General features: G+C 35.7%; 2 protein-coding genes and 1 pseudogene across 3 annotated transcripts in view; 2 read left to right on the forward strand and 1 right to left on the reverse strand.

Moving 5' to 3' along the window:
• The first annotated feature begins 26,539 nt into the window (after nucleotides 1-26,539).
• On the forward strand, nucleotides 26,540-40,744 carry LOC120087764 (Got1/Sft2-like vescicle transport protein family). Of its 2 annotated transcripts, XM_039044653.2 has the most exons (7): nucleotides 26,540-26,698; nucleotides 26,785-26,965; nucleotides 28,831-28,884; nucleotides 31,709-31,782; nucleotides 36,070-36,187; nucleotides 36,316-36,374; nucleotides 40,303-40,744. In XM_039044653.2, exons 2-7 carry the CDS (start codon nucleotides 26,810-26,812, stop codon nucleotides 40,379-40,381), a joined length of 540 nt encoding a protein of 179 aa, XP_038900581.1. In that variant the 5' UTR covers nucleotides 26,540-26,698; nucleotides 26,785-26,809; the 3' UTR covers nucleotides 40,382-40,744. The 2 variants fall into 2 exon arrangements, with proteins under 2 accessions (XP_038900581.1, XP_090162149.1); XM_090306023.1 differs by having other exon boundaries at nucleotides 26,570-26,965.
• LOC150033394 (large ribosomal subunit protein uL23 pseudogene) lies at nucleotides 29,352-29,807 on the reverse strand (annotated as a pseudogene).
• A 27,704-nt stretch (nucleotides 40,745-68,448) lies between the features above and the next one.
• LOC120087767 (zinc finger CCCH domain protein) overlaps nucleotides 68,449-72,089 on the forward strand; it is a 19,597-nt gene continuing 15,956 nt past the window's right edge. The window contains exons 1-3 of the mRNA XM_090305956.1: nucleotides 68,449-68,587; nucleotides 68,721-68,848; nucleotides 68,967-70,430. Of these exons, the coding sequence (XP_090162082.1) occupies nucleotides 69,079-70,430 (1,352 nt within the window). The 5' untranslated portion in view covers nucleotides 68,449-68,587; nucleotides 68,721-68,848; nucleotides 68,967-69,078. The remainder of the gene's footprint in view (nucleotides 68,588-68,720; nucleotides 68,849-68,966; nucleotides 70,431-72,089) is intronic.

The raw sequence follows: 72,089 nt of genomic DNA on the forward strand, positions 1-72,089 counted from the left end.
AATAACCCTGCTATGGTTAAATCCCAACATCAACTGCTAGTCAAGAGAGAACCCTTTTGCTCAATCTCTGACTTTAACTACCTACATGCACGTAGCCATACTAAGTACCATCATATCTTATGTACTTCTGCTCAGATACCTTCTCTAAACTTGTCCGTCGGTATCGAGCTGCTCGGATACCTTCTCAACTGTCCTTCGGTATTGCGTTTCAAGTAAAAATAGTCATAAAATGACTCTCTCTTTAAAGCATGTAAAGCATTCCATATAGAAAACATGTCTTTAAAGATACTAACGCATGTTGGGTGTATTTAAACACACATAAATAGTTTTTCAATAAACTTTCATACATGCATGCGTTTGAAACATAACTCATGGTTTGCTTGGAAATTACTTTGTAAAACTAGCTGGCATGAGAATAATCTTTCTTTAAAACTTGGTTTCTTTAAAACATTGTAAATATTTAGTCAAATATTTTAGTCACTCACCTTGATCGTCTATGAAATTTTCTCTTTAGAAGTTCTTTGTTTACCTCAGGCTCCCTTTTGAACCCATAAAATCCAAATTCAATTTAAAACTCAGATTACTCATAGTTCTAAGCCTTATTTGGAGATACTTTCTTCTACAAACATCCTCTAAAATATCTCAAAAAGCTTTTCTTAAAATCTGAGCTTAGAACTCCTCGTGGTTTGGCCGGAATCACAAAATCTTCAAGACTGGCCTAAGCTTATCAGACAGCTTGACCCTTCTGTCTTTTTCTAAGTTTCCAGCCCGATCCCTTGAAGCTTCTTCTCCAGAAGCCCTACCTTGAAAACTAGACTCATGAAGCTTTCAGTTGGCTTTGGAATCACTCCAAATGCATGAGTATACTGGGAGAACTCCTCATCCTAAATTGGTGTTATTTCCAGACTTCACTGTATAACTGCGTCTCCTCTTGAAGTTTTATGGCCGATGCATAGATTTGCTATCAATGCAAAGTTTAATCAGCTTTCATGTTCTTCTTAATGATCTTTGAATTATGATTCGAAAAGAACTCCTTGGCCCTATTTATAAGCATCCAAAATCTTTCCAAGGCCGACACCTCCTACTTGGCCGCATGTCCAAGTGTCTTTTCCCCACACCATCAACGCAACCCTCAAATCACCGCAAATTAAGGTGTCTTCCTCTTCATTAGCCAACACAAGATGCTTAAATTTGCATGTCTTCTTGTGCATCCACCTCATTTGCTTAAGGCTTAAGAATTCTTCCCAACAAGCCACATGTTCGGATGACGTCCTTGCATGCGTCTATCCAATCTCATATGCGGCCATCAAACCACAAATGCGTCCATCAAAATGCCGCAACCTTCCTATGTTCGGACACCATCAATCGGCACATGCATCCATTCAATCTTTCCTAGTGCATCTAATTAACACAACTTGGTCACATAAGCTAGATGCTCATAAAGCTCATCTTTGGCTGCATATCATTTCCTTTCGCATGGCTTACCTTTGCCCTATGCGCTCAACTAGAATAATGACCAACACTCTTTCAATGCATACTACTAGCTTGTCTTATGTGCCCACATGCCTTCGGATGTCCAACACATAGCACATGTCCAACGCATAGCACATCACCAACGCATAGTGTTGTCGTATACCATCGCGTAGCACTGCCTTCATCGCATCCATCGTGTAGCATCACCTCATGCCATCGCATAGCACTGTTGTATCCATCGCATAGCATCGCCACATGCCATCGCATAGCACTGTCGTATCCATCGCATAGCATCGCCACATGCCATCGCGTAGCACTACCGCATCCATCATTGCATGCCTCCATCGCCGCATGCCGCTATTGTCGCATGCCTCTATCGCTGCATGCCTCCATGATCCACCAGTGCCCTTGTCCGTGCAACTTGAGGCTACCGCATGCGTTGTTCTAGCCTCTCAAGACATTGGCTGCCACATGCGTTTCTCTTGGCATAACTTTGGCTTCCTTCAACACCTCAAATAACCTCTAAATGAGCAAGGCCAACGCATAGACAACACTTAGTCAATTTTCTAGCTTCCAACGCATGGGTTATACTTAGCCAAATTTTCCAAGTTTTCCCCAAGAGTCAAGCTTCCAAATTCACACTTTTCTTCTAATTTTTCACCATTTTCTCTACAATTACACATTAGTTTCACATCAACCTACTCACCATACTGGTCTCGGTAGAGAACATACTCAAGTAGAGAAATTAGGGTTCAGGGTTCATATTTACCTCTTCATTATGAAAATTTCATCCCCGAAATTTGGCTACAAGTCTGTCAATTAAACAATTGCGGATACTTGTTCCTGATTTACTCTTCAGCTTCCCATGTTGCTTCTTTCGTGCTATGGTTCCGCCATAGTACCTTTACCAATGGTATTGTCTTATTTCTTAAGACTTGTTCTTTTCTATCAAGAATCTCCACTGGTTCTTCTTTGTAAGACAAATTCTCTTTCAACTGTACTGGTTGCTCAGGAAACACATGGGTAGGATCTGGCACATACTTTCTAAGCATTGCCACATGAAACACATCATGGATACAAGATAACTCTGGAGGTAAATCCAACCTATATGTCATTGGGCCAACTCTTTCTATTATCTCGTAAGGTCCAATATATCTCGGGCTTAACTTCCCTTTCCTACCAAACCTGAGTATTCCTTTCCACGGAGACAACTTAAGAAATACTTTATCACCAACTTCAAATTTCAATTCTCTTCTCCGTTTATTGGCATAACTCTTTTACCTATCTCGAGCTGTCTTAAGATTATCTCTTATAATCTTAACATTGTCTGATGTCTGTTGAACAAGTTCTGAACCTAGTAATTTCCTTTCACCGACCTCGTTCCAATATATCGGAGTTTTACATGGTCTTCCGTATAGTGCCTCATATGGTGCCATTCCGATACTCGAATGGTAACTGTTGTTATACGCAAATTCGATCAACGATAGATGCGTATCCAAATTGCAATACACATGCTCTCAGCATGTCTTCTAATGTCTGAATTGTCCACTTAGATTGACTATCCATCTGTGGATGAAAAGATGTACTGAAATATAACTTGGTACCCATAGCTTTCTGTAAGCTAGGCCAAAACTTCGATGTAAACCTAGAATCTCGATCTGATACAATCGAAACTGGAGCCCCAAACTGACTCACAATTCGATCAACATACAACTTAGCTAATTGGTCTAGGGTAAAAGTAACTTTAATAGGTAAAAAACTTAGCTGTCTTTGTCAATCTATCCACAATTACCCATATACCATCATAGCTTACCGGTATCCTAGGTAAACCAAATAAGAAATCCATCGTAACATGCTCACATTTCCACTCTGGTACTGGGAGTGGATTAAGCAATCCTGCTGGCCTTTGTCTTTCTGGCTGAACTTGTTGAAATACTAAACATCTGTCAACATACTCTGTTATTTCTCTTTTCATACCAGGTGATAACTTGTAGAAATACAAGTTATTTATACCACCTTATCTAGATATTTCTCTGCTATTTCTCTTTTTATACCAGGTGATAACTCTGCTATTTCTCTTTTCATACCTTACCAAGAAGAGAGAAGAGAGATAAGAGAGAGAGGCAGAAGAAGAAGAAAGGAGAAAGAAGGAAGAAGAGGAAAGACTACATTTGGAAGAGAAGAGGAGGAAGCGCAAAGCTAACAAGAAGCGATTGTATAAAAGTAAAGGCAAAGAACTCGCTGAACGCGAGAAAGAGGAATAGCACAAAGAGCAGGAAAAGAGATTAAGGCAAGCAGCCTGCCTTGCGCAAGCAAGAGGCAAAGACGTAGCAGAAAGCAGCGAGCCTGCATCGGCCAAGAAGCGATCAGCTAAAAGAAAAGAGAATGATGACATGCTGATCAAGATGGGCTTCTACCCTGCACCGATACCACTACCTGATCTCATCGCGAGTGTTATTATGGAGCATAGGTGGGACAATTTCTATCAGTGCCCATCCATCATCGTGCCTCAAGTAGTGCGAGACTTTTATCGCAGGCGTCTGCACGGAAATAGGGATGCAGTGACTTTCAAAGGAGAGACAGTACACTTCAGCACAAAGGACATCAATGGACTTTATCAGATGAGGGACAACCCTGATGCACCAGGGAACAAGATCATTGATGATCCTATAGAAGAACTGATGAGAGACGCGCTGAAGGTGCTAGCGAAACCAGGTACAAAATGGACAATCTCCTCTAAAGGCATCCACATTCTGGAGTCTAAGTCTTTGCTGCCAGAGGGAAGGCTCTGGGTTTATTTGGTCAACAAGCGGCTGATCCTAACAACGCATGACAGAAATGTATCAAGGGATCGGGTGATGGCCGCATATTGTATTGCGCACGGCATTCCTAGTGATGTGGGAAGGTTGATTGCAGGGCAGATCAGAGCACTAGTGGGGCATATACGGGGACAGTACTTCTTCCCGTGCATCGTCTCAAGTTTATGCCTAAGTGCGAGTGTAGGCATTGATGAGGAGCCCATGCCAGAAGTTCACAGCCTCATCAACATCAAAATTCTGAGGATGCTCCTCAAGGATTCCCCACATTGCCCGGAACTGCCAGTAAAGAGACCTACGATTGATTTGAATGCGGTGCAGGAACCCAGACCAAAAAGAAGAAAAAGAGAAGATAAGAGAAAAGAGAGGGTACATGAGTCACCGACGCATGATCCAGAACCCATAAACCCTCTTCCCTTAGTCATCAGATCTCCGAGCCCTCCAAGCCCGTCAGTGCAAACTTTCTCCCCTCTTCACGAATCTATTATCAATCTTCCTCTTTTCCCCAACTCTCCAATTCAACCAACAACCCCATCTTCACCAACAACTTCTTCACTACACCCCACTACCCCACTGCCGCAAGTTGATGACTCATACGCTTTGGGTGAAGGCACATCTGCCCAACCCCAAAACGGTGCTGGTGAGACATTGCAGGCACAACCATCTTCCACCTCTTTGGCTGCTGAGCTAGCTGAAATGAGAACCCTCTTTGCCCAACAGCAAGAACTTGTCTCTCACAGAAATCACTTCTTCAACCATCAATTTGAGGTAGCAATGGAGCGCATTGATGAGATTCAACGTAGTGCTGCAACCTTAAAGGAAGCACTCATCAATATTTAGCGCAGTATGCACAGGATTTTCCAACACCAAAGGCAGATAGTGGAGCGTAATCAAGAGTATTTGCACTTTCTTAATGCTTACCTGCATGGTCCGATGGTGCCTCCACATCTAAGGCAGCCCTTTATTTTTTACGATGGCTCTGCTGCACCGCCTCATTATCCTCCACCAGATCCCCCTGCTCCTCAACCTTAGTTTTTATTCTTTCTTCAATTTTAAGTTTTAATGCGGCCATTCTTTAATTGTATTCAATTCTTTTATTATTTTTTAAATTTACCAAATTCTTTGACTCTTGTACAGGCATGAGAAAATTTTGTATTGCGAACATTTGTAATATATTTGCTTACTTTGTTAATAGTCAATACAACCTCCTAGCCTGTGCCTCTTTCTTTATCTTCCTTTCTTAATCTTTGCTATATTTGTACTCTTGTATTTTTACGATCTTCATTGCGTTGCTATGATGTATTATATATTACACTTAGAAACATTTTCCATACTTAGTAAATTCTGACTAACACTTCATTAACTCTTAGTTTAGCAGTACTTTACTTTTTATCTTTCAAAGTCCTGCTCAAACCTTCTTTTTGAAATTTTCTTCCAAGTGTTTGTCTAGTCTATCCAAACAACGCAATGAGGACCTTGCTCATCTTTAAATTTGAGGGTGAGAAAAGTCTGAGCAGATGAACTCAGAAGTATGCAGTATTTCAAAAAATGCGTTTACTTTCATTTGAAAACAAAAAAAAAATGCGTCTACTTTCATTTGAAAAAAAAAGAATGCAAGGGACAACTCCTATGATTATCATGAGTAAAAGTTAGAATTGGCACACTACCGTAGTTGGATGTTCATATGACACCCATGGGGACAAGCCAAAACAAAGAGTGTAACCATGACCAACTGTCTCTAAGTGAATAAATGACGCAAAGTTTTGCTCATTGCATATAGATATATCAAGTTGAACTTTCTATTTTGAAAACTCGAAAAAGTGTCTTTGAGCATAATTTTGTTACATAGAAGCATAAAGTAAGGCTTGCTAAGAATTAGCAAGGATAGAAAGGAAGTGCAATGTTAGGTAATGTGCCTAAGTGTAACATTCAGAGCAACCAATCATCGCAGAAATATAGGATAGGAATAGAGCATGATTGCTTTAGTAGAAGATATGCTTGAGGATAAGCATATATCTAAATTTGGGGGGTGTGATAACTTGTAGAAATACAAGTTATTTATACCACCTTATCTAGATATTGAGGCCAAAAGTTAGTAATTATGTGCCAATTATATGAAAATTAACCTAGTATGACAATAATTATAAATGTTTGCAATTACACCCACTAACGCCAAAAAGATAGAGGACAAGCCAAACTTTACTCTGTTTTGCAGGAGACCAAGTCACCGCTTGCGCTCAAGGCTCATGAAAAACTAATCAATGCATCTCTGTAACATTGTGCCAGTAGATCAACCATGAAGAGATGATTACCGAAGTAATGGCACAATGCGACAGTCGGTCCAGAGCTAGGCTTCAACCGCATGTGGTAATAAAAACAAACACTGCATGCAAACCTATGATCGAAAGATGAAACTGAGCAATGCAAGAGCGGGAGATTGAGACACGTGTACAACTAACAATTGTGCAGAATTGATAGTCTGATTGCATAACAGAAGGAATAAAATCCCTCCATCTTCGGAATTACCATAACAATCAAGTGGGGACCACAAGGCTGGAGTCAAAGATCTGTTCCTATAAATACCCCAGCGATTTCAGAGAAAAATATGCTATTTGATACTGGGCTAAATGTTGTAAGATTTTAGAGAGAAAAAGGCTGAGTTGAGTGTCGAAAAGAAGAAATCCAGAAAGAGAAAGAGATAAGAACGAGAGGTAAATCTCAGATTCGACCGGTTGTATACCTGATCGAAGCTCTGTGTAGAGAGCCCTGCTACCGGTGGAGCAAGCCTGAGAGGGAAGCTCTTCCTGCCATCAAAACCATCCGATCCGGCAAGCAGATCTCCATTGAATCTGTGCTAAGACATTGGCACCTGATTGTATCTATTCTATCTCTCTTTCACTATATTCCATGTTTTCTTTATCTCTACATTCACACATCATGTATCAAACACTTAGTAGAAATATTAAATGTTTCGATAGATTTCATTTACCATTCTCTGTCTATTTCCGTTCACCTATTAGTCACTTTCTCTATGATGTTTTCTTAATCTCTTGATGAGCAATATGAATCACCAAAAACTTAATACGTATTAAAGTTATCAAATACGTTTAGCTAAAGCATGATAGATGGCATCTTCACCTCTGAGAGTAAAAATGAAGATGTCATTCTGATCTATCGAGAAAAGGTCAGAAGAGTGCATTAACTAAAGCAAGTAGTACTTCCAGACATGGAAGCAACCTTGCGTTCATTACGTTAGACTCTATTTCACCACAAACATGTGGGAAACGTGGCCGATCACTGAAAGGTGTACACCAAGAAAAGAGCGAAACAGTATTTATACCTTCAATTCGATTAAGAACTTGCATTGTTTGTAATACTTATCTTTCTCTTTCTAATCTGTTGACAAGATTTGTCGTCGCATTCCATGTCTTTGCACAACCTTCACAGTCAGCCTTAATTCTGGTTAGGTTTGTTAATGTTAGAGCTATCTTAGAAAAGCCCTCCACGAATCTTCTGTAATAACCTATTAAACCCAGAAAACTGCGTACTTCTGTTACATTCATGGGTCGTTCACAGTTGACTATTGCTTTTATCTTTTGGGCATCTATGCTAACTCCATCAACTGAAACTATATGCCCAAGGAATACGACATGGTTTAACCAAAAATCACAACTAAACTTGGCATATAACTTCTTTTCCCTTAGCATTTGCAACACCATCCTCAGATGTTCTTTGTGCTTTTCTGCATTACTGGAATATACTAGTATATCATCTATGAAAACTATTACAAACTGATCCAGATAAAGATGAAATATCCTATTCATCAAGTCCATAAATACCGCAGAAGCATTCGTCAATCCAAACGGCATCACTAGAAACTCATAATGTCCATACCTAGTTCTAAATGCAGTCTTTGGAACATCTGTGTCCTTCACCCTCAACTGGTGATAACCTGATCTTAAATCTATCTTAGAGAACACAATGGCTCCCTTTAACTGATCGAAGAGATCATCTATACGAGGCAATGGGTACTTATTCTTATTGGTCACCTTATTCAAATGTCTATAGTCTATACATAATCTAAGAGTACCGTCTTTCTTCTTGACAAACAAGACTGGTGCTCCCCAAGGTGACACACTGGGTCTAATGTATCCCTTATCCACATGTTCCTGTAACTGAACATTTAACTCCTTCTGTTCTACTGGTGTCATCTTATATAGTGCCTAGGATATAGGTGTTGTACCTAGAATTAACTCAATAGTAAACTCTATTTCCCTATTAGGTGGTAAGCCTGGTAACTCTTCAGGGAACACATCTAAGAATTCTTGTACTGCAAGTACATCCTCAGGTCTCAGCTTCCTATCCTGTGAAACTGCTATATAGGCTAAATAAGCTTTACATCCCTTACTCAGCAGCTTCCTAGCTTTCACTACTGATATTAAACTTCCTGGAAGTATTCTTTTACTTCCTACCAGGGTTATCTCTTTTTCACCTGGTTTCCTAAACACTATTTCTTTCTTAAAACAATCCACAGTGGCATAGTGTTTACTTAGGAAATCCATACCTAAGATAACATCAAACTCTAGTAACTCTAGTGGAATCAAGTCAATCCATAAACTCTGATTTCCAAGAATTACTTCATAATTCCTATAATACTCATGTACAACTAGAGTATCTCCTACAAGCGTAGAGATAAACAAATCCTCATTCATACGCTCAAGCATTCTATCTATATGCAATGCACACATGCTAGATATGAATGAGTGTGTAGCACCAGGATTAAATAACACATAAGCCGATTGGTTACATAAAGTTATCGTACAGTTATGACATCTAGAGCCTCTTCCGCTTCCTGGTGTGTCACAGCGTATACTCTACCCTGCTGCTACTATTGTTGCTATTGCTGTTGGGGTCGTCCAGCTACCCCTTTCTGTTTAGCTGCACCGGATCCCTCAACTCTGGTTCCGGTCACTCTAGGTTGGTCTACAACCTGGGTAACTCCTCTTTGTTCTCTCTATGCTACATGACCTAGCTGAGGACAATCTTTCTTGAAGTGCCCCGCTTGTTCGCATTGAAAACACACATTCCTATTGCCATAACATACTCCTGTATGGAACTTACCACAGTTTGCACATAGTGGTATTCTTTCTGTACTAGCTACTGACTCACTAGTACGACCTGATATTGATCTACCACTCGATCCAACTGCAAGTCTTGACCTCTTTTGACTGGAACCTTGTTGGCTCATGCCTCCAAAACTTCTCATCCCTTACTGTCTAGGGAACGGGGGTCTAAAACTCTTACCTCTCGTTTCACCAGGCGTCCTAAACTGTTCCGCACCTGGCTGGAGTATATCTTCCCTCGCTACACTCCACTCCACTCTGATAGCGGTCTCAACTAACTGAGTGAAATTAACCCAATTAAATGTAGAGGTAACGGGTGTACGTATCTTTCTTCTTAGGCCATTCTTAAATCTTTTGCATCTCTCTTTCTCTTCTGCAATGATAGGAAGGGCATACTGAGATAACTCTGTAATTCTTTGCTCGTACTCAGCAGCCATTATCGATCCCTGAGTTAGCCTAAGAAACTCCTCCCTCTTTGCTTCTTTAAAAGCACTAGGGTAGTATTTATCCTCAAATACTTGTCTGAACTCAGGCCAAGTCATAGTTTTTTAACTACTTTTTCTGGCCTCTATCACTTTCTACCATTTCTCAGCCCCTTTCTGTAGCAAGAATGCCGCTAACCCGACCTTACGGTCCTCAGGGCATCTCATAACATTAAAACATTTCTCAATCAAGTACAACCATACCTCAGCATCTACTGGATCTGTAGCTCCATCGAACGTTGTGACACCTAAAGCTTTTAGCCTCTTAACGTCGAATTTTTTTTCTGGATCGGTTTGAATCGACCTTACACTGGCTGCCAATCTCTGGGCGATTCTATCAAATACTCGATCCTCCATCTAGGGTTCTACATCTACTCGTGGGGTACTCGACTCATTTACAGAAGCCGCTTCTTGCCCTACTAGGTCTCTAACTCTCTTCCCCTTTCGATCTGGGTCCTGTCTAATTTCAGGGCCTCCGCTGGTAGGGTCAACATTCCTCTTCTCAGTCTGCCTGCTTAGCCTGCCACTTCTCCTCGACATCTTTGCCTAATTATTAAGTACACATGTTAGGGACTTACTTATTGGACTTAAACTAATGCATGAACTCTCTCTTTCACCAAAAATCTCATGCTTTGATACTAAGCTAGTATAAACTCAAAACTTTATACTCAACCTTTTCCCGAGTTGTACGTATACCTTTGCTCTGATACCAAGCTGTCACACCCCGTCCCAAACTACCCTACCCTCTGAGCCTAGGAAAGGACATGACTGCAGCAGTTATCAATCCTTTTGTTGACACTTACTGCCTAATAACTCTTGTGGAAATAACTCTAATACCAATGTAAAAACTCATATACAGTGGATGCCTCTTAGGCCAAAATTTATTAATTAAAAAACACAACATATTTAAAGTGATTACATTACTAGATCTACAAGTCCTGATGCCCAAAACCCTAGTCTCTATATGAACAACTGTAACATGTGTACAATATTTACAGTAACAACCTAACAGACGGGTTACAATATCTTTGTCCTGTAGTGGCAGAGTAGATGCAGAGTTATCTCCTGAAGATTTGACCGCTACCTAGGGGAAAGGAAAAACGGGGTGAGCATGCTAGCCTAGTGAGTGATTTAAGAAAGAAAACTGTTTCTCATGCAAAAGTCTCAATAAAAAGATTAAACTGAAATATAAACTTCTATAGTAACCTTGTACTACAATATAAACATTTTCCAAGCATAAAACATATAAAGTTGTTTTTATCAGAAAACATTAAAACTATTCCTTAGTTGAGAATAACCCTGCTATGGTTAAATCCCAACATCAATTGCTAATCAAGAGAGAACCCTTTTGTTCAATCTCTGACTGCTAGTCAAGAGAGAACTCTTTTGCTCAATCTCTGACTTTAACTACCTATGTGCACGTGGCCATACTAAGTATTGTTATATCTTAGGTACTTCTGCTCAGATACCTTCTCTAAACTTGTCCTTCAGTATCGAGTTGCTCGGATACCTTCTCAACTGTCCTTCGGTATCGAGTTTCAAGTAAAACTAGTCATAAAATGACTCTCTCTTTAAAGTATGTAAAGCATTCCGCATAGAAAACATGTCTTTAAAGATACTAACGCATGTTGGGTGTATTTAAACACACATAAATAGTTTTTTAATAAACTTTCATACATGCATGCGTTTGAAACATAACTCATGGTTTGCTTGGAAATTACTTTGTAAAACTAGCTGGCATGAGAATAATCTTTCTTTAAAACACGGTTTCTTTAAAACATTATAAATCTTTAGTCAAATATTTTAGTCACTCACCTTGATCATCTAGGAACTTTTCTCTCTAGAAGTTCTTTGTTTACCTCGGGCTCCCTTTTAAACCCTTAAAATCCATATTCAATTTAAAACTCAGATTACTATAGTTCTAAGCCTTATTTTGAGATACTTTCTTTATCTTAGAAAGTTACCCTAAAATCTGAGCTCAGAACTCTTTGTGGTTTGGCCGAAATCATAAAATCTTCAAGACTGGCCCAAGCTTACCCTACAGCTTGACCCTTCTGTCTTTCTCTTAGTTTCCAGCCCGATCCCTTGAAGCTTCTTCTTTAGAAGCCCTACCCTAAAAACTAGACTCGCGGAGCTTTCAGGTGGCTTTGGAATCACTCCAAATGCACGAGTATATTGGAAGAACTCCTCGTCCCAAATTGATTCTATTTCCAGACTTCACTGTCTAACCGCATCTCCTCTTGAAGCTTTATGACCAACGCATAGATTTGCTATCAACGCAAAGTTTAATCAGCTTTCACGTTCTTCTTAATGATCTTTGAATTATGATTTGAAAAGAAGTCCTTGGCCCTATTTATAGGCATCCAAAATCTCTCCAAGGCCGACACCTCCTACTTGGCCGGATGTCCAAGTATCTTTTCCCTACACCATCAACGCAACACTCAAATAACCGCAAACTAAGGTGTCTTCCTCTTCATTAGCCAACACAAAATGCTTAAATTTACATGTCTTCTTGTGCATCCTTCTCATTTTCTTAAGGCTGAAGATTTCTTCCCAACAAGCCACATGTTCGGATGACGTCCTTGCATGCGTCTATCCAATCTCATATGCGATCATCTAACCACAAATGCGTCCATCAAAATACTGCAACCTTCCTATGTCCAGACACCATCAATCAGCGCATACGTCCATTCAATCTTTCTTTGTGTATCTAATTGACACAACTTGGTCACATATGCTAGATGCTCGCAAAGCTCATCTTTAGCTACATATCCTTTCCTTTCGCATGGCTTACCTTTGCCCTATGCGCTCAACTAGGATAATGACCAACACTCTTTAAACGCATACTATTAGCTTGTCCTACGCGCCCACATTCCTTCGGATGTCCAACGCATAGCACATCACCAACGCATAGTGTTGCCGCATACCATCGCTAGTACTGCCGCATCCATCGCATTCATCGTGTAGCATCACCGCATGCCATCGTATAGCACTGCCGCATCTATCGTGTAGCACTGCCGCATCCATCACCCCATGCCTCCATGATCCACCAGTGCACGCAACTCCAACGCCTAACACCCTTGTCCGGGCAACTTGAGGCTGCCACATGCGTTGTTCTAGCCTCTCAAGACATTGGCTGCCGCATGAGTTTCTCTTGGCCACACTTTGGCTTCCTTCAACGCCCCAAATAACCTCTAAATGAGCAAGGCCAACGCATGGACAACACTTAGTCAATTTTGTAGCTTCCAACGCATGGGTTATACTTAGCCAAATTTTCCAAGTTTTCCCCAAGAGTCAAGCTTCCAAATTCACACTCTTCTTCTAATTTTTCACCATTTTCTCTACAATTACACATTAGTTTCCAAATCAACTTATTCACCATACTGGTCTCAGTAAGGAACATACTCAAGTAGAGAAATTAGGGTTCAGGGTTCACAATACCCTCACCATATGTCCCCACATGAACGATTTGAATCAAATCGTTTGTAACAATTACAAAGTGGGTAGTATCCATAGTGTTACCAAGATAAGACACCCAACTTTATTCATATACTATAGACCTTTTAGGTTATTACTTGAATATGATTCACTTGTATGTTAGCCACATATTGTTCAAGTTATATGAAAATAACCCCGGATCTTAGTTTAGTGGACTTGGGTTATGCAGCTATATAAATAATGATTATTTATTAAAGGTAAATAACATTTTATTGATATAGAAAATTTGTTTACGAATTTAAATACTATGGGTTTAGGACAAAAATCCCAACAATTATGATATTCAAGTAATAATTGATGTTCCCATTTGAAATATATATTAAAACAATGACCAATTGTCTATCGTTTACATACCAGACAATGTTATATCATCACATATCAGACACTGATAGACATTGAATAATACTATATCATTATCTATCAGTGATGAACTTCTATTAGCATCTATCAGTGATAAACTTCTATTAGCGTCTATCAGTGACATACACAGATAGACTTCTATCAGTGTCTACCATTGATAGACTTCTATCAATATCTACAAGTGACAAACTTCTAACAATTTCTATCAGTGATAGACACTAATAAAAATCTATCATAGACACTGATAGAACACGATGAAATGCCTGAAATTGTTTATCATTAAGGTTATATGACAAGAATTTCTAGGTAGATCATGCAACATGCAATATTCTTCACTGATATATTGTGATTGGTTGTCTATGTGATTCGAAGAAAATAGGAAAAGTTGAGCAAATGGTGAGAAATGAGGGAAAGTGTGTGATTATTTGGAAAGAAATTGAAGAAACTGATTCAATGGAGAAGATGATCGAGAAGATAAATATAATAAACGAAAGAAGATGATTGTCCGAAGTTAATGATCTGACTGAAGCGTGTGTTGGTTAGTTGCGATAAAGAAAGAAGAAGATTGAGAGCTGATCACGAGTCATCCAAAAGAATAGATTGCAGGTTAAAAATCCAACTCAACTCAATTCAATATCCCGAACACTCCTTTAAAATCTTGGATTTTCTACACATATTGCCTAAATAAATAGGTATGAATACATAAGTGTCTAAACTCTTGTGAATAATCTAAAAAGCTATTATTTTAACAAATGTTCGACCCAATTTACCTTTTTATCCCTCCATACTTTTTTTAAATATATAAATACAATAATATTAATGTTGAAAGAAGCATGTAGAGGAAGTTTTTCGCGGTTATGAACTTCCCAAAATGGTTTTCTTTTCAAAACCAACACATGTAAGAAAATTTTATATAAAAATTTAAAAATTGTTGCCATCATAAATGAAAGTAAGAATTGACAAGAAGCTTCAAAGAAGAAAACAAGTGTGCATGTAGGGGTGTGTGTGCGCGTATGCTTGCATTCGTCTGCGTGTGTGTACGGGTAGAACTAGGATAGATTTGATAAATGCGTGAACAAGACTATGTTGTATTGTTCATTAGAGGGATCAATGGTACTTAAGGAGTAAGATGTAACTATAGGGGAAAATGGTAAATTGGCCCAACTGTACTTACGAGCATCTGTGAAGGGTTATCGTACTCATGATTGGTTATATCTGATGGACACAGAAATATATCTGTGGTAAGAAGAGTTCAGCTATCGGTTTTTAGTGGAATGCCTGACAATTAACAGATGGTGAATCTCGTGGCTAAAGAGTTTAGTCAGCTGAATTCACACACCGTTGGAGCTTCGATCCATAGGTTTATAAGGTTCCCTTAGTAGCTTGAATACAAGTTGAGAATCAGTTTTTGGATCAGTTTGAAATGTTCAAATTGATAAAAGGGAGTTCGATTATATATGATATAATTGAATTGGTTAATTATATATGATATGATTGACTAAATGTATGAGATACATTAATTTTGAGGAAATTGGATATAAATATGATTTATATCAAGTAGAGGAGAAAACACTATGGTTAATATAATCAAACTATAGGTTATGAATATAATGTGATTATATTTATTATTTTATTAATTGGACAGTTATGGGATAATTGCCCGACGTTTTCTCCATAACCATACGATAGTGGGAAGTTCAATTCGATTTTTGTAACTAAAGAATAAAATAGAAATTGTTTTCATTTTGAAAAGGACACGTTTAATAGCTCACGGTGTGTTTGTATTCTATCGCTTAGTAATTAAAAGCCTATAAGATAGCTCATGTTTGCTAAACGACCACTCACCCCCGTGTGCATTTCTTAAACAATCGCCCACATTTTACTAAACGATCGCTTAGCGCCCGAGCTTTACTAAACGATCGTATAAACGATCACTTAGCTTTTCCTACACGATCATGTATCTCGTCTAAACGATCAAGCATCTTGACAGATAAATTGAACGAGTTAATTAAATATGATATAATAAACTTTATGTATGAGATACATTAATTTGGAGGAAATTGGATATAAATATGATTTATATCTAGTAGAGGAAAAAATATTATAATTAATATTTGATATTAATTTATAAGTTATGAATGTGGTAAGATCACATTAATTGGACGATTTTAAAGGAAATGGGAAGGCGTCTCTTTGTTTAAAATAACGTACGAGTGCATTATAAATAGCAGACGGTGTGTTGATCTCGTTGTGCACGGGTATTGTGAAAAAAATAGTGTCATCATTTAGAAAATCAGTGCCTGTACGATAGAATTGCACGATCGCTTACATATACAATATTGTTAAGTGATCGCATACCAATTACACCGTCTCGCACTATTATCTAAGCGATTGTTTACCTTTTTACTAAGCGATTGTTTAACTCCCAGTATTTACTAAACGATCGTATAGACGATCGCTTAGTTTTTCCTACGCGATCGTTTTGGACGATCGCTCACCCTTTTCCTACACGATCGTTTAGACAATCATTTACCTTTTCATACACGATCGTATAGATGATCGCTTATTTTTACTACACGATCGTACACTTTACCTAAATGATCAAGCATATTATCTATGCGATAGACGACCGCATCTCCCACTTGCTTGATCGTTGTGTACGGTCGTTCTTCCTCCTTCCCTTTACCAAATCCAAACAAAGCTCACACTTTGGATTCTCACTCCAAGAATACTGAGGGCTCTAAGTGGTGTTGTCTTCTCCAATTCCTTCTGTCTGAGTGATGACTGTTCGAGGTAGACGGTTGGGCTTCAGACTCACTGTGAAGAAGAAATCTTCATCTGGTATGATTTCTTGATCCCTTTTGCATCATGAAAGTATGTTTGAATGTATATGCGGTAATTCTGTCACAAGAAATTGGAAAGATCCGCTTTCGCTCGTAGGTATTCTTGAATAAGAGTTCCTTCAATATAATCATCTGGAATTGCACTTCTTCTCTCTCTAGTAGATCTCCTTAGTGGCACTTATTGAGGTTGTTGAGTTTAAACTTCAGGTTTAATAACGAGGACTTCAATGTTGTTTTGTTCTATAATTGGTTTCAATAATGAAATCAGGAATTGGAGCTTGGACATCATTTATAACCACACAAGGAAAAGAAATTAATTCCTCTTCAAAAACAATTTTCCTTATGTAATCTTTCCTCCCGAACTCAACATCATCAAGGAATCTAGCATTTCTCGTCTTAAACAATGATCTAGAAGTGGGATCATAAAACTTGAAACCTCGATAGCGCTCAGAATACCCAACAAAATAGTAGCTAATAGTTCTTGAGTCAAATTTTCTTTCATTAGGCCTGTAAGGCCTAACCTCAACTAGACAACCCCATATGTGAAGATGCCTAATACTAGGCTTCTTTCCTGTCCACAGCTCATAAGGGGTTTTAGCTACTGCTTTACTAGGCACTTGCAGTCTTTAGTGCCTCACCTAGAGGGATTCTGATAGAGAAGAATGACTAATCACTTACCATATCCTTGAGTGTTCTGTTTCGTCTTTCTGCTATACCATTCATGTTCGGTTTGCCCGGCATAGTGTATTATGGGTCGATTCCACATTCCTTTAGGTATTTAGCAAAGGGACTTAGATGTTGTTCACCTAATCCATCATATCTACCGTAGTATTCAACATCACGATCAGATTTGATAGCCTTAATTTTCTTTCCAAGTTGAAAGACTTGAAAACGTCCAAAGATTGAGACTTCTCATGAATTAAATATAGGTACCCATATCTTGAATAGTCGTTTATGAACGTAATAAAATATTGTTGTCCATTCCAAGAAGCCGTAGGGAATGGACCACAAATGTTTGTATGTATTAGTTCTAAGACGTCTGAGCATTTGTTGGTATCTAACTGATAATAAGTAGAAATATAAGTTATTACAGCTCAAATAAGTAAAACAATGAGAGAATGCGACGGTAAAATAGGCAATATCATGTCCGAAAGTGCTAAACTGAAAAGAATTGCGTTTGTAAGCGCTCATCGCATAAAAGCAGCTAATTTACCTATTTTGTGCAAGTACAATACGATGGCGCATATGAAATTGCAATGCAAAGGCACAATGTGTCAGCGCGCGTGAAGATTGCAATCGTAAGTCATACGATCATGAGAAGTTTCTTAAAAAGGTGGCTGCATAAAGACCTCACATCAAGGCAACAACATAATAAATCATGATGGGACAGAAAGCTGATAACGGTCGATTCCGAATTTATTTGACAAGCTGTTAAAAGCCACACTGTAGCAAGTACACTCAACTTTTGGTGACTATTAAACGACACAACAAAATAGGGGAATTAATGCCGCCCATCATTGTAATCATTAGCAAGAAAAGTTGTTTCACCTTGAAATCTATAAATATCAAAGGCCACCAGAGAAAAAGGAGTTAGTTAATCTGTTCACGCACATACTCATACATATACATAGCGAACGGAGAAGAGCAAAGAGTCGAGAAAGAATCCAAGAGAAATCGCTCCCGGACAGATAAAGAGACTGTCGGAAAGCAACATAAAGGAGAGAGGGCCAACACTTACGAGAGCAAGAATACACAACTAGAATAAAGTTTGAGTGATAAAGAGCAGTGTAACAGGCCACATGAAGCAAGACATTGCTTACTAGGCTTCTTATCTCTCAACTCCATTTTTTATTTTGTATTCAATACTTTATTTGCAGAAAATGGAAACCTCATTTCTATCTATGTTCAATCTCTCTATACCACGCATGAGTAGCTAAATTTCTGAATGGGTTGAGAAATATTTAGCTAGCATGACTTAAGATTTACATTTTATGCGATCATCTTGTCTTATGTATGTATCATTCACCCTTTGGACATACTTGAGAGAGTAGTCTAAAGATAGAATCTAGGCTTGAGAGAGTCGGATTAGAATCGTATAAGCAAGAAGTAGAAACTTAGACATAAGTTCTATTTCTATTTACACATTATATGCGCCCTAGAAATAGGAATGATGGTATGAGGTCACCTTGTTTTATGTGTGCATCATTCATCGTCACATAGGCGAGAGTAGAGACTTAGAAATCAGCCCTATCGATTGTTTTGCATATGCATCGCATGCGTCCTAGAAATAAGAGTTATGGCATTCTGCATCGAGAGATGTAGTAATGATATTTGTGTGTAGCATGGTCGCATAACTTGTGCACAATCTTAGGAAATGTTAGCTAACCCCCTTCCCAACCCCTTCATCGCATACTTATCGTAACTCTACGCTTTCATCACTTTGCGCTCAACTCCATCGCATAGGAAAAATATAGATTAAAACACTATTCACCTCATTATTTTTACCACCACAATAAAATCAAAGAGTGTCGTATATCTGCTTAGTAGTCTCTGTGTTCGTCCCTGGACATACCAGGAAACCTAAGGAGTCTTATACTTAGGTCTTGTTAGGAAAACTTGCATGATCACCACATAACACACAACATCGCAAACTCACACCATAACACACCATAATTTCACGCATCACTAACTTTCTTATGTTTGTCTATTTTCCCTTAATACATTCCACACAAACATTAAAGTACTTAAATCAAAGGAATCAAGAATTCAATCTAACACAAGTCTCTGAATTCTCTGTTTGGAGATGTAACTTAAATACTTGTGCCATAACATAGCAGAATTCTCATTTAATTTACGCTTTGTACTACATGAATTAGATAACATGATCTTGTTAAATGAAACAAAAGAATCAAGCATATATAGATTATCAATTAAAGAACCGGTATCAATAAGCTTGGATTCTAGAAAAATACTAACTCTATTATTTCCAAAAGAACAAGAAAAACCAAATTTTTCCAAAGTGGAAATAGAAACTAAATTTCATCTAAATGGCAGTACAACAAAAGTCTCATTCAGATCCAAATAACAACTAGTTTTTAAAAGTAATCTAAAATTCCTAATAGCTTCAACTAGAACTGCTTTGTCATCACCCACATAGATGAATCTTTCAACATCACTTGGCGCTCAACTCCATAGGCAACCCTGCATCGATATACTTATGTGAGTGGTAGCACCAAAATTTATCCACCAAGTATCTATAGGTACAGAAGCTAAATTAACTTCAGAACAAATCAAAGTAAGAAGTTTACCCTTCTTTACATGCAACTTGGCGTACTTGGGACAATCTTTCTTGAAATGGCCTTTCATTTTGCAGAACAAGGATTTTCAGTCTTTGAGATGTCTCTTTTGCAGCATTCATAGATTTTCTTTTCTTCTTATCACGATAGTCAGTTGCCAAAGGAGCACTTTCTGTTCTCTCTCTTATAACTATCTTCTTATTGCACACATTGTGAGATAAGCTCATTAATAATCCATTTATCCTTATGAGTATTATGGCTTATCTTAAATTGAGTGAATTGTGCAAAAAGAGAGATAAGTATAAGAGGTACGAGTAAATTTTCGTTTATCTCGATATTAAATTGATAATGAGCAAAAATGCACGTTATCATAGTGCTAAATTCTTAAACAATGTTGGATTGCATTGATAGAATATGTTAAATTGCGTCCATTAAGCATAAATTCTACAATATTGCGGTCGCATGCGTCCAACCCATTAGGGCAGTTGATCTCTATATTTTTGTGCAGAATAATGCGTTAACGCAATGCAAAGAATGCGATCATAAGAATACATTGGTCGAGCGCAACTTCACCGCAAGACTTTACATTGATCGTGCTCGCAAACATCCACCCAAGAAGAATCAACGCAACATGGTGGATACATCCAGATGAAAGGACAATTAAGATTGATGGGACAGAAAGCTGATGGCAGTCGGATCCAAATTAAGTTGACAGCCGATAACGGTCACAAAGTACATCCAGCTTTATCGGTGACAACTATTCAGCGCATCAGTCAGGAATTAAAGTTGTCCCATTTGTACAACTAGGAGAGAGAAGCTGCCTTTCACCTTTGATGCCCTATAAATACCAATTCCATTCTTCAGAGAAGGGGTTGAGCAGTCGATTACTTCATCACTTTACAAGTTCACACCTCTGTTCATAGTTTTCTTTTCCATTTCACGGCAGAGCTAGAGAAGAGTGGCGACGCCGGAGATCGTCCAAGGCGACTCAAGAGAGAACCTTGGGGCGTAAGAGCAGAGAGCGGGCTGACTCTCGCGAAAGCGAGAATATCTTTAGAGCACGAGTAGAACAGTGTAACACCTGGTGGCAAGAAATTGCTATAGGCTCTTTACTATACTTGCATTGTTAGTCTGTACTTCATCTTTTATCTATTCAATGAAAGTTCTATTTCTACATCTGCTCACTCTCTTAATACGCATGGGTAGCTAAACTAGTTGAATGGGTTGAGAAGAACTAAGCTAACATGATCTAGGAAGTTCATTGCTTGCGATTGTCTTATTTTACGCTGTGCGAAACATCCCTTTAGAGTTGCTCGATAGAGAATCTAAAAAAATTACCTAATGTCTCGAGAGAGCTAGGTTAGAATCTGACTTAAAAGAGTAAGATTAGGCTTGCATAAATAAGAAATAGGGACTTAGAGATAAGCTCTATTTGTCAACTTGCATTGCATGCATCCTAAGAATATGAACGATATTATGCAATCGCATATTTGTGTGAATGTCATGTTGTCATCGCATAAATAGAAATAGAGGTTTATGTGTAAACCCTGTAGACTTATCACATATTTATCGCATGTGTTCTAGCCTTAGAAGCCGTGACATTCACGTCAAGAGGTGGCTTACTATCGTATGTATGTTGCATGATCACAAGGCATGAACGCAACCTAGGGAGTGTTAGCCGAAACTCTTCTCAACCCGTTCACCGCATATTCATCGTATTTTCCGTTGCCAACTCTTTTCAAACTCTGCCGCATTTATTATTATTTTCATTAACGCAACAATAACTCAACACTTATTTATTTAATCGGTTACCACAAGTTTTCATAAAAATCTGTAACGCAACTATTTTCACAAGTCTCTATATTCGACCCTGGACTTGCCAGGAAACTCAGAGGAATTTACACTTGGATTTTGCTGGGGAAACTTGAGTGCACAACGCTATCCATCAACACATATCATCCACATTTTCCACATTTCATAAATCTAAACATCACAAGTGCCTTTAATTTACCTGCGAGATTGGACATTTCCATAATGTACTCCCTTATGTTTCCATTGCCCTTATACCTCGTAGAAGTCAAAGAAATCAAAAGACTACTTGCTTCTCCATTTTCATTTTTAGCAAAATATTTCTCAATTTGAGCAAGAAACTTATTAGTATTTTCACTTTCCATGATAGAGCCTCGAAAAAACTCTGGAATGAAGTACTTAATGATCATCAGACACATGGGATTTAACCATTCCTACTTTTCTATATTAGCCATATTTAGTTGTTCCTCAGTAGAAGTAGGTTTATCAGTCCTTAATGCAAGGTCCAAAATCATACACCTGAGAAGTACCTCTAGGTTTTCTTTCAAATCTTGAAGTTCGATCCATTCAATTTAGGGATTGAACTTAGATTTCCAAGACCAACGGAAACAATAAACAACGAAACATATACTCACAATTAATATATAAACAAACTAATTTCACATATGTAGCGGACTTCCTTAACAAGATACCTAACGCAACATTGATGTTTAGCCTTTGGGCAAAAACACCAACTATAAATAATACTCTCAATGTAGTAATCAAAGTACTGACAATAAACTCTGTCAAAAAATAGCCTTTCTTTGGACCGATATTTGTCACATGAGCGATCTTTATAATTTCCACATACTCATTACCACATGCATACTCACAATTTGGCCAAATAATTATCTTTCTTTGGGCCGATAATTATTGGCATAAATTCAAGAATATGCACATCTTATATTTCATAATAAAATTAATCTAGATATCAGAGGCTACTTTAGTAACATATTATTTTGACCAATCCAATCTAAAATATAAGATACAATAATATAACAATATTATTGTATAAAAATAATAGAAAAAGAACACCAAATAGTCTTGACCAAAATTCACCCAATAATTGCATACACATAATACAATTAAAGCAACATAAACATGTGAATATCATCAAATATCATAAATCAAAATTAAATTTAAATTCACAAACTTATCAATCAAGAACTAAGAACCTTTTTCAAGAATTTTACCAAATTATTAATCAAGAAAACTTAGAAATGCAGACAAGAAATTCAATCAGCAATTAATCCAAATAATTGACAAATTCAATATTATGAAACTGTTAGAAAATAAATTCATTGAATTTAATCATTTTTTACCTTAAAAAACGACCGATTTCCAAAATTATCAATCACAATTGAGTTTTAGAAACTCGTATGCATCAATTAAGTATTAATATAACCTTTTCAGTTAAAAAAACAACGACAACATTAACTTTTGCATTATCAATCAAATTTAAAACTAGATTCATAAAGTCATCCATTAAGAATTAAAGAATAAAAAAAAAACTGATAATTAAAACCAAGAACCGTCGACAAGACTTTAATTAATAATTGACCGATACCTCCGTCCGACGACAACTCCAATCGGTCATTGACCGAAAGTCTCGATAGGCGAAACTTGCAATGACAAGAGACCCAACTCCTTCAATCGGTCTTTAACCTTTTCCAGTGGATTTCATCACATTGGTGGACTTTTCTCAAGAATGTTCAACTGAACATCCTCAATTTTGACAATAATAGAACTAAGTTTTTTTTTTGTTATTTATTTATTTATTTTTATAACTTTAGGAAACCACCGTTCAATCAAAATAATCAACAAAAAAAATAATCCACTTTAATCCACCACCAGCACATCATTCATAATCGGTTATGGGTATGCCAAATACCACCGACAAGAACACGGGTTGCAAGAACACATATTGCCTAGAAAAATGACTTCGGAGATTTCCAACCTACCATCGTGGTGATTTACAATGTTGCTATAGTAAATCGACCGTTTTTTTTTTTCTTAATTCTTTTAATTCTTTACATCCAAAATTTAATCAACAATACCAATGCAAAATACATAAAACCAACAATCCAACATGAAATTCATGCTCTAACTTGTTAGCATAATTACTTTCAAATCTATATTGAATAGATAAACCTTAGGATCATTCATGCAAAATTGTCAAGAATGACATACCGGATTCCATTGCAAAATCGATAGCAATTATAGGCGGTTATTGTCTTCCTCAACCAAAACTCTGAATGCCCTAAGTGAGATTTTTAGATGGGATTCAAGAAGACTTGAGTGCATATTGGGAACCATAGCCCTTAGCTTTCTTTATATACTAGTTCAATTATGGTTCTCATTAAACCCTAATTAATTGGCTTCTATGCATTAAGTCCATACTCAATTGGGAATCTATGACCCTAATTAATTAGATCACATGATGTGGTCCAATCTATTGATCTTTCTTATTTGTAGAGTGCGTTGAAGATCAAGGATTGGTGGGAGTTTCTAACTTTGTTCGATCCTTGGTTCATTAGATCACTTAAGTAATATGAATTTAGTCTATCTTAGGGGTTGAGATCAAATTGGTTTTCGGACAGTTGGGGTTGAGTTTTTTGGGTCTTATTGTTCAATATGATTCTTAGATCCAATGCTTAGAGATCTCATGTCATGAGGATAAAGACATCAATTCCTAAGCACCGACTTATAAATATGAATAATTGGTCATAGGATGTGGGTACAGTCTATTCAATAATATTAATACAAGCATTCCCATTTTATATTGGGAAAGGGAAGATTCTTAGAAAAAATAAAAAAATATTTACTGGTTTATACTTTTGGAGCAAGCACTTTTGGAACTCTGTGTGTAAATATTTTTTTATTTTTTTTTATATATTTTAAAGGGCCCATTAAAAAAACTGGAATTTTTATTTAGATCTTGTTTAGATTTTGAATTATATATGTATTTTTTGAATTTATTTAGATATTGAATTTGTTTAGATTTTGTAATAAAAAACGTCACCTTCATTTTTTTTTATTTGATTAGGTTTTTTCTTTAAATTTAAATACATTGTGAGATTCACGAGGGGCATGATTGTCTATAATATATATATATATATATATATATATATATAATATTTTATGGTTTTAGACCTTTTTTAAATGAAAAGTAGGTTTAGATATGGTTCAAAATCACTTTTTATAGATATGGTTCAAAATCACTTAAAACTAGAAATTCACATTGACGATGGTATTATTTAGATGTTATTTAGTTAGTTTATGGTATGTATAAAAGTCTATTGAACCTTAGTTATTCTCTTGTATTTAAGTTAGCTTTCATTTATTTGTAATGGTGGAGGAACCCTAATCTAATTTCAAATTTTCTTCATCTTTCTACTTCTATCTCTGTTTGAGAGAGAGAATGTGAGAAGAGGGAACGTGAAAAAGGAAGAAATTTATTTTGCTTATTTTCTTCTTCTTATTATTTTTTATTTTACGTCACATCGACATTAAAATTAATAATAATAATTTGCTATTTAATGGTTGTGATGGAAATATAAACCTTCTAAACTAATTTCTCAAAACTAACCCCTTATTTGGAATGCACAGATTTAAAATGATTTCAAATCATACTGTGTTTGGATAGCTTGAAATAGTAAAGGATTTGAAATCAATTAAGATTTCAAGTCTTGTTTTTTTTTTTTTTTTTTTTTTTAAAAAAAAAAAATCCTTTCCAAAACCATTAGAGTTAGATGGATTTTAAACTCAAAAATAGTTCTTCCCAATTTTACTCCACCTAATCTTTTTTACCTTATGTAAAACTCATAAGATATTTTTTATGCTACTATAACTAAAATTTTCCAAGATCTTTTTTATAGATCATTTTTATACTAGGATAACTAAAACTCTCCCAACCTTGCTACGTTTATGACATATGTAATTTTTTATTCAATAAGTTAATTTATTTTGATTGAATAATATGTTCTCCAAATTGATGCACCTAATATTGTTATTTGATATAAAAGTAATTTATAGTCATTAATATAATTCCCTCCCACATATAAGGGCAAAAAAGGTAAAACGTCACATTTTCTTTTTATTTCTCATGATATCCAAATAATAAATTTAAATTTAAATTATTTCAAATCAATTAAGTTCCAAACGCACATAATAATTTGAAATAATTTTCTGCCTTTAAAATTTTGTTATTTGAAATCATTCTGATCAAAATCTTAACAATAAATAAAGCATAAGAGATCCAAAAAGTATATTTTAAAAACTTAATAAATAATGAACCTATAGACTAAAACACAGGAACTAAAATTAATAATTGTTCTAACATAGTATGATTAGCATCCCAAATATTAAGGTCAGTTTGATAACAATTTGGTTTTGTTTTTTAAAATTAAGTTTATTTCATTCTCATTTCTTACCAGGACTTGCATTTTTATTAAGTACGTTGAATTCTTAACTAAATTTATAAGGTAAAGATAACCTTTTGAAAGCAAGCTACTATACGTAACAAAGGAAGAAATTTTAGGGGCCGTTTGGGGGTCCAACATGAGATGGTATATTCTCATATTTGGAGACCCATTATCCTATCTCACCGAGTATTTCGTATCTAATCGTCATTTTCCGTGTATCGTATATTATCTCAGTACTTGAATATACTTGATAGTTCATATTCGATCATAACTCTCCACATCCTGTATCATCTCAACCCAAATAGTCCCTTAAAAGTTGAAATAATTTCTATTGACTTATTATTATTTAAAAAAAAAACAAAATACCAAATTAATTATAATAACTCATTCGATCCACCTCCCAAACACTTTAACATTCACGACAGAGTTGGACATATAGTAAAGGAGCCCACACCTCAAAATCTGTGAACGACCGCGTTGGACCCCGACGGCGACGGGTGGAACGGGCTGCTGGTGAATTTGGTGATTGCTGGTGGCAAGTTTTTGCTTCAATCAGCTCAACTATCCATTTCGTACATTCCTTTGCGTTAGATCTCTCTCAATTTCCCCTCTTCTTCCCAGAATTTGAACCGGCGGCAGCTGTGTCATGGAGAAGATGAATCAGGCGTTTGAGAAAATGAAAATGTTAGTAGGAGTTGAGGTGGACGACGAACGCCAAGCTTCTACTGCTACCATTGATGACGGTAACTCTTCCTGGTTTATGGATGATTTCAATCGCAATTGCACGCTGTCCACAAAACAGGTTTTCCCCCCTGCTTTTTAGGTTCGAATTTCGATTCTCTCCTTGCTGAATTTAGTGCAGGAAAGCAACATTTTGATCTTTTTGTTTGTCGTTATTTGTATTATATGTAAACCCGGTATGGCAATTTTGAAATATAATTCGCATTACTGACTTTGATTTATGAAATATTGGTCTAACTCCACGAAGAATGTAACTGGATTTCTCTCATAATTTTGTTCGAATCAATTAAATGCCATGAGGAAGTAAATCTTTGTACATGCTTGACTAAAACTGAATACTCATCGCGGAAGAAGTAAAACTTCAGTTATGTAAAGTCTCTTGCAAATAACAACTTTGTATTACTACCGGCAGTGTTTGGAAAACAGTTATTGGCATGTCACCTTGTCCATCTGACCTAAATGAGATCCTATTCTCCATCTTCATTGTATAAGAGCTCCTATCCTCTGTATTGATTGCCATCCTCTCGAAAAAAGATTGGGAGACTCTCTGGTTATAGATCAATAGAACATTCCTTTGGAGTCTTTGGCTTAGAAGATGCAAGAAAACCTTAAACAACAATGGGAAGCCTTTTTATATTTTTCCTTTTCTTGAATCGCGACTGCTTTATCATGGTGTAAATGTTAGTTCCTTTAACAATAAATGATATGTTGGCCGGTTGGAAGAATTTCTTGTGATCACCATTGGGTAGGACGTAGGGGTTTGGCTTACCTCTTATTTTGCAGTTTTTCATTCTTTCAATGCAGATTTGTTCCTATAAAAGACGTGGACAATTTTGCATTATTGTATACGATATCAAGTCTCACAGATGAGGGATAGCTTTCTATAATCAGAAAGAAAAGATGGAAAAATGTTATTCATGTACTTAATACTTATAAGTATGTGGCCATACACCTTTAAAAATCTGTGGGATAGTTGAATTAGAGTGCGGCGAGAAAAGTGATTGATACCATTAGAAAATTCATTCTGCGACCTAACAGATTCTAAAATATCTCCAACAAAAGAGAATCCACTGAACTAGAGGGAAGGGCAGCCAACTTTGAACTGTCTTTGGAGGCTCTTTCATTTTGTGATTGCCTTTTTTTTTTTCTTTTTTTCTTTTTTTGTTTTTCAATGATCTTCAAGTACTTTCAGTTTTTCTTATTGAAGGCTAATTTTAAAGCCAAAAAAGAAACGACTATTACCATTATTTATTATTGTTTAAATGAAAAAGCATACTTTTTTAGATAAAATGATGAAAGTATTCATTATCCTGACAGAATCAATTTTATTTATTTATTATATATATATATATATTTTTTTTTTTATTTCGCTCTAACTTTTTTCTTGTAAGTTAGAGCAAGTCTAATAAATCAGTCCTTTTGTTTTCCATTAAGAAATGTATTATTTTTCACTATTATTTTCTGTATCCACAAGTTTGAACATGTATATATTGTATGTATCTATTTCCGAAGAATGTAGAAGATCTAATACTCTTTTAAGCATCTAACAACCGTTGGGTGTCTACTGTTTGTTAACATCGTCAGGTTACTGAATCCTCTATTGAAGCATTCATCCGCAAAATGTTTTGAAGGATCCATCTAGTAAAACACACCTGAACTTTTCTTATATTTTTTTGTTTGGTCGATGTGGAGTTATGAGTTGAGTATTTTTTCTTTTTGGGAATGGTTGGTTAGTTAAATTCCCCCATGGCTGGATGAAGGGAAAGAACTTTGGACTGATTGATCCACAATCTGACTTTCTAAGCATATGCCAATTTATGCCCTTTCCAATTATCTTTCTGTATCCTCTGTTGTGTTTTTAATATTGTTCATCTATTGGAAATTGTATCCTACTGATCTATCCCTCTCCCTCTCTCAATTTAACAGCGATTTTATGGTTTTGCCATATGCTTTGTTGCTGGTGTAACATGTACGTTGATGGTAAGTATCCTTGAAACTAATATTGATCTCACCTTTCTGTTTTTTAAGTCTTTCCAAATTTACACATACTATACCTCGCAAGTGTAATGTTGACTTCGTAATAGAAGGTGATCTTTTCATTTGTAATGCAACACTAAGTGTAAGTCCGAGATGGTATTATCTACCTTTGTTAATTTGTTGCTATCTGCTAATTTGTTTTATCATTTCAGTAGAAATAAATGGAGGTTGTCTTTGTGTATCTAAGTTGCATGTAGCATAGAATTACAAATAGTAATGAAAATGGTTGGAATGCATATTCCATCATTCCAAGTATTGTGAACACAGTCTATCTGAGCGAACAAATACCAGTACGTATTAAAAAAAAAAAAAAGAAGCTAAAATAAAACTAGAGTCCTACTACAAAATGCTCTCCAAAATTTAATCATTTAACAAATTGCAATGAAAATACTCGTTCCAAGGTTTGCAGTTTAGATGATACCGATCTTGTTTGCTACATTTAAGGCATCATAATCTGGAGTTAACCTAATGTTTGCCTTCTTCGTTCCATCGGGCCTGATTAAGGTGTTCACTTTCTTGGTCTGAATATCATACATCTTCTTGACAGCATCTTTAATACTTTTCTTGTTGGCACAAATTTCAACAATAAAGGCAAGGGTGTTATTATCCTCAATCTTCTTCATTGCAGATTCTGTGGTCAGTGGGTAATTCAAATTTGATACTGGTCCAACTTGTTCCTTGGAGGTACACTGATCCTAGGATACTTGGGATTCCTATCCTTCTTCAGTGTCTTTGGCCTATGGAATCTGCTGATGTTCTAATCTTCTTAGCCTTCTTGAAACTTTGCCCAGACTTAACTGCTTGGCAGCCTTCAAGGCTGGAGCCTTGGGATCAGCCTTTTTGCTACTGTCGGCTTTAGGTGCCATTGTTGAATATCCTAGACCAGAAAAACTTACCTGCGAAGAGAGGGATGGCAAGATGGAAAGTGAATTAGGGTTTCTAAAACGGAGCTATTAGATATGACCTTCAATCAGAATCACAAATAGAGGTTGTGTATTTATAGAACAACTCACTGGTCCATGTCTCTTACCATCATAAAGATTTTGAAGATTGGTCATTGTTGGATATGAAAAAGTATGAGCCGAAGAGAGCTACTAAAGGTTCCTCAATTGGCTTAATTCAAAAAGGAAGAAATATTAAAAAGGATTTTTGACAGAGAACTACATATAGTGGTTAAGAAAACATTTATGGGTTTCATCCACACTTGGAGAACCCTTCAAAGTCACGGATGCTTCTTTCATATATAACATCCAAGCTATATCACTTTATTTGACCACACGATTTTTGCTTTTTCTTCAGACCTATTGCTGCAAGGGAATTTCAGAACAAATGATTGAACTTTGTTGAGGTTACCCCAATTTAATCTGAACTTCATGAGAACGACATTCTGCAATCTGTTTGAACCTGCTTTCTGTGTTTAATGGGGAAGAAACCATTGATCACTGATTCACTTGCTGCTCCATTGCCCTTTTGTGCTCAATGATTGGTCCTTTATTTTAGAAGAGTTTGGTCTCCATTTGTCTCCCCTAAAAGGTTGATGATTGGCTGCTTGAGGTCTTGTTAGGGAGTCATTTTTCTGTTAGGAGTCCCTTCACCTGCACTTATAAATCCTAACAAAGTACACAATTTCGAGAAATACAGAGCAAGGACCTCTGTATGTTATTTATGTATATTAGCAGAAAATATCATGACTACAAGAAGAAAACTAGAACAAGTTCAAAAGAAGATAAAGATAACAACCAACACATTCAAGAGGGCTGGAAATCCTCTCCCCCAAGCCTTAGGTCGCTCACAATTCTCATACCTCTCTCTTTCCCCAAAATCCCTTCATAAACATCTCGTACCTGTGCTCTCCTCTTCTTTCTAACAGACTCCACTCCCCACTAATGACTTGTTCCACCTGAATTTCCATTATTGCCCATTCTCTTACAAGTGTGTATAATTGGAGGCCTCGCAAGTTCTATAGGGCTGTGCCATTAAAGCTGTTTTATGGTAGACTTGGAAGGAGCAAAATCTTAGAATCCTTGAAGATTGTAGAAGTTTGAAGGGTTCTTTTGTCCATGGTATACAGCAGCTTCTTTGGTAGAGTTCAAGTCACAAAGATTTTTTATGTACTTATAGCCTTTGCCTTGATTATTATAATTTATAAGACTTTTTTGTCTTAGCTCTTTCTGCTTTGGGTCAGGGGTTCTCTCTACTCCTTGCTCTTTAATTTGTCATCCTTTTGTCGATATGGATATACATATTCTGTTTCATATTGAAAAAAATATTGTTTGAAGAACTGCAGTGGATGAAGATATGTTATGTTCTAATACTGTTGGACAAGATTTTTCTCTGAATGTCCTTTTACTGTTAGACAAAATCTGGGATTGTTTAGCAATCCAACTGCAGATATATCATGTCATCTGCATGTATATTTTTCTGCATAGAAGGTTTTCATACTCCATCCACACAATTATAAATTGGCTTGTATTGATATGCTTATACAATACCACTCAATCCTTTTTACCTTTGAACATTTGATGTATCTTTCATTGATAATGAAAAGTTTGTTTCTAGGTTAAAAAAAAATGGTCACACAAATGTAGAAGCTAGGAATTCTATTCCTCGTCTAGTTTTCAGGTCAAGGAAAAGTTTCTTTAAGTTGATATATTCAACATTTACTTCTTTGAATTCTAAAGTTTGATATATTCAACACTTACTCTGGACGGAATTGATTATCTTCTTGTAAGCACTGATATGCATCTTGTTTATTTGCATGCTACAGTCTATGCTTGTTTTCTTCAATCCAATCAAATTTGGAATAGCTTTCACATTGGGAAACATGCTATCACTTGGAAGGTTTGTGTTTATATGTTGTTCTACGTTCTGATTAATACTTATTGAGGGGCTTTTTTTATAAGCTTCACTTAGCTTATTGCAGGTATACTATCTTCCGTTTTGGTGACTGGTCTTTGCTCTTGATCGAAAGTTGTCTCTAATCTTAAAAATATTGTTCGGTATTGCAGTCAGCTAAATATGTGTTAAATCCTATTCATCTGGTTGATATGCTTAGTTGGCCTGGTTAGTTTTCACAGTCCCTGTTTTGGTGTTTGGTTGGGTGGATGGTAAGTGGTAATAGGTTTTGACTGCTGGTTCATGTAATTGGTGAGTACAGTACTCCCAGGAACGTTCATGGAACTTTTATGCTTGAACTTTGAAAATCTAGGAGAGGTGAACCAAATTTGGTGTGAGCAATAAATATAGGAATCAATTTGAATGCTGGGAATCACAATTTGAACTAGCTCAAATAAAAATCGACCAAATCCATACAAAAGATATTTTGTACGATATCTGTTCATAGAAGATTGGAAAACTCTCTGACTTGCTATCGGCAAAACTTTCTTTTGAGCTATTTGGTGTGAAAAGAATGGGTAGATTAGATTTTCTGTTGGATTTCTGGATATCCTTTATATCTTTGTGATATTAGATGTGCATTATTTGTTTGTTTATAATTTATTTTTAAGATTGTTTCGTTGTTGGTAGATGGTCTTTCTTCTATATAAAAAGACCTTGTATTTGCTCACAAATATAGAGAAGAAATATAATAACATTTCCATACCAAATTGGAGTTGGTATCATAGTGGGCCCTCTCTAAAACCCTAAAAGAGAGGGGGAAAAAAACCCTAGCCATCGCGGCTAGAATCAGAAGAACCTAGCTGCTGACTCTAAGTGGTGTAATCTACTTCCGGTCAAAATATTGTGTGGTCACAAGTGATTCAAGTTCAGGTGGCCATTCTTTGTGAGTCACAGACTATCAAAGGCTTTGAAGCTTCGTGGGCCTTCCTATTCGACAAGTTCTCCAGCGAGGTTGATGGTTATTTCCAGCAAAGACTGAGCGCCACCAACACCGTTGCTTGTTGTCGCTGGTTCAAATAAATCGGTTTAGTTCGGTTTGGTTCACTATTTACTTGGTTCAAGTTTGGTTTTTCAGCATTTGGTTCAACTTTCTTTCCTGTAACCTTTTATCTGTCAGAAAGCTTTGTCGAGATTCAAATTGTCATATCACCTTCATTATGCTTTTCTGCATCACAACTTGGGAGCGCTAGGATGTTTGATGGTCTCTATACTTCAATGAAGGTTCTTTTACTAATAAAAATGACTTAGGGTCTTAGTAATATCAATTATCTTTCTGTTCCTAAACAAATCATGCTTTGGCATCGTAGGTTAGGACATCCCAATTTTCTCTATTTTATACATTTGTTTCCAAATTTGTTAAAAAATGTGGATTGTTCATCTTTTCATTGTGGTAAATTTAGTTATGTAAACACTTCAATCGGTCTTCAACTTTTATTAGTGGCCGTCCTCGTGGAAGAATCTTGGCTTTTCGTGGGTTAAGAAGGGGATCCACTTTCTCCATTCCTTTTCCTAATTGTAAATGAGGTTTCTAGCGCTTTAATTGAAAAAGTTCATCTTAAAGGGGCTTATGATGGTTTAGAGTTGGAAAAGACAAGGTTCACGCCTCTCTTGTACTTTGAGCATTAGTCTTATTTTATTTTACTAGTGAAGAGTCTCGTTTCCATCTAAAAAAAAAAAAAGACAAGGTTCACGTTTTTCGCCTTCAATTTGCCGATGATACCTTACTTTTTTGTACAGATAATGACGATATGTTCAATTCACTAATCCAAACGGTGGAACTTTTTGAATGGTGCTGGGGTTTGAAAACTTTTTGAATGATACTTGGGTCTGCCTCTTGGAGGATATCCCAATTCAGAAACTTTCTGGTAGCCAAGGCCCGGTGTTAGAGAAAATTCAGAAATATGGCTTGCAGGTAGCAATATCAACTACTTGGTGAGAAGGAGCTTAGTTTCAAAGTCGAAGTTGGATGGAGGAGTTTTCCTTGGCGATTTAAAAGCCAGAAATATGGCTTTGTTAGCTAAATGGGGATGGTGTTTTGTGAATGAACCACATGCTTTTTAGAAGAAAGTCATTATCATCATTCATGGTTCTTTAGTTTTTGGTTGGAATTCTGCTTCAAGAACTAATTTGAGCTTTTGAAGCCCTTGGATGAATATCTCAAAGCTTTGCAAGCAATTTGATGCTCTTGTTCATTTCAAATTGGGAACTTCTTTTTTGAAACCTTCTTTCCCTCGGCTGGTTGCTGTTTGCTCATCTCCTAATGTGCCTATTTTGGATCATTGGGATGCTTTAATTGGTGCTTGGCATATTCCTTTTCGTCGACTCTTAAAGGATGAAGAAATACTCGATTTTTTCAATAATTTATTTCCTGAGTTTCAGCTGCTTCTATTGGGCAAAATGATGATTCTAAACTTTGGTCTCTTGAACCTTCAAGTATTTTATCGGTTAAATTTCTAACCAAACATTTTGTATCTTCTGCCAATGATTAAAGAGGAGTAGTCAACCCTTTGGAAGTCCAAAAGCTCAGAACGGATCATTATTTTGATATGGATTATGTTGAATGGCAACCCTAATACTTTAGAGGTGTTGCAAAAGAAGAATCCCAAGAAGTACTTAATGCCATCGGTTTGTTATGGCTCTTATGGGAGGGAGTTCTCTCTACCCCTTGTCCTTAAGTTGTCTTCCTTTTGATAATTTTCATGCAAATCTTCTTGTTTCTTAAAATTTAAAAAAAAAAAAAAAGAAAAAAAGAAAAGAAAAGAAAAGAAAAAAAGAAGAAGAAAGATGTGAGAACACAATTCATAGGATCTGAAATGTGGTGTGATGAAAGAGGAGAGACATAAGGTGGTGAACTTGCAAATGAATTTGAAGATGGGTTTTGTGGGAACGAGGAAGGGAATCAAAGGAGTTGATGAAATTAGCTAGGGGTCTTTTCTAGAAATATTGCAAGTGATGAGGAAGATACAAACAATATAGGCATCAAAGTGTCAGCAGTGTGAGAGTAGGGTATGCAATGATAAAAAGAAAAAGATATTACTGTTTAGACTACAGGTATTTTAGCAGGCTGTAAATTGAAACGAACCCTCCGAGTTCCCTTTGTTCTTTTGGGGATAAAAACCGCTCTTTGATCAAGAGAAGTGAAAGAATATACAAGAGCTTAAAAGAAAAGAAAAATAAGGGCCCCAATGAGAGAGGCCTGCTGGCTGACGGTCATAAGGAGACTCTAAACCTAGCCACATCCCAAACTTTCTCACCCTATCTCTCTCTCTTTAAAAATTCTATAATTCCTCTTAATCTAAATCTCCCACAAAATTGTGAATAAGCTAGCCTGTCAAAAAAAATTTGCCTTTCTCGAAGGGAGAACTCTAGAGCGAAACCCTCAGTGTTGGATCCAGGTTTAAGTAGGTCTAGCTATAGCTAACTCTTCTTTACTTGATCTGTGGCTTAAATGGTTAGGTATTTTATATGTTCAAGATTGTAAGCTAGCATAAAAAAGTAAGCCAAAGTTTGTGGGGTAGGCCATTGGAATTCGACATGTGGGTCATACAACTCTTTAACCCATTTTTTTGTCCAAACTCGTTCGCCGACAGTTCCTTGAAGGTAAGGTAGTGTCTTCATATGGGTGGTTCAATAAGATGTGCAACGACTGCAGGAAAAAAAAAAAAAAAAAAAAAAAAAAATAATGGCAAAGGACCAAAGGTATGTGGGACCCTGTTCAAGATGGTTTGTGGAACTTTTCACAATAGGATATTCTCATTAATGGAATTATAGGGTCTAAATAAAAGATTTAATCTAACAGATTCAAAGGCTAAAACAGAAATTACAACTTGTAATAAACTACTGTTAATATCCTCCTAAAAAAAATGACCGGCTAGGACATTAGTTTGGAACATAAGTATGAAATATATCGAAAGTAAGAGCTTTAGTGAACATATTGACAAGCTGCTGAGAAGTATGAACATATTGAAGAAGCACATCTTTATGAACAACTTTCTCCCGAACAAAATGAAAATCCACCTCAGTGTGCTTCCATTAGGATTATGCTTAATTCGGTACACCCAATTGCTGTCTTTCCACTTGGTAAGGGGGTTAAAACCCAAGTTTCTTGTTTTACCAAAGCATTGTATTCCTCTCTCATTGCATCTGATCCAACCAAACTCTGACCTTGGATACTTTCGAAATTTTATTTTATTTTTTTGTTGTTGCTAAGTTTGATTGTTTTTGTGGCAGCACAGCATTTCTCATAGGCCCCAAAAGGCAAGTGACAATGATGCTTGATCCTGTTCGGATTTATGCAACAGCTATATACCTTGCTAGCATGATATTTGCCCTTTTTTGTGCTCTCTATGTAAGTTGTGCTGTGGTTCCCTTGAAATCTTATAGTAATAACCCATGACCCATGTATAGGGAATCCTCGTCTTCGTTGAGGCAAGTCATTGTTAATGTCTCATCTCCTTTCATATCATTACAATGCAGGTTCACAACAAGGTGTTGACACTTCTTGCACTCATTTTGGAATTTGGTGCCCTAATTTGGTTAGTATACGTAGTTTCTTCTCATATCTTACTATTTTATCTCACTCATTTTAACATCTATTAATTTCTCTTGAAAATCTAGAGCAGATGTCGTGTGTCTGTGCCTGTGCATGTTTCTTTAAATTTATTAAACTAAAATCGATTATCAGATTATTTTGTCCTCCTTATTTATTTGGGTTTTTTTTTTCTGTTTAATGACAATGCACATTCCTTTGAAGGAAATATTTAAGCACGTGAACTCAAATGAACCCTTCACTACTAGTGCCAGTTGTGGAAACATCAGTTAAATTTGGCTCTGCCACTGTCAAGTTCCTCTGTAGGAATCATTTCTAACTCACTATAAGAACCTCTTCACTGGGGGTTTAAATGCCAAGTTAGGGTTATTAAAAAAAAATAGCAAATATGTGAGGTATTTTGGAACTTCTTTCAAAAATAGAGTTGTTTTGTTGTCTTATTGAGTTGCGTCCCTGGTAATAACGCACTTTCTTTCTTTTTTTTTGGTCATTCTTTTATTTTATTTTCGTTTTGTTTTACCGGGGAGCTTGCCGATATCTCTTCTTCCCCGTTTTGATCTTCTCCTTCGCTGCCTTTTTCTGTCTTTTGTTTAGTCTCCTTCTCCCGTCTCTCTTATTCTTATTATTTGTTTTCGGACAAAATGCACTTTTAGTCTTTAAGATTTGAGGTTAGTGTCTATTTGGTCCCTGAATTTTCAAAATGAACACTTTAGCCCCTAAGATTTGAAAAATACTTCTAAATGGTCTCTGAGTTAATTTGACCATTAGCTGACTGATAGAAAAGTGACATGACATGTTAAGTAGACAAATTTTTAGTGAGGTGGCATTTTTTACCGATTTATATTTATTTTTTTAATTAGGTAATTCTTTTATCTTTTTTCTCTCTCTCTTTTCCTTTCTCTCTCCCAGTATTCCTCCTTTAAATCTATCTCTTCAATAACACACTTAGAGAACTGAAGGTTGTAAAACACCCAACACTCAACGAAGGTAGAAAAACAATCCATTTGTTGAAAAAAACCATTTCTTTATGAAAAAGAAGAGAAACACGGTTGGGTATGAGTTGTTGAATTATACCAATTTGTAGTAAAATTATAATAGACTGAATTCAGAGCAAGCCAAATATGGAAAAAAGGGGGTAAAATGCACTTTTGGTCTCCGAGGTTTGAAGTTGATGTTTATTTAGTCTTTAAGGGGGCGTTTGAGGCAACGACTGTCCTGAGACTATAATAACCACCTTTTGTAGTCCTCAATTAGCTACAGTCAACACTATTTCAAAACTCCAATTTGCTATAGTATTTAGTATTTGCTATAGTTTTACTATTTTACATTCATCGTTTTTTTTTTCCTTTACAACAGTATTTACTATTTCCTTCTCAAATTAAAATAGTTTACACCTCAAATACATAATATTATAACCACACTAAAATAATCTACACCCCAAACACAAACTATTATAATCCAACTATAGTAATCAAGGACTATAATAACCAACTTCTTGCCCGAAACGCCCCCTAAGGTTTCAAAAGAGATACTTTAATCCCTTAAGTTTGCAAAATGATTCTAAAAGTCCCTGATGTAACTTTAACCTAATGAAATTGTGACTAGACTGTTAAGAGGGCTGACATGTTAGTTCTTGTGTGATTATTTGGCAAATAAATTGAAATACTAATTTTAGAATCATACTCATCAAGTTAAAATTAAAATGGCTAAACATATTCAAAAGCTCTCCCCACTCCAACGTGCCCTACCTACCCTAGCCGTCAAGTACTTCTGCCTATGGTCAACTCGATTGCTTGCCACAGTCCTGTTCCCCATTACAAACTTGCCGGCCATTGCAGACTTCATTGGCGGTCGAAATTTCTAATAAACGAAACATAAAAAAGAAATGAAAAAAAACTCCACGGTTGTTCCATTACCATACAAAAAAGAACTTATCCCCAGGTTGAAATGGTGTGGTATATTGATCTTTTAAGGGTCAGTAGCCGTCCAGTGACACATATTATCTCTTCCACGATTAAATTCAACCAGCCAATGTGGACCATTTTATTATATCAGTCTCAAGGAATGGATTGTAATTGATCCTGAAAAGTTATTAGCACATATAAGATCTGGTGATGAACCTAATTTGTAAGCTCGAAATTCTTTTATGAAGGTGCCTGGGTAGAAGTGCTTGACGGCTAGGGTAGGGAACATTGGGAGGAGAAGACTTTGAATATTTCTAAACCATTTTTATTTTTATGTAAATGAGTTTAATTTTAAAATTTGTTTGCCAAATAATTGGATGAACTTGACATGTCAACTAATCCAACTCAACGTATAACAGTCCAGTCACAATTCCATTAGGTAAAAGTTAATTTAGGGACTAACTATTTAGAATCATTTTGCAAACTTGAGGGACTAAAATGTTTCTTTTGAAACCTTAGGGACCAAATACCTATCAGCTTTAGATTTGGAGGACCAAAAGTGAATTTTGCCAAAAAAAAAAAAAAAAAGCCATCTAACTTGCAAACTCAAAGAAAATGAAGAACCCATAACTTTTCCCTCACAAACTAATATTCATTGATTGTGGCCACGTATAGAATAGTGGAAAAAAATCTTTCAATTTCCATGACCCTTTTATTTGTCCAAACAAAGAAAAAAGGAACCCAAAACCCAACTTGATGCCCTTAGCCCTCACTGCCTCTTTGTCGTTGTAGTCTGCTATGTGACACGGCTGCAAAATCAGACTACTATATAGGTGAAGAGTTAGGTTTCGAAGGTGGGATGGAGGATGGTGACGGAAAGGAAACGGGAGAGGGAAAAGGAAAAAGAAAAGTTACCTAATTCAAATAATAATAATAATAATTTGGTAAAAGTTGCCATCTCATTTACATTTGTCTACTCAACATGCCACGTTACTTTTCTGTTAGTCAACTAATGGTCAAATTAACTCATGAACCATTTAGAATTATTTTCCAAACCTCAGGTGCTAAAATGCTCATTTTGAAACTTTAAGGACCAAATAGACACTAACCTCAAACCTTAGGGACAAGAGTGTATTTTGCTTTATTATTTTTTATCTCCTTCCTCTACCTCTTCTTTCTTTTTTGTTGGTTTATTTATTTATTTATTTTGTTATTTTTTTAATCTCCTTCTTCTGCCTTTTTTGTTTTTTTAGGCTAATTACAAAAACCACTCCTGAAGTAGGGTAGTAGTTTCAATTAAACCCTCAAACTTTCAATTGTAAATTAGACCCCTAAACTTCTACCAGTGTTAAAATTGGACCCTCAAGGTTATAATATTTGTAGAAATTAGACTCGTAAATGATAAAATTGAACCCTCAAACTTATACAAATGCTACAATTTATACAATTATGTAAGTTTGAAGGTCTAATTTGATCCAATTTTAACACTTAGATTTGAGGACTAAATTTTTAAATTTGGAAGTTATAATTGATTGCATCTACTGCCTTTTTTAAAAAAAAAAAAAAAAAAAAAACTCTACTTTTGCAAATAGTTTCTGAATATCCCACACATTTGCTAATTCTTTCTTCTTTTTTTTTTTAACAACTCCAATTTAGCATTTAAACCCTTCACTGGGTCTGGGTTCTTGTTTTGTTGATTGATTGTAATTTCAAATGAAATGTCTTGAGCTAATTTCTGGTGATCAAGTCCAATTTGTTGGTTCAAAGAGAACAAAATGTGGTGGCTTGTAATTGCAATAGTTATGAATTTTCAGTTGATATTGTTGTCAAATATCAAAACTAAAATGTTATTGCTACAAGGATCAGTTCTGTATGTTCACGGAGCTCTCCCACTTTCAAACATGAAAGACAGAAGAGCTGATTTACGTCAGAGAAAAAAGGATGGATAGGAGAATATTGTATAAGAATGGTGCTTTACTGATTCACGTTTTCCTCTCTTTTCTTTGATAGGTATAGCTTGAGCTATGTACCTTTTGCAAGGTCGATGGTTTCAAAGGTTATGGTAGCTTGTTTGGATACTGAGTTCTAGGGAATGCTCTGAAATCAGCATTGGTTCTTGTGGCGCGGCGTTGGCTCTCGACATTGCCACATGCACAACAAGGTGGCATCATCGAACTATGTTGTATAATGTGTGTTTTTAGGCCATGTTTATGTCTGCTTAGGCATCTCTTACTCTCTCGCTCAAACTAATATCTTCTAATGTGAGTGAGTACAGCGTGTGCTTTAAACAGTATTCTAAGCCTTGGCGATAATATATTCTCACTTGTGTCATTCTTGAAGGGATTGAGTAGAAGTAGGCTGCCTAACATGTGGAATGAGTTCATAAAATAACACCTGACATTGGTGGAATGACCTCTTTTGATGTAATGTAACTTTTATTTCTTTGACGAAAGTTTGGAGTTTCTTTGTACGAAAAAGGAAAAAAAAACGCACTCGGTTGGTCTGGCCTTTTTGTTTGAATGCACTTATGAACAAATGATATTCAGTTTTTGTTGATAGGCAAACATTTTCACTTTTCTATGAGTCCGGCGTAGATTGGAGGTGAATCGACATTTTTCTTATATGATATTTTTCTTATATGATGAAAAAAAAATTATGAAATATAAAAAATAAACAACAAAATGGTACTAACGTGAACATAATATGGATAATAAATATTTCATATAAATAAACATTTGAATTTATTTTAAATAGTGTAAAATGTTTATTTATTAATTTAAATAATTTTTTTGAATATTTTGTTATATTTGTTTTAGAATATCCATTGATATTGTCATTTTTATTCACATTTGCATAAAATTGATTTTTCAATATTTTTGTTGACGTAGACATTTTAAACCTTTATCGTGATAGCTCAATTTTTAAAATTTGTGGCTTAACATACCTTTATTTCTTGTCTTTTTGACACTTTTTCGATACTCTCTTAAATCTCTCATCTCATTCCTCAAGGTCTAAAATCTCATAATATATTTCTCATTCTTTCTCTCTTCCTAACTATCATAATTTTAAATAAACAAGGGACCTTAATTTCTAATCATACCCAAATATAAACTATAAGAAAATTCAACATCTAATAAGGCAAGCTTTTTTCAGTTATCTTTAACTAATTTAAAAACAATTCATATAAATACTCTTATTTTAATTTTCGTATTGGTATTTTAATTTTTTTTTCTCATTTGTCAAATTCTTATACTAAGTTTTGTAGCAACCAAACAAACCAAAAAACTTCAAGATAGAATATAAAATTAAGCCAACAAAGGAATATCATCTTTGATCACATAAAACTTCCTAAACTGGCCACAATATATGAGACTAATTTAAAATGTAAAAACAATGAACTTGGTAATGCACATGTTTTCTTTCTTTTCTCTTTACTCGTTGTCCTCGAAATTAAAACTTCGTAGCAAGTATAGAAGATTAGTATGTGAATGGATTTATTACTCCAAGAACTATCATGACGTATTTATAGGTGTAGTTGACCAAGGACCTTTCCTATAAGATTTCAGAGTTGCATTGAGATTATTATTTGACTCGCTAGGTTGAGTTGTGCGAGGAATGTGCCTTGCTTGGTATTTGGCTAAGGTCGGCTTCAACTTTGGCCAAGGACAACCACCTTCTTTTAGCTATATTTTGGGTCTAATGTTGGGTTGTATGTCATTAAACTCGTAGTTTGTAATATTAAACATGTTCTATTTGATATAAAAATGTTACTGAAGTTTATTCAACAAATATGTTATTGAATATGTAAATTGCACTTGTAAAAGCCTAAATCTAATAAACTAAGATCCATGGCTATTACATGAATACTTGAACTTTATGTGGAGACATAAAGATGGATCAAGTTCGAGTAAATAGCCAAAATGGTCTATAGTATACGAATAAGGTTTGGTACCTTATTTTGGTAATACTATAGGATGCGACCCACTTGTATTTAGTACAAACGATGTGATCCTGAATCATTCATGTGGAGACATATAAATGGGGGCGTCCTATGCAAAGAGTTGACCAAGAAACGAGTCACTCTTAATTTATAACGTTATTTACTGTTTAAGACTGACTATTTCAAAGAGATGACCTAGGTAACTTGACCTTAATCCTGAGCTAACTATGAACTCATGTTTCTCCGGGATTATCCTTAAATTTGCGTGGGTGAAGGTTAGCTCAATAGTATCGGCTCAATAAGTCTCCCATTTCAGGGGTAAGACCGGGTAGATAGCTGGGGACATAGGGTGCAAGATGAAATTTACTTCTACCTGTTTTTAGGGATAATGGAGAGGTCGTTCCCTTGAATGCTGACTTCGGGTCTTAAACAAGGGGGTTCCACCCTCTCATTAGCCTGCGAGGGAATCCATTTGGTGATTGGATCATCAACCAATCGTTCATTAGAGGATTAGTGGGACTTAAGGAGCTAAATGTAATCTCAAGGGTAAAACAACATTTGACCCAGCCATTATTACGAACAACCTATGAAGGGTTGACTTACTGATTATGGTTATATCGAGTGGATGGAATTATATCTACAGTGAGGGGAGTGCAACTGCTGGCTTTAGTGGTGACCCGGTAGTTAATAAATGTTGATTAGTTCGATTGAAATAGTTTCGCCAATTAATCTCAGATCGTTGGAGCCCATGATCTGTAGGTCCATCCCTACTATCTCACAAACAAATTAAACCTTGGAATAAAGTGATGAGTTTAATTTGAAATGTTCAAATTCGAATTAAGGGAATTAGTAATTATATGTGATATAATTACACGTTTATTATCAAATTAAACAAAATTTGAGAATTGGTTAATATTTAAATTCGATTTTAAATATTAAATTAGTGATTGTAAAATTGATGTTTAATTAATTTAATATTTGATATTAAATTAATAGAATTAATTAAGTTTTTTAATTAATTATTAATCTTATTTGAAAAATTAATTATTGAATTAATTTCTGTAAAAATCAATAAAATTTCAGATGAATTAAAGAATTAATTCTGAAATTTGGTATTAATTTTGAAAAGAAAATTAAAAATTAAAAAGAAAATTATTTTTATTTTGAAAAATCAAAATCTTGGATAAACCCACTAAGTGAGATTATCCAACTTGCTTAAACACCCATTTTTCACTCAAATCTTGAAGTAGAAGGTGTCTACATCATGTTATTTTGGAATTGCATGGTGAAGAGATAAAAGTTGAATACTTTAACTGAGTTAAAGGCATGCAAGACTAAAAAATTCAGAGTTTAGAAGTTGAATAAGAAGTGTTCTTCTTCCTTGAGTTGAAAAAAATTAGAAAGCGGCTTCTCCAAAATTCTCCCTAAATTCAGCTTGTTTTGATTCCCTCAAGACTCAAGTCAATCTAAGGTCCAAGAGAATAGTAGGGAAGATCAAATGGTGGTCTATACACGTTTGGATTGAAGATTGAAGCTAAATTTGAAGTTTGAAGTAGTTCTTCAAATGTAATTTTGAAACCCTCTTTTATTTGATGAACACGTTTCATTTAATGCTAAAATTGATAAATTAAAGTATTTAATGTTCCTGATTTCTTCTGCTGACTACTTGTTAACTCTTTCAATTGGTATCAGAGCATGATTTAAGCACTCAATTCGAGTTAATTTTAGCTTGGTTGTGTTTTTCATAGGATATATGAAAATGGTGGACTGATATGTTTTTTTTTCCAGTTCTGGCATTAAATTCTCTTTGATTAAGGGTTAATTGATGTAATTGACTCTTTGTTTATGGACCTTAATGTGTGTTTAAGAGTCTGTAAATTCGTTAGAGTCAGTAGAATTGCAATTAAGTTGTAATTGAAGAAAGGAAGAAGGGAGGTCAACAGCATAAATCTGTTTTTAAAGCTTCTGCCAGCTAGCACTGCGATGCTACCCCTAGAGAGTTGCAACGCTGCTCATATTTCAGCCCAGAAAATGAAGAACCAGCCTATGGCGTTACAATGCTGGGATGAAGCATCGCGACACTATTCATCCCAGCTCAGGAGATGTGTGCGTGACCCAACTGACGGTTCAAGTGAACCAATTTAGTTGGTTCGAGTTTGGGAGGTGTGGTTCAACCCTTTCTGGACGGTTTAATCTGTTTTGAGGCTTTGGAGTTCGATTTTGGTAGTTCGAGTCCAGTTCGGGGCGATTTGAGCGATCCAAAAGTTGTTTGAAGCCAGTTTTGATTATTATTATAACAATTTAGGTTGCTTGATTGCTTAAAATGCAAAAGCTGATCCATATCAGTGCGTGTTTAATTATTTATGCATTTTATGAATGTATGTTTTAATTAAATAAATTTTGTATATGCATATAGTATGTCATGTAGATTTAAAATCCCACCATAGAAAACATGTTGCATAGATTGAAGGTATGTTATAAAGAGTTATAATATATAGTATGCATGTTTAGGGTTTCAAGTTTTTAATATAAGGTGTGATATTAAATTCTGAAATTGGATGAAAAACATGTCTATAGTTTTATAAGTTGTTATAAAATTGGATTAGACATTTAAAATCCATAACAAAGATAAAACGCATGCTCACGTAGGTTAACAGATAATAATTTGTTTTAATAGATAAAATAAGTTGTTATCTTGTAAAATTATGGTTACAAACTCAACCGGTATATAATCTTGTCTAAGTCTGAAGGTATTTAAGTTGACGGTTTACAGAACACCTCCTACCTGAGGATTATAGCCGAATAATTGAGGTTGCTAACCCAATTTTATGAGCATGTGTGAGCGATATGAGGTTTTAAAACTAGTTTATCAGCTAGACATCGTAGGTTAAATCCAAATATATCGTTATACTTAGATAAACCATCTACAGTTAGGATTGCTTTTTAACCGGAATACACCTAAGTAAAAGAATATATCCAACTAATTATAACACTTTAGTAGGAGATTGATAATATATATGATATATTATTTTTAGCTCTCGCATCCCTAAGAGTTCACACCATGAAATCCATGCTCGGCTTCGTGTTGCTTTTACCGTGACTGCTTAATTCAGAAAATGTTTGCATGGGTCAATAACAAGGTGAATAAGAGAAGTAGTTCATAGTAAGTGGGTGTAAGAAATGTGTCATCATATCTACGGTCTTTTCCATTAGTTTGGATCGTGAGATTCTTATGTTGCGCCTACTGTTGTTCTCAGACGACATTAGCTAGTTGTTTTTTCACGGTTATCCCCTCGGAGGGTTGTAACATAGGATTCGGAATAGCTCAAAACTAAAAAATGAATAGGGTTTCTTGGTTCCATCTTGAACATTGTCTTCGAAGTCGGGAGCTTGTTCATACCGTTCTATGAAATTTGGAAATGGAGGGTCTCACTTACAAGAGTTCCTAAGAGTTAGTAAGTTTTTGACCAAAAATAGTAACTAAATAACTCCCCTCGGTAGTATCTATTCTTACTCACTCAAGTATCGTTTCAAATAAATAAAGAAATCTGAGTACTTTATCACTTTTGCTAAAATTGGATTTAAATGCAATTTTCTGATAGAATTTGTTTATGTTTCAGTATGTCAATCTTGATAATTCAACTCCTAGCTTCTGATAAGTTCAATGGTGAGGGTTATTCGAATTGGAAATCAAACATAAATAAGATACTAGTTGATGACCTAAAATTCGTTTAACGGAGGAATGTCCTCCGCTTCTCAGTTCAAATGTGAACTGAAATGTACGGGATGCCTATGACAGATGGGTTAGGGCTAGTGAAAAGGCTCAAGCCTATATTTTAGCAAGCATATTTGATGTGCTTACTAAAAAGCATGAAACCATGGTCACTGCTAAAGAGATCATGGAGTCCTTACAAGGGATGTTTGGACAGTCATCTTCATCAGTACGACACGATGCTATAAAATACATTTACAATTCCCGTATGAAGAAAGGGACCTCTGTTAGGGAACACGTCCTAGACATGATGGTCCACTTCAATATTGCATAAGCAAATGGTACTGTCATAGACGAGAAAAGTCAAGTCAGTGTGATCATGGAATCTCTTCCGAAGAGCTTCCTAACTTTTCGCACAAACATTGTGATGAATAAGATTGATTATAGTTTGAAAACTCTCTTAAATAAACTTCAAACTTATCAATCATTAATGAAAAATAAAAGTCAATAAGGGGAAACAAATGTTGTTTCCCAAAAGAAGTTTTAGAAAGGATCGACATCTAATGTGAAACCTTCTAAAAAGAAGTTTGTTTTTCAAAGGATAAAAATATCCAAATGAAGAAAAAGAGAGAAGGAAAAAAGAAAGCTCCTAATAAGAAGAGCAAGACTAAAGTTGCAAAAGGAAAATGTTTCCACTGCAACGTCGATGGGCATTGGAAACAAAATTGCCTAAAATATCATGCTGAAAAGAAGGCTGAAAAGGCAAACCAAGGTAAATCTGATTTACTTGTAATAGAAATATTTTTAGTGGAAAATTCTCATTTGACCTGGATACTGGATTCAGGCACCGCTAATCATATTTATACTTTCATTTAGGAAACTAGTTCCTGGAGACAGATGATGGAAAATGAGCTGACTTTCAAGGTAGGAACATGTGAAGTCATTTCAGCTGAAGCAGTGGAAGATATCAAGTTATTTTTTGGAGAATCTTACATTTTATTAGAAAATGTGTATTATATACCTAAGATGAAAAGGAACTTAATCTTTGTCTCTTGTTTATTAGAACATATGTAAAGTTACTTTTGATATAAATGAAGTGTTCATTAGTTCAAGAGGTGTTCAAATATAAAACTTGAAAATAACTTGTATATGTTAAAACTAACTGAGGCAAAAGCTATTTTAAATATAGAGATGTTTAAAACAGCTTAAACTCAAAATAAGATTCGGAAGATTTCTCCAAACGCCTATCTTTGGCACTTAAGACTTGGACACATTAACAGGATTGAGAGATTAGTAAAGAATGGACATCTAAATCAGTTAGAAGACAAATTTTTACCTCTATGTGAATCATGTCTTGAGGGAAAAATGATAAAAAGATCTTTTTCAGCAAAAGGTCTTAAAGCCAAAGAACCTCTAGAACTTATACATTCAAATCTTTATGGTCTAATAAATGTTAAAGCTCGAGGAGGATCTGAGTATTTCATCAATTTTATAGATGATTATTCAAGATATGGCTATATTTATCTAATGCATCATAAGTCTGAAACACTTGAAAAGTTCAAGGAATATAGGGCAGAGGTTGAGAACCAATTAGGTAAAAAGATTAAAACACTTCGATTAGATCGAGAAGGAGAGTACATGAATTTACAATCTCATAACTATCTAGTAAAACATGGAATTCAATCCCAACTTACTGCACCTGGTACACCACAACAAAATGGTGTAGCAAAAAGGAGAAATAGAACCCTGTTAGATATGGTTCATTCAATGATGAGTTATGCTTAGATACCTCAGTCCTTTTAGGGTTATACAGTGCAAATTACAGTGTATATTTTGAACATGGTTCCTTCAAAAAGTGTTTCAGAAACACCATATGAGTTGGGAAATGACGTAAAGGTAGTTTACATCACTTCAAAATCTGGAGATGCCCAGCACATGTGTTGGTGCAAAATCTTAAGAAACTGGAACGACGTTCAAAAGTATGCCTATTTATAGGATACCCCAAAGAAACAAAATGTGGTCTGTTTTATGATCCTCAAAAAGACAAAGTACTTGTATCAATAAATGCTACATTCTTAGAGGAAGACCACGTAAGAAATCACCAACCTCGCAGTAAACTGGTCTTAAATGAAATGTCCAGAGAATCTACAGATACGCCAATAAAAGTTGTTGATCAGCTAGTCCTTCAACAAAAGTTGTTGTTGAAACTAGTCCATCACATCCTTCTCATGTACTGAGAATGCCTCGACATAGTGGGAGGGTTGTTCAATAGCCTGATCGATACATGGGTTTAACAGAAACTCAAATCATCATGTCTGATGATGGCTTAGAGTATCCATTGACCTTTAAACAGACAATGAAAAATGTAGATGGAGATCAATGGATAAAAGGCCATGGACCTTGAAATGGAGTCAATGTACTTCAATTTTGTCTAGGAACTTGTAGATCAATCAGATAAAGTAAAACCTATTGGTTGTAACTGGATCTATAAGAGAAAACGAGACAAAACTAGTAATGTACAGACCTACAAAGCCAGACTTGTGGCAAAAGGTTTTACCCAAAGAGAGGGGGTAGATTATGAAGAAACCTTCTCTTCTATTGCCATGATTAAATCTATAAGAATACTTTTATCCTGTTGTTTTTTATGATTATGAAATACGGCAAGTGGATTTCAAAACAGTCTTTTTGAACGGTCATCTTCAAGAAAGTATTTATATGTCTCAACCAGAAAGGTTCATTGAACAGAGACAAGAGCAAAAAGTTTGCAAGCTTAATAGATCCATTTATGGATTAAAACAAGCATCTCAGTCCTGGAATATAAGATTTGACACTGTGATAAAATCTGAACAAAATATTGACGAACCTTGTGTATACAAGAAAATATTTAATAAAACTGTAACTTTTCTGATACTTTATGTTGATGATATCCTACTCATTGGGAATGAGGTGGGATTCTTTGTTGACGTAAAGAGATGGCTAGCATCGCAATTTCAAATGAAAGATTTAGGAGATGCATAGTATGTTCTTGGAATCCAAATAGTTCAGAATCGCAAGAACAGAATGCTAGCACTATCTCAAGCATCTTATATTGATAAAATATTGTCAAGATATAATGTGCAAGATTCTGAAAGAGGTTTGTTGTCTTTTAGACATGGAATTCATTTGTCTAAGAAACAATGTCCTAAGACATCTCAAGAAATTGAGAATATGAAAAGAATTTCTTATGCATCAGCAGTCGGGAGTTTAAGGTGGAGGAACCCCTATGAAGGGGACCTTAAGCAGAAGCGGGATCTTCCCAATTCCCATTCTTTTGAAAAAAAAAAACGTATTCTACAAAGAAGAAGAACGAGGTCATGCATTTAATAAAAATGATATAACCTTCCCAAAAAAAATTGAAAAAGAAAAAGAATTGGTTTCAAGAAACCCTTACCTCTTGAAAACCCTCTTTAACGTAAACGATTTCCAACCAAGGGCACAACCACGTATGAGACCTTAATATCCTCTGAATGGATCCAAGAGTGGTGGACTCTGACTAATTTTTGGAAGAGGGAAAGGGAGGAAGGATTTTCTAGGAGGAAAAGTTTTAGATTTCTGTAATTCTGTAATTCTCTTGCCTCCCCTTCTCTATGTTGCAAGAGGAAGATGAAGACCCCTTCATCCACAAACCACATATGTGGTGGAGAGAAAAAAAAGGGGCAGGGAGTTGTAACTCAACTCCCTGCCCTTAATTAATTTTAAAATTAAACAATATAATTATTTAATAATAAAATAATTAATAAATCATTTTAATTCATAATTAAAATTATAACAAATATATAATATCCAAATTATTATATATTCATATAATCATATGTTATATCATATACAACATATAACATATAGTTTAACATTGTATCATATACAATATATAACCTATAGTTTCTTTTCTCTCACTAATGACATTTAATATAAATCACATTTACATTAAATTTTAATTAATCTAATTCATATAATTAACATTTGAATCATATTTAAACATTTCATTCCTCTTATAAATACTTTATATTATAAGGTATCAAATATATTATAGTAATTATATCATATATAATTAAATAAATTTAATTATATCACATATAATTAATTCTCTCAATTAATTTGAACAATTCAAATTAATCCAAAAGTTGATCCTCATTAGATCTATTGAGCTACCGAGAGGACCTCATGGACTTGTAGCTTGAAACTCAAACAGTTCGTGAATCATTAACTAAATTCTTTAATTAAATTATTCACCATCCGTTAATTGTCTGGCATTCCAGTAATGATCGATAGCTACACTTTTCGCACTACAAATATATTCTGTGCCCATTGGATATAACCAATCCACGGTACAATGACCCTTTCACAAATTGCTCGTAAGTACAGCTGGACCAAAATTATCGTTTTGCCCCTATAGTTACATCTAACTCTTTAAGTACCACCGATTCCTCTAATGAACAATAAATCATAGTCCCACTATGATTAACCCCTCTCGGAAAAAGAGAGGGTGTGGCGCCACTTTGTTCAAGCCACGGAATCAGCTCTTAAGTGAGTAATTTATCTATTTTTTCCAACATTGGGAAATGAGTGAATTCCATCTTGTGTAGCTTGTTGGATTTGATGCCCTAAATCTCATAGGGTCCTATAGTTTGTGAATGTTATATACAAACTCATTATTTAATTAATAAAATATATGATATTTTATTCTAATTTTTGTTGCATTAATCACAAACCAATAAACTAAGTTCCATGGTTATCTTGTAACTTAAACATGTATATAGAGACATACAGATGGATCATATTTTAAGTGATAATCTAAATGGTCTGTAGTAGATGGATAATGCTGGATACCTTATTCTGATAACACTACGAGTATGTCCCGTTGTGTAGATGTTACAATTGTTGTAAAGTGCTACAAGTGATATGTTCCCCATCATTAATATGGAGACATGTGAGCGGGGATATTCTATACAAATGAGTTTGTATAAGACCGGACCATAAAATGAGTAGCCTCATTATATAACACCATTCTTAATAGAGATTTCCATTTCATCAGGATGACCATAGGTAATAGGATCTAAATCCTGTGTGAGTTGTGAACTCTTGCTTATGAAGACGATCTTTTGATTTGTATAGGTGAGAGTGGCCAGATCGCCGACTTAACATGCCTACCATTTTGGGGATTTGTCTCATTGGGGACCTAGGAATATAGCTATACAAGAAAGAATTTACTCATTTCCCAATATTGGGGAAAGTAGATAAATTGCTCTCATAAGGGTTGATTTAGGGACTTGAACATTGTGGCACCACACCCTTTCTTGGCCCGAGAGGGCATAGTCATAGTGGGACTATGATTTATTGTTCATTAGAGGAATCAGAGGTACTTAAGGAGTTAGATGTAACCATAGGGGCAAAACAATAATTTAGCCAGTTGTACTTACGAACAATTTGTGAAGGGTTGTTGTACTGTGGATTGGTTATATCCAATGGACACAGAAATATATTTGTAGTGCAAAGAGTGCAGCTGTCGGTCTTTAGTGGAGTGCCCGACAGTTAACATATGGTGAATAATTTAATTAAAAAGTTTAGTTACTTATTCACGAACCTTTGGAGCTTCAAGCTACAGGTCCATGAGGTCCCCTTGATAGATCATCGGATTTTATGAGAATCAAGTTTTGGATTAATTTGAATTGTTCAAATTAATCGAGGGAATTAATTATATATGATATAATTAAGTTTATGTAATTATATATTATATATAATTACTATAATGTATTTGATATATTATAACATAAACAATTTATGAGAGGAATTAAATGTTTGAATATGATTCAAATGTCAATTACATGAATTAGATTCATATAATTAAAATTTAATGTAAATATAATTTATATTAAATGTCATAAGAGAGTAAAAAGAAACTATAGGTTATATATTGTATATGATACAATTTTGAACTATTTGTTAAATGTTATATATGATATAACATATGATTTGCATAATATACAATAAATTGGTTATTATATATTTTTGTTATAATTTTAATTATGAATTAAATTATTTATTAATTATTTTATAAATATTTTTTTAATTATTTAATTTTTAGAATAATTAGGGGGGGAGGGAGTTATAACTCCCTTTTTACCTTTTTCTCTCCACCACTCACATAAGAAGTGGTGGAGGCCTCTCTTTGATATACCTGCAAAAAGAAAGAGAAGAAAAAGCAAATGTGAGACAGAATGTTGGTTTTCTCTATAAAGTTTTTTGGCTTCCCAAGTTTTTCCTCTCAAGAAAAATTCTTCCTTCTCCCTCAATCCCAAAACTCTCTAGAGCCCACACCTCCTAGATTCTCATCAGAGAATTTTAATTTGAAGAACGTGGGATTCAATTTGAAGAACGTCTTCAAAGGTAAGGTTTCCTAACCTTTTTTGTTCTTTTTGTTTTTCAAGCATGTTGTACAATTTATGGTTTTCCTAATGCATATACTGTAAATATTTGTTTTTAAAAAACGATTGGGAATTGGGATGATCCACTTCTGCTGCAATCCTCTTTCATAGGGGTTCTTTCATAGTTGTGTTCCCAGTTCCCCAATCAGACAAATCCCCAAAATGATAGGCATGTTGAGTCGGTGATCTGGCCATTCTCACCTATACAAATCAAATGACCACTTTCATAGGTAGGAGTTCACAACTCACTCAGGATTCAAGTCATGTTACTTATGATCATTTTGATGAAATGGAAGTCTCTATTAAGAACGGTGTTATATAATGAGACTACATATTTCGTGGTCCGGTCTTATACAAACTCCTTTGTATAGACTATCCTCTCTCACATGTCTCCACCTGAATGATCAGAACCAGATCATTTGTAGCACTTTACTATTGGGGTTGATGCCCTAAATCTCGTAGGGTCCTATAGTTTGTAAACCTTGTATGAACAAACTTGTATGTGATTAATAATATTTGATATTTTATTCACCGTGTCTATGAAACATGTGATATTTTAGTTTCATTAACCACAAACCAATAAACTAACATCCAAGTTTATCATTGTAACTTAAACATGTATGTGGAAACATACAGGTAGATCATGTTTAAGTGATAACCTAAATGGTCTGCAGTATATGGATAAGGTTGGGTACCTTATCCTGGTGACACTACGAGTATGGCCTACTCTGTAGATGTTACAAATTTTGTAAAGTGCTACAAATGATCTAATCCTGATCATTCGTGTATTAGACATGCGAGCGGGGATATTCTTTATAAAGGAGTTTGTATAAGACCGGACCACGAAATGTTTAGTCTCATTATATAACACCGTTCATAATAGAGACTTTCATTTTACTAGGATGACCATAGGTAACATGACCTTAATCTTAAGTGAGTTGTGAACTCCTGTCTATGAGAGCGGTCATTTGATTTGTATGGGTGAGAGTGGCCAGATCGCTAACTTGACAAGCCTACCATTTTGGGGATTCGTTTGATTGGAGAGTTGGGAACTCAGCTATACAAGATGGAATTCACTCTTTCCCATGCAGGAGTAAGTAGATAAATTGCTCCCTTAAGGGCTGATTACGGGTCTTGAACAATGTGGCACCACACCCTCTCCTGGCCCGAGAGGGGTTTAGTCATAATGGGACTATGATATATTATTCATTGGAGGAATCAGTGGTACTTAAGGAGTTAGATGTAACTACAGGGGCAAAACGATAATTTAGCCTAACTGTACTTATGAGCAATTTGTGAAGGGTCATCGTGTTGGGGTTTGTGCCCTAAAATCTCATGTCCCATAGTTTGTAAACACATTTTGCTTGTGATGTATAATATATGATATTTACTTCACTTCTTGACTTTGTTAATTTAGAAGTTTTATTTGCTTTACCACAAACCAATAAATTTAAAATCCCTACTAGTCTTTATGTAACTTAAGCATGTATGTAGTGACATACAAGTGGATCATGTCTTAAGTGATAATCAAAATGGTCTGTAGTATATGGATATAGGAAGGAAACCTTATTCTAGTAACACTACGGACACAGTCAAGTGTTGTGGCTTGTCACAGATGATCTGATCTTGATCATTCGTGTAAGGAACAAACGAGCAGGGGCATCCTATACAAAGAGTTTGTATAATACCTCACCACGAAGTGTTACCGTCTCGTCATATAACTCCGTTCATGATAGAGACTTCACTTCACTAGGATGACCATAGGTAACATGACCTCAATCATGAGTGAGTTGGGAACTCCTGCCATTGAGGGCAGTCCTTTGATTTGCATGGATGAAAGTGGCCAGAGTGCCGACTCAAACCTACCACTTTGGGGATTCGTCTGATTTGGGAGTTGGGAACTCAGCTTCACAAGATAAAGTTCACTCATTCCCCGAAACAGGGGTAAGCAGATAGATTTCTCCCTTAAAAGCTGATCCTGGGGCTTGAACGATGTGACGCCACACACCTTCTCATGGTCCAAGAGGTGTTCACACATAGTAGGACTATGTTGTATTGTTCATTAGAGGGATCCGTGGTACTTAAGGAGTAAGATGTAACTATAGGGGCAAAACGGTAAATTGGTCCAGTTGTACTTACGAGCATCTGTGAAAGGTCATCGTACTGATGATTGGTTATATCCAATGGACATAGAAATATATCTATGGTAAGAAGAGTTCAGTTGTCGGTCTTTAATGGAATACCTGACAATTAACGAATGGTGGATATCATGTCTAAAGAGTTTAGTCAGTTATTCACGTACCATTGGAGCTTCGAGCCATAGGTCCATAAGGTCCCTTTGGTAGCTTGGATACAAGTTGAGAATCAGTTTTTGGGTCAGTTTGAAATGTTCAAATTAAAAAAAAGAGTTCAATTATATATGATATAATTGAACTAGTTAATTATATATGATATAATTGACTTTATGTATGAGATACATTAATTTGGAGAAAATTGGATATAAATATGATTTATATCTAGTGAAGAAAAAATACTATGGTTAATATATGATATTAAGTCATAGGTTATGAATATAATGAGATTATATTTATATTTATTAATTGGACAATTATGGGATAATTGGTCGGTATCTCTTCTATATTCGTAACGGATGAATAAGATGAAGAATCGCTTTGAGATGCTTAAATAGCTCATGGTGTGTTAAGCATAAGAGATAGCGTTTATGTGTGTCATCGCTAAAATCAGAGTCTATACGATAGTGCTAAACGATTGCTTAATGCCTACACCCGCGCGCGCTTTGTACTAAATGATTGCTTATCTTTTACTAAACGATCGTATACTTCACCTAAACGATCAAGCATTTTGTCTATACGAAAGACGAGTCTTTTTTCCACTTGTTTAATCATTGTATATGATCTTTTTACCTTCTCCCCTCTACCAAATCCAAACAAAGCCCACCCTTTGGATTCTCACTCCGAGAATACTGAGGGCTCTGAGTGGTGGTGTCATCCCTATTTCCTTCTGTTCTTGTGGAGACTATTCGTGGTAGACGATTGGTTGTTGCTGAACGATAGTTTGCCGTTCCAGCAAAAGCGAGACTTGCTGTAAAGAAAAGTCTTCAACTGGTATGATCTCTCGGTCTCTTATTTACTTATCCTTTAAGCATGCTAGTAATTTAGCTTTACAATGCATATCTGTATATTTGAATGTATATGTGGAAATTCTATCACAATGAATTAGAAAGATCCGTTTCCGCTCATAGGTACTTTTGAATAAGAGTTCCTTCACATTGTACTATTGATTGGTTATATCTAATGAACACAAAAATATATTTGTAGTGTGAAGAGTGCAGCTGTCGGTCTTTAATGGAGTGCCGACAGTTAACAGATGGATAATATAATTAAAGAGTTTAATTAATTATTCACTTACCGTTGGAGCTTCAAGCTAAGGTTTAAAAAGTCCCCTTGGTAGCTCAAAAGGATTTAATTGAGAATTAGTTTTTGGGTTAATTTGAATTATTCAAATTAACAAGAGGGAATTTAATTATATATGATATAATTAAATTGATTCGATTATAAATGATATAATTGATATAATATATTTAATACATTATAGTTTAATTGGAGGAATGAATATTTGAATGAGATTCAAATATATTTTCTATGAATGAGATTCATAATTGTTACATTTAATATAAATATGATTTATATTAAATGCCATAAAATAGAGAAAAAGAACTATTGTTTATATTGTATATGATGCAATATTAAAACTATGGGTTATAAATATAATATGATAAGTTGGTTATCATATTTATTTATATTATTTATTATGTTGAATAATTAATCCATTTTTTCTCTCAAACCACCTTTGTGGGTGGTTAAGCAGTTTTTTTTTTTCATGGCAAATGAAATAAATAAAATATGATTTTATTTTTCCATTAAAAAAACTGCACGAAAAAGAACAGAGACTATACGATAGGCTCTATTACTACATGACTGAGAAGCTTGCTAAACGATAGTTCTTTCTCAATCTTCTTCCTCCTTCAAACTCACAAAATCCCTCCTTACCAAAATAGTCAAAGTCCACAACTCCTAGACTCTCACCCCAAGTATACCAAAGGTTCCAAATGGTCATGTCTGCATTTTTGGTTCGTAATTTTCTTGAAGAGGGTCTTCAAGTTTACTGTTTGAAGAGTTCGTGACAGTTCGAGGGTTATACGAGAAGAAGTGTTCTTCAAAGGTATAATCACTTGATCTCTATTTCTTGTAACAGTTTAGGACAGATCGAGGGTTGTACAAGAAGAAGTATTCTTCAAAGGTATAATCACTTGATCTCTATTTCTTGTTTAAAAACCATGCTGTAATTTTACTTGGAATGCATAATCTATTTGTTTATTGTAAATTTATGTTTTCAATCAAAATGGAATTTGGACGATTTACTTCCGCTCATAGATCTCTTTTGTAAATGAGTTCCTTCATTTACAACAATTGTAACATCTACAAAGTGGGTCATACTCATAGTGTTACCAGGATAAGGCATCCAACCTTATCAATTTACTACAGACCATTTAGGTTATCACTTAAAACATGATCTATCCGTATGTCTCTACATACATGTTTAAGCTACGAGATAACCTTGGAAATTAGTCTATTGGTTTGTGATTAATGCAACAAAAAACAGAAAAAAAAACATATATTTTATTAAATAAATAATGAGTTTGTACAAAACATTTACAAACCATAGGACCCTAGGAGATTTAGGGCATCAACCCCAATATAATGTACGCTATGTTGTGTACACACCCAGATATATGCTTTCCAGTCGAAATAATCAGCAGGTTCCAGTCCGACCCTGGATATAGTCATTGGACTGATGTTAAAAATATTCTCAAGTATCTACGTGTTGGGTTGTATGTCCTAAAACCCACAATTTGTAATGTTAAACATATTCTATTGTCAATAAATATGTTATTGATATTTATTCAATAAAACTACTATTGAATGTGTGAATTGCACTTGTATAAATCCAATAAACTAAAGATCCATGGCTATTATATGAATACATGAACTTTATATGGAGACATAAGAGTGGATCAAGTTCAATAAATAGCCAAAATGGTCTATAGTATACGAATAAGGCTGGGTACCTTATTCTGGTAACACTATCGGATGCAGTCCACTATGTAGTTGTTACAATTTGTGGTAAAGTGCTACAAACGAAGTGATCCTGATTCGTTCATGTATTGACATGAGGAGCGGGGACATTCTATGCAATGAGTTTCCACAAGATTAGACCAAGAATTAAGTCACTCTTATTTTATAACGTTGTTTATTGTTTAAGACTAGCTATTTCAAAATGATGACCTAGGTAACTTGACCTTAATCCTGAGTTAACTATGAACTCTTGTTTATTCGAGATTATCCTTATATTTTCATGAGTGAGGGTTGACTCAACAGCGTTGGCTCAATAAGCCTTCCATTTTAGGGGTAAGACCGGGTAGATAGCTAGGGACATAGGGTGCAAGACAGAATTCACTCTTACCCACTTTTAGGGATAGTAGAGAGGTTATTCCCTTAAGTGCTGACTCCAAGTCTTGAATAAGGGGCCCCACCCTCTCATTGACTTGAGAAGGACTCGGTTTAGTGATTAAATCACAAATTAATTCTTCATTAAAGGATCAGTGAGACTTAAAGAGCGAGATGTAACCTCGGGGGTAAAACAACTTTTGACCAAGCCGTTATTATGAACAACTTGTGAATGGTTGACTTACTTATCATAGCTATATCAAATGGACACATAATATATCTACAGTGAATGGAGTGCAACTACAGGCTATAGTGGACAGTTCTGTAAGTTAACAAATGTTGATTAATGATAACTGGCAGAAATGCACGTTATGATGGTACTAAGTTCTTAAACAATGTTGGATTGCATTGATGAAATATGTTAAATTGTGTCCATTAAGCATAAATTCTATAATATTGCGGTCGCATGCGTCCAACGCATTAGAACAATTGATCTTTACATTTTTGTGCAGAAAATACGTTAATGCAATGCAGAGATTGCGATCATAGGAATACAACGGTCGAGTGCAACTTCACCGCAAGACTCTGCATTGATCGTGCTCGCAAACATTCACCCAAGAAGAATCACCACAAATTGGTCAGCGCAACAAGGTGGGTGCATCCGGGTGAAAGGACGATTAAGATCGATGGGACAGAAAGGTGACAGTAGTCAGATCCAAATTAAGTTGACAACTGATAATGGTCACAAAGTACATCCAGCTTTATCGGTGACAATTATTTGGCACATCAGACAGGAATTAAAGTTATCCCATCTGTACAACCGGGAGAGAGAAGTTGCCTTTCACCTTTGATGCCCTATAAATACTAAGTGCATTCTTCAAATAAGGGGTTAAGCAGCCGATTACTTCATCATTTTTACAAGTTCGCGTCTTTGTCCATAGTCTTCTTTCGTATTAAGGCAGACGGGAGGAGGAAGGTGTGCCGATAGATCATTCCGACAAGCTTGGGAAAGTACCGGAAGCTCCAAGACAGAGAGAGGGCTGATGCCTGCGAAAGTGGGAATATTTGTAGATCAGAATAGAGATTCAGTGTAAAAAACCTCGTTCAGCAAGGAATTTCTACCAGGCTCTCTATCTTTATTTTCCATTATCATTTTGTACTCAATTCAGTTATAAGAATGGAACATCTTCCTTAATATCTGTTCACTCTCTGTAATTCATGCATGGGTAGCTAAATCAGTTGAATGGGTTGAGAAGCATTTAGATAGCACAACTAGGGAATCTTCATTCTTTGTGATTATCTTGTTTATGTATGCTTCATTCGTCTATTAGAGATATTCGGGAGGGTAGTCTAAGAACAGGATCTAGACTTAGGAAAGTCAGGTCGGAATCTAGGTTTGGAAGAACCAGATTAGAACACATAAATGAGAGATAGGCGCTTAGGAATGAGCACTATTTGTTACTAACGCATCGCAAGCATCTTAGCAATAAGATATGATTGTATGCGGTCACTTTGCTTTCATGCATTTTGCATCAACGCATAGGACAAGAATAGAGACTTAGGGATAAGCTCTATTTGACATTTTGCATTCAACTCATGCGTCCTAGACTTAGAAGCATCGCATTTACATTGGGAAATGATTTGCTGTGCATGGTTGTAACATGATCGCAAAGTTTGATGCATTCCTGAGTAATGCTAGCTATAGATCTTCACAACCCGTTCATCGCATACTCATTGCATCTATCAACGCAACTCTCTTTCTCAAATCCGCCGCCTTTATTTACTCCTTTTTCATCAACACAACAACACACCCACACTTTATTTATTTACTTGGTTACCACGAGGTTTTCATAACCATTATCAACACAACTATTTTCACAAGTCCCTGTGTTTGACCCTGGGCTTACCAGGAAACTCAGAGAAATTTACACTTGATTCAATTTGGGAAACTTGAGTGCACAACGCAATCCATCAACGCATATCATCCATATTTTCATTCAACAAAACTAACGCATAAATTAACTAGGTCAAAAAGTTTGATCGGTTAGTCTCGGATCGTTGCAACCTATGATCTGTAGATCCATCGGGTCTCTTGCTAGCTCAATACGGACAAAATTGAATAACTAGGTGAAGTAAGAATTTGAAATGTTCAAATTCGGATTTTAGGTTTTAGGGAAAATTTTATTTTATATGAGATATAATTTACAATTAAATAATTAATTTATTAATTAATTATTTTTTAGAGTATACTTGATCGTTAGCATGAAAGTGATTTTTTAAACTTGATTAATGTGATTAATCAAAGCTAGGTATCATACACAATTTAATATGTGATATTAAATTTGTTTATTTTATTAAATTGAAATTGTCTTAATTAAATAACTTTTAAAATTAAAAATTTGTATCTCATTTTTTTTAATAAAAAAATTTAGTTAGTGAAAAAATCCAATCGTTGGATTTTCCCACTAACTAAGTAAACTTTGAAGTGACACTTCCCAAGCTTGACACCTAGTGTTTACATTCTACTGGAGTTTGAGGTGGAAAACATGCAAAATGAGATTTTGCATGTGTTTCCTCTATAAATGGCTTTGTTTTTTAAATTTACAATACTAATGCTTCCACAACTTTTGACCTAAACTCTTCCACCTCAACTCTCTTTTACTCTCCTTCTTTATATAGTGAATTCCCTTATTTTCACTAACATAACGGTCCCACCACCGTGTTCTTCAACCAAAGAATAACAAGGATTTTCCATTGGTGGTGTCGATCGAGCTCGGAAGAGGAAGTTTGCGGTGGAGTCTTCAAAGGTTGTATTTTCTATCCCTTTTTGTATGCTTATTCTTGTTTTTATTATAATTAGAACGTTATCGATCCTTGCTTCCACTGTGCATGCATTCTTTATGTTCCATCCCTACGGAGAACGATGGACTATATGTTTATGTATGGCTCTAAGTCTTGATCCTTATTAGATACACTGATTCTAATTTTCAGACTAATGTAGATTCTAAGATCAGTATTCACTCTAAACGGAGGAGTTGTAGTATGGAGAAACATTAAACAAAGTTGTATTGCTGATTCCACTATGGAAGTTGAATACGTAGGTACGTGTGAAGCAGCTAAAAAAGCAGTTTGGCTCAGAAAGTTCTTGACCGATTTGGAAGTGGTTCAAAATATGCATATGCCAATCACCCTGCATTGTGATAACAATGGAGCAGTTGCCAACTCAAAAGAACCAAGAAGCCATAAAAGAGGAAAACACATTGAACGTAAGTACCATCTCATCAGAGAGATAGTACACAGAGGAGACGTAACTATCATGCAGATAGCCTCAGAAGACAACCTGGCTGATCAATTTACAAAGATCCTCACGGCTAAAGTGTTCGAGGGTCACCTAGTGGGACTAGGATTGCGTGATAGACAAATTTAGGGCAAGTGGGAGAAATACTGGGTATCTGATCTCCTAATTTATTGTATTTATTAATCTCTTGTACTCAACATTATATATATTTGTATATATGTAAATGCACTAGAGTTTTAGTTCAAGTGGGAGTTTGTTGTGTTGTATATTCTTAAACTCGCAGTTTGTAATATTAAACATGTTCTATTTGATATAAAGATGTTATTGAAGTTTATTCAATAAATATGTTATTGAATATGTAAATTACACTTGTAAAAACCTAAATTCAATAAACTAAGATCCATGACTATTACATAGTACTTGAATTTTATTTGGAGACATAAAGATGGATCAAGTTCGAGTAAATAGCCAAAATGGTCTATAGTATACGAATAAGGTTTGGTACTTATTCTGGTAACACTATAGGATGCAACCCATTTATATTTAATACAAATGATGTGATCATGAATCGTTCATGTGGAGGCATGCAAATGGGGGCGTACTATGCAAAGAGTTGACCAAGAAACGAGTCACTCTTACTTTATAACGTTGTTTACTGTTTAAGACTGACTATTTCAAATAGATGACCTAGGTAACTTGACCTTAATCCTAAGCTAACTATGAACTCCTGTTTCTCCGGGATTATCCTTAGATTTGCGTGGGTGAAGGTTGGCTCAACAACATCGACTCAATAAGCCTCCCATTTCAGGGGTAGGACCGGGTAGATAGTTGGGGACATAGGGTGCAAGATGAAATTCTCTTCTATCTATTTTTAGGGATAGTGGATAGGTTGTTCCCTTGAATGCTGACTCCCGGTCTTGAATAAAAGGTCCCACCCTTCCATTTAGTGATTGGATCATCAACCAATCGTTCATTAGAGGATTAGTGGGACTTAAGGAGCTAAATATAATCTCGAGGGTAAAACAACATTTAACCCAATCGTTATTACGAACAACCTATGAAGGGTTGACGTACTGATTATAGTAATATCGAGTGGATGAAATTATATCTACAGCAAGGAGAGCGCAACTACTGGGCTTTAGTGAAGTGGCTTGGTAGTTAACAAATGTTGATTAGTTCGATTGAAAGAGTTTAGCCAATTAATCTTGGATCGTTGGAGCCCATCATCTGTAGGTCCATTAGGTCCACCTATTAGCTTACAAATGGATAAAACCTTATAATAGAGTGATGAGTTTAATTTGAAACGTTCAAAATCAAATTAAGGGAATTAGTAATTATATGCGATGTAATTATGCGTTTAATTATCGAATTAAACGAAATTGAAGAATTGGTTAATATTTAAATTTGATTTAAATATTAAATTACATTGTGAAAATGGTGTTTAATTAATTTAATATTTGATATTAAATTAATAGAATTAATTAAATTGTTTAATTAATTATTAATCTTATTTGAAAAAAATAATTATTGAATTAATTTTTGTAACATTAATAAAATTTCATATCAATTAAAGAATTAATTCTGAAATTTTGTATCAATTTTGAAAAGGAAATTCAAAATTAAAAAGAAAATTCTTTTTATTTTGAAAAATCAAAATCTTAGATAAACCCACTAAATGAGATATCCAACTTGCTTAAACACCAATTTTCCACTCAAATCTGGAAGTAGGAGGTGTCTACTTCATGTTATTTTGGAATTGTATGCTGAAGAGATAAAAGTTGAATACTTCAGCTGAGTTAAAGGCATGTAAAACTAAAAAATTCAGAGTTCAGAAGTTGAATAAGAAGGGTTCTTTTTCCTTGAGCTGAAAAAAAACCAAAAAGTGACTTCTCCAAAATTCTCCCTAAATTCAGCTTGTTTTAATTCCCTCAAGTCAATCTAAGGTCTAAGAGAATAGTAATGAAGATCAAGTGGTGATCTACTACACGTTTGGATTGAAGATTAAAGCTGAATTTGAAGTTTGAAGTAGTTCTTCAAAGGTAATTATGAAACCCTCTTTTTATTTGATGAACATGCTTCATTTAATGCTAAAACTCATAAATTAAACTATTTAATGATCCCGATTTTTTCTTTTAACTACTTGCTAACTCTTTCATCTAAGATGAGCTATTGGATCGAGACATGCCCTATTAAGTGTTTTGTGAGGCTAGGTTTAGGTTAGGCCTAAGCCGACACCCTTTTTCTATGCCTATTTTGGTCTTGAGTTATCATTTTCGGCTTGATTTATGCTATTTTCTTGACTTTGTTATCTCTATTGTCTGTTAAATGTCAGCTATGCCCTTTGGTCCAAAATCACCCATAAAAAAAAAAAAACTTTTTAAACGATTTTTTTGGAAGTTATTAAAAATTGGCTTCTTTTTTTTAAATATTGCTAGAAAGTAGATAATAAAACAATAAATTTAAAGGTACGGGGAGTATTTATAAACTTTATCTAAAAAACTAAGTGGGTGTCTGGCCATCAACTTGAAGTTGGTGGTGTCCATATTTGAGGCTACAAAGTTGGTATGGCCATCTATTGTAACCTAAAAAATTAGTTACAATATTATTATTTCAAATCCTTATTTTCTACCTTGTTTAATATTTGTTACTGATGAAAAATACAGAGTAGAGAAAGAAAATAACACACACAAGATTTACGTGGAAAATCTTAATTAGGGAGAAAAAACCACAGGAAGAAGGATTTATTATATGACAATACAAAGAATACACAGTGACTGCCAACTTAAATAGAAAAAAGGGAAACCCTGGGGTACAAGTAAAAAGACAAAATTACCCTAGAGTAAAAAACCCTAATTCAATACTCCCCCTCAAGTTGAGGCGTAGATGTTAATAAGACTCAACTTACTCACACACGAGTCAAACAACTATCTAGGCAGTCCCTTTGTTAGGACATCTGCAATGTGTTCGCTGGAAGGAACATAAGGAACACAAATGCTGCTGCTATCAAGTCTCTCCTTGATGAAATGTCAATCAATCTCCACATGCTTTGTTCTATCATGTTGAACTGGGTTATTTGCTATGCTTATTGCGACTTTGTTATCATAATAGAGTTTCATTGGATCAGTATGATCTTAGTCAAGGTCTTTTAAAACTTTTTCAAGCCAAATTTCTTCACAGATTCCCAGACTCATGGCCCTGTACTTAGCTTCGACACTACTTCTGGCAACAACCTCTTGTTTTTTACTCCTCCATGTGACAAGGTTACCTCATACAAAGGTATAATACCCTAATGTCGACTTTCTGTCTACCACAAAACTTGCCCAATCTGCATCTGTGTATGCCTCGATGCATCATCTTTCAGTTTTTCTGAACATCAAGCCTCTCCCTGGAGAAGTTTTCAGATATCTTAGGATGTGCTCCACTACCCTCATATGTTCTTCGTATGGAGACTGCATAAACTGACTTACCATACTCACTGCATATGAAATGTTGGGTCTAGTATGAGAGAAATATATTAATTTTCCAACAAGCCGCTGACATCTCTTTTTGTTAACTGGAACACCCTCACTCATATCACTTAATTTTACATTCGCTTCTATAAGAGTATCAACTGGTTTGCAGCCTGTCATACCTGTCTTCTTAAGCAAGTTCAGAGTATATTTCCGTTGGGAAACTAAAATCCCTTCTCTCAATCGTGCTACCTCCATTCCAAGGAAGTACCTTAGTTTTCCAAGATCCTTGATTTCAAATTCCTCAACTATCTTTGCCTTTAATCAGTCAATCTCTGAGGCATCATCACCTAAGATGACAATATCATCAACATAAATAATCAAAACTGCAATCTTCCCGAATACTGACCTCTTAGTGAAGAGAGTATGATCTGAATGTCTCTGACTATACCCTTGTGACTTTACAAACGTAGTAAACCTGTCAAACCAGGCCCTTGGGGACTGGTTTAACCCATACAAGGACTTCCTTAGTCTGCAAACTCGGTCTTCCAACTCTCCGTTGTAAAAGGCATTCTTCACATCAAACTAGTAAAGGGGTCAATCTTTATTAACTGCAACTGAAAGCAAAATCCGTACTATATTCAGCTTTGCTACTGGTGAAAAAGTCTCGAAATAATCAATCCCGAAGGTTTAAGTAAAACCCCTGGCAACCAATCTGGCATTATATCTATCAACTGTTCCATTGGGTCTATACTTTACTATGAACACCCATTTACATCTGACTGCTTTGTGACCATTTGGAAGAGTAACTTGGTCCCACGTATGATTTTTCTCGAGAGCCCCCATTCTTCCATGACTGTGGCTTTCCATTCAGGAATTTCTAATGTTGTGTGTATACTGTTTGATATCACCACTATGTCTAGGTTTGTAGTGAGAGCCTTGAACCAGGTGACTGGTCGCTATAGAACAAGTAACTCCGCAGTGGATATTTTGTACATGATTTGGTACCTTTAGGGCAATCGGAAGGTCAAGTGATGCATACTGGGGTATGTCCTAGTTTATTATATATTGTACATGTTTTATTGTATTTTACATTAGTCTCCCAAGTCATTAGGACAAGTGGGAGATTGTTGGGATTAGTGTCCTAATTCTCCCGAAGTCTCGTTGTTTGTAAAGATACACATTGTTTGATGAATAAAATAATTGTTATTTCATCCTGGCATTTACTCACATCCAATAAACAAAGCGTCTTGGTTATCTTATGTGAACTTAAGCATGTATATGTGATGTACAAGTGGATCATGCCTTAAGTGATAACCTAAATAGGTCTGTAGTATAAGGATTAAGGTGGGAGGATACCTGATCCTGGTGACACTATGAATACAACCCACTTTGTAGAGGTTTGCAAGTGTTGTAAACTACTGCAGATGGTAGATCCTGGGCATTCATGTGGAGACGTGCGAGTGGGGGGGTCCTATACAAAGAGTTTGTATAAGACCTGGATCATGAGATGACTAGACTCTGTATATAACGCCGTTGGTACTAGAGACTTACATCTCACCTAAATGATCATAGGTGACACGACCTCAATCTTGAGTGTTTTGGGAACTCCTGCCTTTAAGGATGGTCCTTTGATTAGTATGGGTGAGAGTGACCATATTGCCAACTTAACATGCATACCTTTTTGGGGACTTGTCTGATTTGGGAGCTGGAAACTCAATCCACAAGATGGAATTCACTCATTTACCGAAGTAGGGATAAGTAGAAAGATTTCTCCCTTAAGAGCTGATTCCGGGGCTTGAACATAGTGGCCACATCTTCTCTTTGGAAGAGAGGATTCAGTCTTAGTAGGACTATGATTTATGTTCATTAAAGAGATCAGTGGTACTTAAGGAATTAGATGTAACTACAGGGGCATAATGATTATTGGCTCAGCTGTACTTACGAGCAATCTGTGAAGAGTTGTCGCACTATTGATTGGTTAAGATAGACACATAATATATCTGTGGTAAAGAGAGTTCAGCTGTCGATTTTTAGTGGAGTGTCTGGCAGTTAACGGATGGTGGATCTCGTGACTAAAGAGTTTAGTCAGTTATTCACGTACTGTTGAAGCTTCGAGCTACAAGTCCATAAGGTCCCCTTGGTAGCTCAATGGATTCAGTTCAGGATTAATTCTTGGTGTTGATTTGAAATGTTCAAATTGACAAGAGGAAATTTGATTATATATGATATAATCGGTATGATGTATGAGATACATCTAGTGGAGGATTAATGTAAATGAGATTTACATTAAGTGCCATGGAAAAGAAAAAGTACTATGGTTTATATATTTCATGAGATGAAATATTAAAACTACAGGTTATAAATATAGTATGATAAGTTGATTATCATTTATATTTATAATAATATTAATTATTGGATAATTAAATCATTTTCTCTAATAACCAATTAAGTGGGAGGTTATTGGTGGCTCATGGTAACCGTGAGATAAAAGGAAAATTGTTTTTCCTAATTTTAGTAAGTTTTTGTCAAAAATTGTTTGGGAGATTTTTCTCAATCGAAATCTCACGGAACAGAAGTTGTCAAGTAAATATGATTTACTAAACGATAGCTTGAGCAAGCTAGACGATCATATAGTGTTTTGTAAGTGACAGACACAGAACTAAGCGATGAGCTAAACGAACGCTTAGCTTCTGCTAGACGATCGCTTAGTTTTTGCTAAACTACTGGGCATCGACCTATACGATAGGTTCAATCATCTCCACTTGCCCAATAGTGTATACAATTGTTGTTTCCTCATTCTTTTGCCTCAAACCAAGTCCACACAGAGCCCACCATCTAGATTCTCACACCGAGAATACCAAGGTAGCCTTCTTGGTGGTGTCATACTCACGACACCATCGAGGTTCTGTGGAGGTCGTTCGTGCTGTTGGGGTGTTCGTGACCGTGGCGATTGTTGAGGACGAGTGCGTGGTGTTCGTGCTGTGTAGTGGTCGTGTTGTTCGAACGATCGAGGTTGTTGTGTTCGAGCGTTCGTGATCAAAGAGCGTGGATACGAGTCTACAAATGTTCGTAGCATTTCTCTTCTTGATCATTTGTAGTTTCATGCTGTAATTTCTGTAATGAATGCATAACCGCTTGTTTCGTTTTACGTCTATAATTTGTAATGTTCATACATGATTGTAATTTGGAATGATCTATTCCATTGCTCATGGAAATCCTTGCGATCGATTTTCTTCATATATCTGTGCCATTGGTTTGGGATTCTCCTATTGGGTTTTCCTCAGTTATGGCCAGGGTTTCGTCTCCATGCTCTGATACCATGATGAAAAATACAAAATAGAGAAAGAAAATAGCACACACAAGGTTTATGAAGAAAATCCTAATAAGGGAGAAAAAACCACGAGAAGAAGAATTTTTATTATATGACTGATACAAAGAATACACAGTGACTGCCAACTTAAATGGAAAAAACTGAAACCCTAGGATACAAGTAAAAAGACAAAATTGCCCTTAGAGTAAAAAAACCCTAATTCCAACCGTTGCAATATTTACTACTTCCTACTCATCTTCTCTCTCTCTTTTTGTTACCTATTTTCTTTTTAACTAAAATAATCGGTGTCTCAAACATAGATGATTATAACGAGATTAAAATAGTTTATATCCAAAACTAAACTATCATAACGTGGTACCCCAAAACGCCCCCTATAAATCAAACAACCAATGGTTATAACCTATAGTTTTTAATTTTTATCGATGCAGAAAGCATATAAATTACATTTTTCCTCACAAAGGAAAAAAAAAAAAATATAACTAGTACGAGGGACCCACCAGTGAGTCACATAGTTACTCACTCGGTAATTGGAATTTGGAAGGCATCGACGTTCCACATCTTCAGCCGCAGCGGGTGAGTGTCGCCGTTTCTCTTTCAACTGTTGGATCATCTTCTCTATCCTTTCTCTTTCTCTTCATTCCCTGTTTTTTTCCCACTGATACTGAATTCTTTTCTTCTCAACTCAACCATTTTTCTGCATACAAAGCCCACAAACGCACCTGCCATGATGCATAGCTTAATGGCTTCACTTGTAACCCAACCCAAATCTTCGTTAGGGATTTAATTTTCCCTCTTTCGTCCCACTCGGAGTTTCTGCATCAATTGGAGTCCCAGGTGAACATCTTTTCATTCCTTTCCCTAATCTATTTCTGCTTGTTCTTTGCCTGCACTTTGTTTGCGATGATGGAATTTGTTTTGGGTTTTGAAAAGCTTTGATCTTTATTCTTTCCAGCAGGTTTATTTGGACCACTGGGTTGAATTTTAGAAACTTTGTTGTTGATTTGCTGCTGCTGCTGCTCGTGGGTTTAAATCGGCTGACCCGCATTACTCACTGACTCTTCGATATGAGTGGTGCCCCGAAGAGGCCCCATGATGATGGGGGTCACTCTTCATCTTCCAAATATCCCCACGATGATTCGAGTCCCTATCGCAAGCTTTCTTCCTCACTTCCAATGCAGTATCGTCCCTCTTTTGAGATGGGTCAGGACACCCCAATGTCGAAGATACCCCGCACCGAATCCCGTGATGGAGATAGAAGATCCCCTCTGCACTCAATGTTTCGAATGCCCTCGTCCTCTAATGATCCTCATGTAGATCATTCTGTTGTTTTGGAAAGCAGGCCGGAGCTGCGGGACTCCAAGGACGGTGGGGACAACAGGTTTGAGAATCGAGATTCAAGAGTGGAGGCTCGTGAGCTGTTTGGTGATGAAAGGAGGGATTCTCAAGCTGTGAAGTTGGAGAAGGAAATGAGATACGAAGGCAGATTGGATGATATTAAGGAAATGAAATATGACAGAGATGGTTATAGCGATTACAAGGGTGAATTGAAGTCAGAAAAAGAGATGTATGGATCAGCAACCAGTCACTTGAACTGGAAGGAATCGAAAGATTACCATAGAGGGAAGAGATATCCTGAGACTTCACTTGGAAGCTTGGAACCCTGGCATGTTTCACGCACCAGTTCACAGAGTGCAACTGAGGCTGTAAAAGATGCCCTAAATACCGACGAGAAAGATTATGTTGAGACAAGGGAGGCTGTTGGAGAGAACAAAATAGATTCAAAAGGTGAGGATAAATTTAAAGAGAAGGACAGGAAAAGGAAAGATACTAAGCAGCGGGATTGGGGAGATAAAGATAAGGAAAGAAATGATCATAGGAGCAGTACTCAAGTAACAAACATTAATGTTGAGCCCAAAGACTTGTCAAAGGATGAGAGAGATGCGGAAAGGTGGGAGAGGGACCGGAAAGATACCTCAAAAGACAAGGAAAGGCCTCGCGAGAGGGACAAAGACCATGCTGCGAAGAGAGAATCATGGAATGGGATGGATAAGGAGACTGCACACCTTGAAAAGGAGTCTGGTGAAGCGTCTGCGAGAATGTTAGAGCAAGACAATCCGATTTCAGATCAGAAAAAGCAAAAGGATTTTGATAGCTGGAAAAATGCTGATAGAGAGGGTAGAGACAGGAAGAAAGAGAGGGATGCAGACATTGAGGGAGATCGGCCAGAAAAGCGTAGTAGATGTCATGAAAAAGAGTCAGATGAGGGATGTGCAGATGTTGAAGGGACGTTAGACAGGGAGAGGGAAGTTTATAATTATGGTGTTCAGCATCGAAGAAGAATGCAACGATCAAGGGGAAGCCCTCAAGTAGCAAATAGAGAACCTCGCTTCAGGTCTCGTGCTCAAGATAACGAAGGGTACATCATATGATTTTCTATAATATTCCCTTGCTACCTAAATTATTATTTTCACTAGCATTCATTCTTGGTGATACATCAACCCCCCTCCCCCCAGTACCTTGTGTTTTCTGTGCTTTGCTTTTTCAGAGAGCGAGTTAAATAATTTGATTTAATCCGATCCTTTCATTGAGTATGTATTGCTGGGCCATTCAGTTGTATTTTCTGATTTATGTTCACTTTTTGGACTTGGACTTCACTAGCGTCATTCGAAGAACGAAAAAAAAAAAAAACGGTGACGATTTAGGTAGTCTCGATGGATCCAGATTCAATTATCGGAAGAAGATTGTCATAAGATGCTTCTACGCATCAGACTAACTAGAGTTCATGCTTTCCTGCGTGAGACAAAGGAAGCCAATTTTCTTACTCGACAGGAAGGTAAATGTTGGACTTTTAATAGGAATATGAATATGACTCTTCCCAACTCAAGTCAAGTGATTCTAGCGTTCACGGCTAGTCTAAAAGAAAGTCAATATACAGACACATTTTCTTTACAACGGAGCATCGAAAGTAGTCAGATACCTAGGATTCTTCCTAGCTTCCGGATAACTTAAGATGTGAAAATCATAGAGCTGGAGTCTTTCTGTCCGCTAGTTAGGAATGGAATCGGACGCTACGAATACGATGAACCAAAAGCGGTTAGCAGTGACCATTGAATAAGTTTCTTCTGGGTTATGTTTTCCACCATAAACTAATCTTCCCTGGTCTAAGGCAACACAACTGGTATCTCTTTGTGAGTATTTCAATGTACTATGCATGATGAGGGATAGTCATTCTTGTTGAACTCACATTTTCTATGCCTCGATGATGGAAAGTTTGAATTGCAACAAAAAAATGACAAGTTTAATTGCTTGCTGAAGCTGATATGTGATTTGGTGAGATAAAAATGTTCATACATCTGATACTTGGTTTGTTTAATAACCAATTGAGCGGAAAATATTCCTATCACAAAAAAAGAAGGAAATCTGGGTCCCAAAAGGTTCTAGGTAGGGAAACCATTGTCTTCTCTTCTCTCTGGCATTATTTCTGATGTGTTGTTATTATTATTATTTTAGCTATAGGCCATGTGGGTCATTTTTTTTTTTTTTTTTTAAATTTTTTTTAAGGAAGCAAAGATATTATATAAAAGATGAGCAAAAGAACAACCTATATGTCCGAAGGTTGTGGTAGAGGAAACCCCTTCCCACAAACTACTTGACTAGCACCTTCCGGTTTGATAATCATGAGGATGCAGTAGTTACAAGAGGCTGACCTAGAAGCCATATTTTGTACAAAATTACAAAAAGAGTTCAAATGAAGAGACTTATCTTGAAATAATCTATAATTTCATTGGAGCCGTAAGTGCCTCAAAAGAGTTCTAGACTTCTAGTAGTGCGACTTCCCAAAATCTAGCCCCTGTGAAGATTGGAATAAGATTATCCATATTCTCATATATGTTTAAGGTCCCCATGGGGATAAATCTTCCATTGCTGTCATCTAACTTCGATATTATAATCATTTTTTAAAATAAGAAACTGTGCTTTCATTGAGAAATATGAATAATGTACAAGGGCATACTAACAAGTCTACCAAAAGGACCTGGAGAGAGCATGAAACATCTCGTTGATTAGAAAAGAGTCT

This window comes from Benincasa hispida, chromosome 10 (genome assembly GCF_027475165.1).
Source record: "Benincasa hispida cultivar pf3 chromosome 10, pf3_genome.v1.1, whole genome shotgun sequence".
Taxonomy (NCBI): domain Eukaryota; kingdom Viridiplantae; phylum Streptophyta; class Magnoliopsida; order Cucurbitales; family Cucurbitaceae; genus Benincasa; species Benincasa hispida.

Excerpts from the sequence above, each read along its gene's own strand:
- LOC120087764 (XM_039044653.2), top strand. The coding sequence starts at position 26,810 with ATGGAGAAGATGAATCAGGCGTTTGAGAAAATGAAAATGTTAGTAGGA. Across the intron at positions 28,885-31,708 it reads GTGTAACATGTACGTTGATG|TCTATGCTTGTTTTCTTCAA; the intron begins GTAAGTATCCTT and ends TGCATGCTACAG. Across the intron at positions 36,375-40,302 it reads GAATTTGGTGCCCTAATTTG|GTATAGCTTGAGCTATGTAC; the intron begins GTTAGTATACGT and ends TTTCTTTGATAG.